Here is a 61,455-nt window from a genome sequence, read left to right as displayed (position 1 = left end):
CAAAAGCAACTGATTTCTATACCAAAACTTGCAACAATATTCTAAATGCCCACACTTTCTCTTCTTTTCATTTTTTTCCTTTTTAAAACTACTCTATTTTTCTTCATAATTATCTTCCAAGATTTATTACCTATTACAAAATCTTATTGCACAAATTAGCCTTTTATTACAGTTTCGATACAAAATAAATTATGTTGATTTAGTAAGATCTTGACCAAAATCACAAACCTTAAAATAAAAAAAACTATTTTGAAAATATCAGGAAATATACTTGCATATATTCTCCTTGTAAATGCCGGTACTTTTTTTTTTTTAATTTCATTTTCCATTTAAAACTTACTACTTTATAAGTTGATACGTTCCAGGCTTTATTACAGCAACGGAGCTTTATTACAATTTGACGACAAAATAGATTCTGGTGAACTTAAAAAATAAAAAAATAAAAAAGTTGTTATATTATAAAATTAAAAAAATTTGATCCGTTTGATTAATCTTAAAAAATTGTAAGTGTTTTTTTTATAAATAATAATTCTTTATAAAATACTTCTTTAAAAAAAACAGAAAGTTTTTATTTTAAAATAAAAAAGTTTAGACAAACATTAAAAAAGTATAAAAATACTTATTTTATTAAGAAAATATATTTTTTAGGAGAAAAAACTTTAAACAAGCATATCCCAATATTAGTAAACATACCTAATATTAGTAGAGACTAAACTAAATGCATAAAGATTTAGGATCAATTTTTACTGTCTTGCTATAATTTTTTTATTGATAAAAATATTATTTTTCTTTTGATACACTATTTCAAGTAGCATTTTTTTTTACATTTTATTATATAATACTTAAGATTTTGTTTTATTCTCTTCTTCCATCTATAAGATGTGTTTTTATTAGGTTAAATTATTGTTTTTTTTTAATATCTTTTTTAGTGTTTAATTTATAATTATTATTTTTAAAATATTCAATTTAGTCTTTTAATTTTTTTTAAAATATCTAATTTTATTATTTCTTTCAATTTTATTAACGTTATTAATATCAATTTAGAAGAAAAAAAATAGCATTAAATATTTTTCAAAAAATAGATAAGTAAATTTAGTCATTTTAAAATAGTGAGACAAAATTAAACATTTTGAAAATAAAGAGATTAATTTAAATAATAATTTATCTAACAAATTTATTACTACCTACATTTCTATTTATAAGATCCAACTTAAAACGATTATTTGCTTATTTATATAAGACTTAATTCATATTATATCATGTATTAATTATTTTTAAATTAAAATATCCTTAATTAATGTGTGTTCTCTGAGAAATAAATAATATGATATATGTTTTCTAATTAATTAGAAGATATACAAGTATTAATTATGAAAGATAAGTAGTATGAGGATAGTTTTAAGAAAAAAAAATTATAAATAGGACAAAATTTATTTTTATCAACTAAATTAACTATTTTTATTAATTTTAATGAATTAAGTAATTAAATTTTATTGTTAGGAACGAATATAGTATTATTTATTGTTTAAATAAATTTAAATTTTTATCTAATTAATAATAAATCTTATTAGCTAATTTCTTCTTCATTTTGTTTATTTTTTTTTACTCCAAGTGCTCAATTTGTGACATGTTCAATTTGTTTCTAATAGTCTTAAATATTTCAATTCGACCCTATAATTTTGAAGAAAAAAAGTGCAATATTATCCTTTTGTCCAATTTCATTAACATCATTAGTATCACTTTGGATAACAAAAACTGTTTAATATTTTTTTAAAGATTAGATAATCAAATTAAACTATTTAAAAATAGTGAGATGAAATTGATTCTTAAAAATTTATAAAGGACTAAAAATATAATTTAGTCATTTTTATTATTTTACTCTTTTTATATAAGATAAATTATTTAAAAACTTATACATTATTGTTTAATAAATTTGTATAAAATAAAAATAATTAATACTTTATTTTTAAAAGAGAACACAAAAAAAAATTATAATGAAAAATAAACAAAAATATGTGATAATTATTCAATGAGAAACTCTCAAATACAGAAATTAGTAAAACAGAATATGGTATTTGCTGTCTTATTTAGATTTGATGAGGATACTACATAAATAAGCTCGTATAAGCTATTAAAAAAAAAAAACTCTTCCTACTACCTTAATTAAAGTTACTTTTTAAACATGAGTTCTAGTAGCCTAATTTTCTAGAACTTTTTTTAAAAAAGTGATTGTCCTACAAAGATAAGCTGAAAAAAGTCTAACCAAGCACTTTAATTTTGTTTATAGTGTTTAAAAATGAGTTATTTTTTTTCCCAGTAAATATTTTACGTCATTTTTCATCTCTATAAATTTGAGAATCATTATCTGTAGTTCTACAAAACAAGCAAATTTTAGTTTTAATCAAAGAAAAAAAAGACATATTTTTTTTTACTTTCATCTCTCTAAAATTTAAAGTCACTCCTTAATTTTGTTCAACATAAAAAAAAAATTATATTAAGAAGAAAATACACTGGCATTCATAATTTCCAGCAAACAAAAATTAGTCTGTCTTTAATTATAAATTAAAAAAAAAAGGCATTTTTTTTTTTGTTTTTATCACTCATTTTATGATAGAAAATTAACAATTATTTTAAAGATCTACACTTTATTTTTAGAAGAGTCACATGTTCACATGATAACACAAACAATTATAGGTATTACATGAAATAATTGCTTAACCTTATGATAAAGCCATAAGTAGTTTAAAAAAAATCATATTATTATAAGCATTACAATGTGAGTTTAGATTATAACTGTAATTTACGGACTATTGCAGTGAGTTTCCAATTGTCTGTAAATTACAATTACATTGTGCTTTTACAACCTATCTTAATGGAGTTGGTTGGTGGTTACTTGTTACTGTATTCATTAGGCTACCCTGATATATATGTATGGAATTTAATCTGCAATTTAAACCAGCAATTCAGAATTTCAAATGATCGAGTCTTTAGTAATAATTTCTCAGCTGAATGCTGGCGTACCAGAGCAGTGCTTGCAAATGTGTTCACTATTGTTATATCAAAATTAACAAATATACTTGGTAGTATGATCCTCCTCCTGGCATGCCGTTATCTTCTAAGCTTTGATCCGTCCGGAAGACAGAGGCATACATGTGCTGCTTAATTCACGTCTTTTGCCACCAGGAATCAATTAAAGATAAAACAGAGTTATGGAAAACCACGGCAATTAACGATTTGCTCCTTAATTTTCAATAATGGTAAAAAGACATTCAAATTATTAAAAAGCTAACATTGTTGACAATAAAAGAATCATCTTTTGACATTGAAAATAATATACATCACTAAAAGAAACTTTCTAAATATTATTGAATAAACAGATATAATAATCTAAAGATTAAACTTGATATATTCTAAAAGAATGCATCTTCAGTCAGTCTTTTTTTTTTCCCCGAATGAGGCTGAAGGCAGAGATTAATTTTCACGGCGCGATGTTGTCTTCAAGTTGGTCAGCGCAACCATTTTGATAATGCATCTACACAAAAACAGAAGAAACAGATAATGAGCAGGCAAAGAATACGCACCAAAGGAGGAAAGATACTTGCCACTAGTATCCATAATTTAACAAACCTAATCAAGTAATAACACAAGACAACCAACATGAAAACTGAGGAACAAAAAACTTAATTTCAACAAACCTACAGCTGAGTAGCATTGCTCTTGCCTTTTGCTTTTGGATATTATATATCCATATCACTAGCTCACTACCATCATACACAAGCATGACAAGAACAAAATATGTTTGAGATTGAAAAACCTTCAATGTGGGAAATATTCTTTTAAAAGGACTTCTTACAGTCGCACTACCAAATTAATGATTTAACTACTCATGTAGTTTCAAATGCAATTATATTAAAAATAAATTCAATGCGAGTAATTACTTGTGCATGATCTAAAAAGTAAGGTAAAGGTTCGCACCAAACCAAGGGCTTCTCTTGCAATCCTTTGACTGTCCTCGCCACAGACTTTACCAAAGAGAAACATAAGGTGTTTTCTTTGTTCTAGTTTCAAGTGTTTTTCTAGGCCACGACTAACCATCTCCATTTCAGGCTGCATACAATAAGTGCAAGTAGAAAGTGGCAAGTCAATACATAAATCATATGCTGCAACAGATTAAGTTAGAAGCAAAATCCTTCTATCTACCTAATGCCTCATTATAATCGTCCTAATCAGCTGTCCATGAGAGAACATGACTGTCATAAGGTTGCATTTACAGCATGTCTTTGGCTTACTGCCGATGCTTGTTTGTCATTTCAGACATGTATAGACATTGGGAAGGTTCGATGCACTTCTTACTTTCTTTTCACCTAATGTATTTTGTTCAGTCAACCATGGAAGATTTCTTATCCTTCTCTCCCCTGTATTTTCCTTTTTTTAATTTTCTAATAAGAGAATGTTTCTATTAAAGAATTCAGAACTGAACTGAATGCAATGAGTGGTTATTTGATACTTGTCTCCGATCTTAAATTCTTCCAACAAATTATTCATTAAGATTCATGCAAATACTAAGAATTACCAGTGAAATTATGTTTCATAAAATAAATAAAAAACAAGATGAAAATATCTAATATCTAAATATAATACATACGAATGCTAATTGTATGTCACCGTAAGAGGTCATATCCAGTTCTCAATTTTAAGAAAGAATAACTACAATGAGATGACTACAACCAAGCCTCATCATGCCAAGTGAGGAATAATTATAAGGGGTGTTCATGGATTGAATTATTAAAAAATATAAATTAAATTAAACTGATCCATTTTATAAAAGTAGACCACTTAACTGATCTATTTTTTTATAAAGTGGACCAATTCAGTTTTTAAAGAATATGGATGGGATTTTTAAAATTGGCTCAGTTTAGTATGGTGCGATTATCTACTTCTTTTACTCATAGATCGACTTTTTTAAAAAAAAGAACCAAACTGAACCAATCCACTTTGTAAAAATGGATCGGCAACTGTACCAGTTTTGGAAAGTGGATCAGTTCAGATTTTTTCTCTAAATGGATCGAATTTTTTAATATAGAATTATAGATCAAATCGATCTAGATTTTTCGCACACCTAATTATAACGAGGAAAAGAGCACTTTCAATAGTGAACACCATAGGAGGTTCTTAACTCTTTTCTTTATGGGTCCATACGTACTACATTCAATTTTCAGTTAGAAACTTTTCACTCAGATGGATTCCACAAGTTATCCCACACCTTTATATTTCTTTAAAATAGGTCTCACAAGTTACCTCTAAACTATTTTTTAATGGTTAAGAACTGGTTTTTATATAAGAAGGATTGTTACACACATCCACATCCTCCTGCTAAAATGATGAACCCAGTTAAGAACGGTTCTTAACTTCAAGAATTAACCTAAGAACTACAGTTGGGGAAGCTCTAGCAAATAAATTGTTCATCCAAGGGAAGTGGGGAAATTTAATGGAAAAAAATTGCAAATATTATTGAGGACACATACCGATGACTCCTCGGGAGGAAATATTCGTAGAAGAAGGCATATCTTTGACAGTTCCACTATAGCATCAACCTGTTTGCCTTGCATTTCCAGAGCCTATAATTGAAAACAACAAAAATATGTAATTTTAACTGAAAGAAACTGAAAATATAACTGTCTTCACTAATATTTGTCACAAAAAATGTAATTTTGTAAAAATGCTGAAAGACAAAATTACCATATCATAAGATTTGGGATAAGAAAAATACCCAAGCCTGTAGAAGACATGAGCGGGTGCGAGCAGCAACAGCTGCAGACACAATTGTTGCAGCACGAACATTTTCAAGGCCAATATTTTCAGCAAATCCAGCAAGGAATTGCGGAGCATCCTCACCATTTATATCAATTGAAGTTGAGTTGGTTGGTGCCCTGAATAGAAAGAAAGTAACCACTAATTTCATAAAATAAGAGCAGACAGCATGATTAACAGATGCCATATACTGTGAACAAAGAGATAGACCAGAATGCAGGGGCTGATAATATCACACCTGCTGCATACATTTAAAACAAAGTTAACAGATGCTCGATACAAGGAGTCCCGGACATTTGTTGGTTCAATAGACACTTGCACACCAGCAGTTCTGCACAGTTGACGTAACTGTTCATGTGTACATGCAACAAACAGTTTGAGTGTTAGAAGAAGAGAAACAGATTAATTCCCTTTTATTATAGAAAAGATTTATTATAAGCAAACATCAATAAAAAGAATTAAAACCATCAGTAGGTGTTTTAATCATTCAATGCTCATCAATCAGACAATGCTGAGCATGCATATTATCACTTACTCTTCGGAGAACTTTAGTACCACGTTGCATTAAGCTACTTAAAAGAATTTTTTATATAGGGATTTGGAAATATGAAGGGAATATTAAAATTGATACAGGTGAGTATCAAATAGTAGTAGTAGTAATAGTACAGTACTATAACTTTTTAAGTAGTAGTTGCTGCAAAGGTACTACTCGAAGAAAAAGCAAATACCATCTATATATAATTGAAAATTGAGTAAAACACCGGAAGTAAAAAAAGGAAAAAGACTGACTTGAATTATATCATTCTCCATGATGTCATTTCCGCCCAATCTACTGTTGGTGATTGCTGGAAATCAAGTAGGTGAGTTGTAACTTGAAAAAATGGATGGCAAAACACTATAGAAATTATTAAACGTGTATCTTTACCTACAAAAAAGCACACGAATAGAATCCTTATTTATCCAGAGACCAGAAATACTAGGAAGTAGGACCAGAAACAATTGTAACAGACAACATATCATAGTTTTGCATAGTTAGTTGAGATTGAGATTTAAAACATATGAATGCATTTCAATTAAGAGGAAAATAGAATAAACTTAAGAAATGTTATTACCCTCTTCCCCGCTCATTTTGCATATTTAATTTAAGCTAACAAGAAGCTCAAACATAAATGTACTAACTAACAACTCAACTGAACCGGACCTACAAAGAAAGATGGATATTATCTGAAATTGTCAGTCACAAAACAAAGAACCCTGCTTTCATTCAACCCTTCTCTTCTCTTGTCTCATTTGCAAAATAAAATAATTTGAAAAAGAAAACAAACCTCGAAGCACTCTATAAGCCTCCCTCTTGTACTCGTCCTGTTCACTGGGGTCAAAAAGAGAAGCGTTGACATTGATTACAGTTGGCCACCATTTCGGCAGCTTCTTTTGGACCCGAACGTTATTCTTGGCCGAGCGCTTCACGGAATCCCGAAGCGGAAGAGACAAGGGATTGGTATCACTCCTTTGGGGTGGTTGGCCCCACGCAACAACCACCTCTTTTCCGCCCAGACTCCGGTCCCTCCGCACCACCACAGGCTTATAGCTGGAGGCGTTACGACGCCACGACCAAACCCTAGAAACCAATTTGGGCAAAACGGTGATAACGGAAAACGCGAGGAAGGTGAAAAAGGCGGAAGTTCGGAGGAAATGCAAGGTGGAAGGGCGACAGGAAACGAGGAGCCTGCGGTCGTGGTCGAGAGTGATGAGGGTTTGCAAATCGAGGTAGGCGTCTCTGCCGGAAGAGAGGAATCGGCGGAGGTCAGATTGGAAAGCGGTTATGGGAGTGAGGTCGATGACGGCTTCGAGTTTGCCTTCGGAAGTGGAGGGAGAGGTGGGGAGAGACACTTTGTTGTGGCGCCTGCGACTGCGACTGCGACTGCGACTGCGGCGGCGGAAGGAGGAGCAGACGACGGTGAGGCGGCAATACTGACGGCATGGGGATGGCGGTGGGAATTGGGACGGAAGAGTGCAAGTGTTGGCGGACAACATATGGAAAATTTGTCTTTTCCTAACACCTTCAACTCTCCTACTCCCCACCTGTCTCATCACATAAATGTTACCTTCCCCCAAATAGTACTACCAAGCCCATGCCCATGCCCAAGCCCATGCCCATGCCCATGCCCATGCCCATGCCCATGCCCATGCCCGGCGTAAAACCCAACGACCGTATCACACCTGAGCCTGTCCGTTAATTTTTCTATTTGACCAACACTCCATTATTTTACTTCTTCTTTCTTAATATAGAAAAACAATACCAACAAAAAAAATTTTCACACATGACACATTCTTTTTAATTTTGACAAAACCAAATGTTATTCGCACCTCACTATCATCTAATCACAAATTATAATATATAATAAATTTATTAACTTTATAATAATCACTTTAAAATTATACTAACAATAATTTCTAATTAGTCGTGATGTAAAACTTTTTAGAACAATATTATATAATCATTGGGCCCTTTAATTTTATACTTATAATTTGTTAAAATTTACAAGTCTCGCTTCTTACTTATTTGAGCAATAAATCTCAAACATAATTTTATTATTTCTAATAAAACTTAACTAATTCTACCAGAGTCTAAAAAAAGTGTTCTTCATTATAATTCAACAGACCTTTAAACGTTTTTTAAGAACAAAAAGCTTCGTAAGAAAATTATTGTATTAAAAATATACTCCCTATTTTATGTCATTTAAAGTTACAATAAATAAATTTGAAATAATTAATTTCTTAATTTTTATTATTAATTACTTATAATAATTTCTTTATTCCTATCACTTATCTCTCTTACATTAACATTCCATACACTATTACATTTTATCCTTTTCAATAAGAGCATAATTCATAAAACAATAATTAATGTCAAACAATTTTTCCCCAAAATTGACAAACAGAAAAAGAAGCGGAAACTATTTTGTTCAAAAATAGAAACTTGTATCCTTAAGACCAACCTATGAACTGGTATCAATAAACTATACTAATTTGCACAAAAACTCTACAAAATTTTAGGCATACAAAAACCACATTAACTTATTTTTGATACGCCAATATATATATTTTTTCGATCTCCAAAACAATATAGAAGTAGAAAAGTATTATAATAAGAAAACTCCATGTTATCAGCTAAACAACTATAAGTTTAAGACCATGGCATACACGTCATTGCCTCCATCCTAAAACAGAAGGTGCCATAACAAAATTACAAATTGGGAATTCAGTTTCCAGATTGTCCAAAATACTTGCCCGAAATTGTGGCCAATATATTCAACATAACAACCTCTTCATCAAGCTCAACCTTTTCGGCACGGATGCTGGCACACTTTCGCAGCAGACTCCTGAGAGAAGCACATGTGTCAGCATCTAGTGGAGCATCAACTGTTGCACAGAGAGCAAAAAGCCACATGGAATCATTTCTTGTCATAGTGTTTGCAGCCTCTAGCAAGCTAATTCGTTTCACCAACGTTGATACCCGGGCTACCGAGTCCATTGCTAAAATTATGGAAAGCAAAGGAGGAGTAGGGGTGTTGCTTCTAGTTTTATCAACTGAAGTTTTCGATTCAGGGTTCACTGGAGACAGTGTTCCGTCCTTATCTTCAGCAGTCGAGTTAGTAAGTTGATCATTTGTCTTGCCAATTCTCAAATGATCCTCATCTCTGTTCACACCAGAAAATTCTCCAAAATCGTTCCCAACTAGCAGTGAGGAATGAACAGGGAGATTTTCAGAATATACGGCACTTGAACCATCAAGGCTAGAGAGATTCTGGAATAAAAAGTTAGGAAACAATGAGAAAATAATATGATATAAACAAAAGTATTCAATTCTATACTCGTCTTGTTACAGTAAAAACTTTAAATTGGTCCAAGATGTGGTTGCAAGTGTAGGTGAGGAAGTGGCGCAGGAATTGCACAACTCTGTAATCTTGGATGAAGAGTATTGGCATTCCAAATAAAAATGAACGGGAAAAAAAAGACATACAGAAATTGATTCATGAAGAACATACCGTTCTCAGTGCTGAAAATTCAGCAAGAAATACATCCTCCCACTGGTTCAATGGCAACAGATGCTCTGGGCACTTCGCAATATCAGGAATCTTGGGCATGTAAGGACTTTGTTCCTTGTTAAGTTTACCTCTATCAAGTTTTGCTACCTTCACTTTCGGAATTTGATCTGCCTCCCACCTACTCAAGAACACACAAAAAAAAATAGTTTAGGAACCTTGTTATTTATCTTAGTGGGTAAGGTACAGTATAATTTCTCCCTCTCGCCAGAATTTAACAGAACCAATATAGGGACCAGCAGTCAGCTGCAGATAGTTATGATCATACCTGACACGCCTAAGATATTCCCATCCATCTTCCGGTGGACCAGAATCAAAATTAGGTTCTCCATCGACCAAAAAGGCAGGCCTTTGAATGCTAGCATAATCATCATCACTATCATCATCTTCGCCGCACTCTTCTAAATCTGAGCACTTATCCTCGCCCATAACATTATGACTACAAGTAGGGCCAACAGTAGTCACTTTTTCCCTACCTTCCACGTTTTGTAACTCACCATCCCTATTTTCACAACATACTGCACCTGAAAACAATTACAAAACTTTCAGCACCAGCACTGTCAATTTGCTAATAATTTAAGAAGGTCGGAAGAGGAAACAAATATATAATTTAGTATCTGTAAAAGCAAAAAAGACAAGGTAAAGCATGTCCTTCTCATCGAAGCACAATGTAGACAAGAAGCTGAAGTTTGTATTGATTATTCATTATTGAAAAAATCAACAGTATAATTGTCAACATACAAAGTAAAATAAGAAAGCATCGTCATTATTGAATGACCAATGTAATCTTTCAAATCTACAAAGATCCTACTGCACAAGACTTGTTATATACAAGTAACGATGCAACCGAATTGTCTAAGCAGAACAATGAGAACACAGTGAACTAATGTGGCATATTAGACAAGTTCCAGGTTCCTTTTGCTCATTCTTCAATGGACAAAGACATTCATATATCTCCATCTTCCATTAGTAGCAGCCACACCACCTGTGCATCAGAAAAATTGAAAACATCAAATTGACACAACATGACCTAACACCGCAGCAATGAAGCCTCACTTCACCAATCAGCACAACGCTCACATATGAGAAAGCATATCGACATAAAGATTAAATTTCTTGAGATGGAAAAGAAGAAGAAAGAAAAGAAAAAAAAAACTTACTGAGTATTGGTTTGTTGTGCGGAAGAAGATTGGAAGCTAAAGTATCGTATTCGTTGGCGACGGAGGTTTGAAAGGCAGCGTGAATTGCCTTCCAGAACTTGCGCTGTTGGGCCATGTTGACAAACCTGAGGCCCTCCAACTCCTTGCGGGAGTAGCTGTGGTTCCCGATCTTGGGCTTGGGCTTGCTCTTGGGCCTTGGCAGTGGTGTCTCGTCGGTCCTCCTATTGTTCTTGGCTCCTCCTCCTCGTCTTCTTGAAGAAGGGAGGTTGTTGGCGACGGAGTGGAGCAACGCCGTCTCGTCGATGACCTCGATCCCTAGGGCTAACGGAGAAGGCTGCGCCGTTACCGTTTTCTTGTCCAACGCTGATTCAAGCTCCTCCAAGAGTCGCTTCTTCTTCATTTGGAATTCGGCGGAATCAAGAAGGGCTTGTTCATGGGAATCTGAAACGTCACCCATCGCTTACTTCACACTCGCCTGATTCTTTTGCTTCACTGGTTAGGGCGCAATGCTTCACGTACTCATCAACTTCAAGTACCTCCTCGTTACTTTTATACTCACTTTTTTTTTTTTTTTTAATTTTACTTTCGGCCCAACAAAACCATCTTTTTCTTTAATATTTTATTTTATGATAGGTAAGATTTGTTTAATTCGGTAAATACTGATATTGGTTTAACAAATGTATTATAAAGGTGCAGCTTGCTTGAAAGGGAGGCACATTCTACTCTAATCAATGATCAAGGCTGTTTTTAAGAAATGTTTAATTCAATTCATTTGAGGTTGAAAAAAAAATTATGCTTAAAATTTTCAATTTTTCTCTATGAAAATAGATATTTTCTTTATTGAACGTAAATTTAAACTGGTATTTAAATATATACTATTCAATTTGACTCAACTTCATTCGACTTGAGATTTATTTTAATGAAATTTTGTTTTTAGTTTAGAATTAATATATTTTTAAATAGAAATTGGATTTATACTTTTTCTTATCAACTATATAAAACTTGAACATGCAAACTTTTATACTACTATAATCTCTCCCTCTTCCATTAGGTCGGCTCTCAAGATTTTCTTTTTTTTTTTAACTGGTTCTCGTGATTCTAATTTATGCTTTGAAATGTTTTAATTTAGTTTGATGTCTTATATTATCTTGAAAAGTATAAGTTTTTAATGATTATGTAATAATAATAATAATAATAATTTGATTTAATGAAAAAACATTTTATACAACATAATATTATATTATAAATTTTAATGGTCATTTTATTTATTATAGAATATATCTTGTTTTTAATTTTTATATTTCTTTTATAAAATAATTTTAACTATATCTATAGTTGAAAAGTCCGATTGACTCAATTTTTTGTCATTTATTTTGAATTTTGATCGAGTTATTTTTTAGTTTAAATAATTAATTTGATTAAAAATGTAATAAAAACACGAATAAATTTATCACAAAATATCATTTACTCACCATTTACTATAGAAAAGTTTTCACCCCCTCCCCCCACCCCCTTTTTTTACTTAAAAAATAGTTTTTTAATGCTAAACAATAACTAAAAACAATAGAAGTTGTTTGTTAAATTTCATTTTTGTAGTTTAAAAGTTCCTTCTATGCTAAAAGTCGTTTAGTAATTTTAATTAAAAAATATTGTGTACAGTTGTTTTAATTTATAAAAAATTATATTAATTATAATAATAATAATAATAATAATAATAATAATAATAATAATAAATTCATGTACAAATATGTAAATAAATTGTTTTTAAAAAAATGTCAACAATTACTTTAATTAATAAAATTTAGTTTTAAATGATGATTTGCAAATAACATATATAAAACTTAAATATCTTCATACTCTCAAATTTTGGATAAATTTAACTTTACTCTCCTAAGTTGAGGCTGTATTTTTTAGTCTCGATAATTAAAATTAAAAAAAAAAAACTTATTTTAATCTCTCAAAACTATTATTCTTATCGAGGTAATAATAGATTAAGTCAATTGTACAACATCATTTTGATTTAATGTAATATTTTTACTAACAATAACATTAATAAGTTAATTTTATTACAAATTTAGTAATAAGTGAATTTTTATAGATATCAAAGATACTTTAATCCCTTGGATCATTTGGTGTTGTATATCCTCTTATAAGATGAGAGTCTTATGGAACGGTGAGATGTTAGAGGAATTTAGCTCCAAAAAAGACATAAGATAAGGAGATCTTATTTCCCCATATTTTTTTGTGTTATGTATTAAACCTTTATTTCACGTTATCCAGTTGGAGGCTGAGGCTAAGAATTGGAAGCCTATTAAGATTACTAGGAGAGCCCCTAAATTGTATCATCTAACTTTTGCAAATGATTTGTTATTTTTTGCAAAAGCTAATGAAATGGAAGCTGAACTCATTCTTTGTATTATGAGCATGTTTTGTGTGAGTTTTAGTGAGGAGCTCAATTGTGACAAAATGCGTGTTTTATTTTCACGTAATGTTGGCTGGCAAAGACTAACATATTATTTGTCAACATTGGAAAGCTAGTCAACTTTCTTTTGTTGGTATACTTACTTTAGTTTAGTCGGTGTTGCAAACCATGGCTATATATGTTTTGCAATTTGCCCAACTCCCTATGTCTGTTTATGATGAAGTTAATCACATGAAAGTCCATATGGTGGCTTGGAAGCATACCTATACTCCTAAGGTTGTTGGTGGTCATGGGTTGAGGTCAGCCAACAATTTTAACAAAGCACTTTTGACGAAGTGTGGTTGGGAATTGTGTACACCACTGGATCGGTTATGGGTTCAAGTTGTTCGAGCTAAATATTATTGTGGTGATTCTATTTTGCCTGTTATTAATGAGAAACGTCCAGGACCTAATTTTTGGAGAGGTTTGTGTGATAATTGGAACTGAGTTCAGGATATACTATCCTGGAATGTGGGGAGTGGTTATTCATTTAGTTTTTGGTTGTATAACTAGGTCCCTAATCATGCGAATCTAACTCAAGCATCTATCAGAAGGGTGCTGGATGAGTTGGTGATTCGTAAACCATGCGAATTTGTGGATAGGTTAGGGATTGGGATTTTACTCTACTTCGTCAATTTCTTCCCAATAGTGTGTTCAATAAGATTCGTGCAATCCATTCGCCTGATGTGATGCATTGTCGAGATATCATTTCCTAAAAATGTAATGCAGATGGAGAGTTTTTTGTGTCATCTGCCTTTGCTAGCATTACTTATGGTCTGAATGTGACCAAAGACCCTATGTTTGTGGTAGTTTGGAGGTGGAGGAGTCCTGATCGAATTTGAGTTTTCCTTTGAAAATTTTCAAGGAATGCTTTGCTCACAAATGAGTTGCATTTCTCTAGGCACCTTACCATGGATCAGTGTTGTGGTAGATGTTCACGTGAAGTGGAATCTAAACAACATATTTATTGAGATTGTACCTTTGCCCGAGCAGTATGGGTTACGTTGCTTCCACAAGCTCGACATAATATATTTTTTACCCAGGAATTGAATAATTGGTTTCTATCAAATTTGACTGATAACTCACAAGTTGTTGGCTGTTGTTGGTCTTCCATTTTTACCTTCACCCTTAATTCAATATGGTGTGGTATAAATCTTCTCATTTTTAAGGTTGTGGTTGTTCAACCTTATATAGTCAAAATACAAGTTCTAGCTTATGTGGATGCTTTGATGCATAGTTGGAGGGAGGTGGCTAGCCCAACAATTTATGCTGTCAATCTGTGTGAATGTGCCTTTATACATTGGGTTCATCAAACTCCAAACTGCTTTAAATTGAACTATGACGTTCTGTGTGTATAGATGCCTCAAAATCAGCTATTGGTGGAGTGTTTCATGATCATCGAGGAGTGGTTTTCTTTGCCTTTGTTGCCAATATTGGTTTTTGTCCTCTCTTACATGCTAAGTTGTGGGCAATCTATATTGGAATAGAGGTTTTAGAATTTTTATTGTTGAGACAAATTCCTTGATTGTTGTTACACTTCTTCGAGATGGTTGCATTCCTCATCATCCTTGTGCTCAACTGGTTCAAAGCATTAAGTCATTTGTGGTTGCTAGTGGTAGTTTATAGTGGTCTCATGCTTTGTGCGAAACTAACCAAGTTGCAGGTAACTTAGCTTGTTTTGGAATATCTCTTAATGAGAATTTGCAAATTTTTTATATTGTTTTACCTTGCTTTGCTATGTATGTACATGCTAATATGACCTCTATTTCTTTCTCTCATAATTTTTAATTTGATTTTGTTGAGAATTTTTTAGCCACTTCAATTCACCAAAAAAAAAAAAAGATGTTTGAACAAAAGGACCAAATTAAATTATTTTCTTTTAAAGTTACAAGGTTTAAAAAAGCTAATTTTAAATTTATGGGATCAAAATCAAAATTATTTAATATTTAAAAGGATTAAAAACATATTAAAACTTATAAAAATGAAAAAATATTTAAATTATTATGTATTGTTGAATTATATTTGAAAAATATTTAAGAAAATTTCAATAATAAAAAATTACATTAAAAAATATTTGAAAAGTAACTATGTAATAAAGTAATAAAACACATCGCATTTTATATAACAACGTATATTATTATTTTTCACAATTTTTCTAACTAGCAATAAAAAAGAAGAGAAAAAAAATAATAAAACAAGGAAAATCAATCTTGTAACATGGCAATGATAGACTCTTGGCTTTTGGGGTCTAACACCAATAAGCCCAAAGGGGAAAAGCATGAGCCTAGCTAACTTAAGGATTATTGCCGTCAGAATTTCAATTTTTAATAAAATCAGTAATCTTATCTTGTCGATTAGGTAGGAGTAGGACACCTGGACGGTGGTCCTACAGACTAAGGTCCAAGAGTCTACTCTAGGGTTATTCTTTGTTGTATTTATTTTAGTGATCGAATGAAAGTGGCAGGAATATTCTACCTACTTTTTTTTTTTTTTTAATCCTAGTCTAGGAGAGTTGTTTTCCTCTCGAATAGGAAACGGAAACCTATTTGAATACTCCTAGTATAAAAAAATAGAAATAAAAACATAGGGCGGAAAATAAAGACTTTTATTCTAATTAACAGTTTTTTTTTTAATAAAGAAAGCACTATACTTAAAAGTATTAGTGGGTTGAGTTAGATTGGATTTAGATAAATTTATTATTTGATGTGATCAAAATTTAACCGGTTGAATTAAATTGGATTAGTACATATTTTTTAAAAAATCAAACTCAATCCTACTTGTTTATGAACAGGTTAAATTGAGTTTGATTAATCGAATCAACATAATTAAGTTTATTTAATTTTTTTATAAAAACTTAAATATTTCATAATAGATATAAATATTTTAATATTTTATTACAAATATTGTATTTTCAACCAATAAAACAAATAATAATATAAATTAAATTTTAAAATAAATTTGTTGATTAACTGCATTGTTATAAATTCAAATAACCAACATTAATATAAAATAAATTTTAAAATAAATGTTATACTATTATAATACTATCAACTCAAAAATACAATACTTGATATTGAACAAATATGATAAAGAGTATTGTCTTGGATAATTGATCATACTATCTTATTATTGTTGTTGTTCTTATTAATATTATTATTATATATGATCGGATTAAGCTAAATTATGAGTCAAAATATATAGAACTTGTTACTCGACCTATAAAATACTAAATTAGGATTAAATTAAATTAGATTGGTATATTATTATAATACTATCAACTAAAAAATACAATACTTGTTATTAAACAAAAATAATAAAGAATATTGTCTTGGACAATTAATCATACTATCTTATTATTGTTGTTGTTCTTATTAATATTATTATTATATATGCTCAGATTAAATTAAATTACGGGTCAAAATATATAGAACTTGTTACCTGATATATAAAATACAGAATTTGGATTAAATTAAATTAGATCTAACTCAAAAAAAAATAAAAGATAATCCAAACTCATTAAATCAATTTTGATCATTTCAGGTTGAGAGATTATTCATATCCAATTACACCCCTAAATATGCTATGTATTAAATTGCTTTGACTTTTCGATTAATACCCTTGAACCCCTACTTAATCGAAGTCCCTGTCCGACAATCAATACACGTTTAAATAAACCTCTCATTTATGAACTACTGCTTTGACTATTGGATTAATCCCCTTGAACCCCTAGCTAATTGACTTTTAAAGTCCTGTCCCACAATCAATACGTTTAAATAAACTTCAACGAAGCCCGTTGCCACCAACGTGATGACTATTCTGCAATCGTGAATTCCCAGAGCGAGAAATATATTTTAGCTTTTTTAAAAGATCATTCCCCGCGGAATCATATACACTTAACTGTCAATTTCTTTTTTTAAAAAATCCTACAGGTGTCCCTCCAAGTCCAGTCCAAGTAAACAAAACATGCAAATTAAGCAGAAACAAATAATATTGCAAAAACAAGAATCATAATCCTGTTACCCCACAACCAAGGAACTGGAGGGGTGGGGGCGGGGAGTAATTACAATAATTATTATAATCCTGTTACCATACGCAAAAAAAAAAAAAAAAAAAAAAAAAAGACAAGAAAAAATGTTCCACCAAATATAGGTCTTTCCAAAGTATCAGCTCAGTTTGATAGCAAGAAACAAATAAAGAATATGGGGGCATTAACGTTAAGGGACAAACAACATTTACCCGCACAAATATTCACCACGCAACCCAAACCTATTGTTGCATTATGGCTCTATAGACGCCAGCAGACTCAGCACAACAAGTGCAATGCTGTAAATACAATGGAATTTAACAATGACGAGAAACGAGCCAATCCAATCCTACACATCAAATCTCAAACAAAAATAAATATATAGATAGATATATCTGCAGTATTTGATGAAATCCAGAGGTAATTGAATCGAACTGTGCAGAAGATGCAGAAACCAAAGTTTAAAACTTCAATTTATTTGCTTCAACTTTCCGGTGCAGGAGCAGCAGGAGACTTCAGAAGTGGTTGGAGTGCTTTAACAACAATGCTCATATTTGGCCTAAACTCAGCTTCATACTGCACGCACAGTGCTGCAACAGCTGCAAGCTGCATGGTCAACAATAAGCACCGATAATGTCAGCCTCAAAATGGAAGATCCAAGCACCAGAACGTTATTCATGAGTCAAGAAGAGTCTCTGCATGTGTGTGTGCGTGTGTGCAAGAGCAGGGAGAAAGAGAAATAGATACCTTAGCAACTCCTTTAGGGGGGTATTCTCCCTTAAGTTTTGGGTCTACACACTGTTTCACTTTATCTTCACTTAATCTTGGTGTAGCCTACAAAAAATATCAATGTCAACAAAATATCTATGGCTGAACCGGTGGTAAATGATTGAAAAACAGCAGAAACGAGCTATGAATTTAGGCAGGCACACTGACCCATGTGACAAGACTCTGCTGTCCTCGAGGCATGGTATGGTCAACAGGTTTTCTTCCTGTAAGAAGCTCAAGAAGAACAACACCAAAACTATAGACATCACTTTTTTGAGTCAACTGCCCAGTCATTGCATATCTGTAAAGTTAGGCAACACAGGAAAATAGGAATCAAAAAACAAAATAAATTCTCTAAGGAGGCAAAAGAGTTGAGATGAGGAACAAAATAAATTAAAGATGGAAAATCATAGCTAAGCACACAAAGACGCTAATTGTTTTCTTAAAGTTCCTGATGAATCCGCATTCCTCAAAGCGTATTCCCTAAACAACACATCCAAAGCTAGACCGATAATGGGGAGTACGGAGAAATGAAGAAAAAACTAGACCACATCCAAGGCAAGTAATGATACTATGGAACCTCATTCACTCTTCATGACTATAACTTACCAATCAAGACTTACATCTTTATCATGAAGTAAAGTTGAAAGATTACCATTTGAATTGAATTCACATGTATTGAATCCAAGAAGTTGGAAATGGAAACATGGTTACACAATATATGGATTAAAACATCTAAAGAAACCATCAACAAAATTTAAACAAGAATTGAATTCACATCTTTCAAGGTCAAATACAAATACCAGTTGATACTCTTTGCCAATAGATAATGAAATACAGCTCTCTCTGTGTGTGTCTCTCTCTATATATATATATATATTTAAAGGCAGCACTAGAAGTGTAAAAAACGTTAAAAAAAAAGAAGAAGAAGGTCTTCTTATAACACAAGATATCATAAATATGAATTCAAAGGAAACATGAAAGCAAATATAGATATAAACTTAAATTATAGCAGGGCTTTCAAGCTTACTCTGGAGCATGATAACCAAAAGTCCCCAATACACGAGTTGAATGAAGACGTGCAGCCATGTCAGGGGCCTGATTAGAAAGGTTAAAGTCAGCTATCTTAGCCTTGTAATCTTCAAAGATCAGCACATTACTTGATCTGATATCTCTGTGTATAATCGCTGGTTGAACTTTCTCATGCAAATATTCCAATCCCCTTGCTGCATCAACTGCAATTCTAACTCGCTGTATCCAATCAAGAGTTGGCCCAGGTTGTGCGCCTTGAACTCCCTTTCTACCTGAAGTGGAAAGACAACCAAAATCATTGACAGAACTTACTAGGTATGAAATACAAGATAGGACATGAAGCTACATACCATGTAGTATGTCATGAAGAGAGCCCATAGTTGCAAATTCATATGCAAGTACACGAAGATTTCCTTCAACACAGTAACCATGCAACTCAACAAAATTTTCATTCTTCAATCTTGAGACCATGGAAACCTGAAATTAGGAACACTGAATGAGAAAGCTAATAAACTTACAATAACCATCTAGAAACCAGCATGCTTGCAATGTATAAATTATAATCGTTTGTTTAGTTGATAGCAGGGACATGCCTGGGTCAAAAACTCATTATTTGTTTCGGGTTCAGATGAAACATCAAGTTTCTTCACAGCCACTGCTTTTCCATTGTTTAAGGTTGCGTAATACACCCTTCCATATGATCCTTCACCAATTAAAGCCTTTGAACCAAAGTTGTCAGTCTTTTCCTTCAGCTCATCTAAAGATAGTGCTGGAGCTTCAATAGGTGGTGGTGCCTTTTGTGTTTCAGGCTTGACAGGAGCTGACACCTTTGAGCCCTTTTGGTTGCCTAAAGCAAATAATAATCGAAACATGAGTAATCTTTAACAGTAAAAGAGCCAGCCATCTGATATGGTGAACTACGAGAACAGTAAAATTGTGAAATCAAGATGTTGAAGCATTCAAATGAAGCCATAGCTATCAATCTTGAATAGCAGCTAGCTCTGAAAACACTATACGGATTGTGGGAAGCCAGATGACCACTATATTTACTAGTCTATAAATACTCCAATATCAAAAACAAAAACTGGGTAACTTTTTGTGAAGTGCGGATTGTGAAGGAACAGATGTCAAACCAGAGGTAACGTTTTGTGGAATGGTCAAGGAAGAAGGGTTAAACATCTTTAGTGTTAATTGTTACTTTCTTTCTTTTTGACATCTTTTCACTGATGTTGGTGGCTGTATCAGGAATCAGACTGCTATCCCTTTTTTTCTGTCTTGCCTTGTACTTTCTAGATACACACACACACACACACATACACACATATATATATATATATAAAGTTTGGAGCAAAGTGTATGATACACACTTCAGCTTTTTCTCTCAAATATCTTCAGGTTCTTCAACTACATCTACTATATTTCTGAAGCAGAAATGCATTAGCAAATTGGTGGATACATTACAATTTCACCCAAAAATATCTAAACAATGTATTCTGGGGTAAAAATGGGTTTTTGAAGACTATATCATGGCATTGCAGCTATTAGTGACAAAACACTATAGCAGCCACAATGGCTGCCTACTGAAAACCACTCCACTATTTGAAACCCATAACAATTCAGGGCCACTACACTCCGCCACTCAGCTATAGAACCACCACACTGCACTATTGACTACTATGAATAAAGCAATGAAAAATATGAATTGAAAACAAATTGGAAGCTAAATGATAGAGAGACTGGCTTAAAGAAATAAACCAGAGACATTCCTGAAAAGTGTAATTAAAAGCCTTAAAATTAACTGTTCTTTCGATATATTTTGTGGTTTACTTTTACTTCTATCTCAAGTAGTAAACAATATTTGGACAAAACAACACACTGGACTGAGGTTAACAAACTCACCATCCCCATAACTCCTTGGGCTTTTCAGGTGTTCATTTTCGTTTGATGGGTAAGACTCTTCCACCTGACAAGTGCAACAAAGCCACCGACGCATCCTTGTCCTCTTCCTCAAATATAGATCGTCTTTGTAAGTTGTATTCCCCAAGCGGACAAAGTAATCAGGAGGAGAAGCATGTGCCTACATATGGTCACAAGAAGCATAAATACCCAAAATTTTATGTTATACGTGAAAAACAAACCAATTTGAAAACTCCTCAAACTGGTGTGTATATTCAACATATCTTCGAGACTTTCATTCAGCATTAAAAAGTAATAAATACGCGTTCATCACCAGCTATTTGACCCTAATTACTTCATAAAAATTAACAATAAGTTACGAATAAATCCATCCTGATTCTAAAACCATGAATTTTAAAGAATCAGATCATAACGGTCATTGATCACGCCCAATTCCCGAATAATTCAATGCCCGACATGCTGATAGGGGGAATAAAAAATTGCGACATGAGACCCTAAATTTTGGCCATCGCCTTAATCTCATAAACGGTATATTGCTCAAAAACATAATACAAACGAAGAAAATTAGACACGTTTAATTTTAAAGGGAAATGCCCCCCTGATTTTGATGTTTGATGAAATAAAAGAGGAGAGGGTGAAAAATCATCCTTTATTTTAGAATTGAAAAGGGGATGGTATGAAAGAAGAAATTGCAGCGGAAAGGAATTGTTGTTACCAAATGACCAGGACGATGGTGGCGGTCTCTGCGGTCCATCAAAATAAAAAAAAAAATGAAAAGAAAAAGAAATTAGAAACGAATCCAAAAAAGGAATGGCGAAATTAAGGCCAAATCGGATTCGCAGAACACCCGAAGAGGCCCAAAACGATGAAGAAGCAAAGTGAGGAAAAGGGAAAGAGGGAAATAAGAGAAAGGGGAAATGAGAGCCAAAATTAGAAGAGAAGCGAAATTGGAGGTGAAAGGAACGGGAGAGAATTGAAATTACCTTAAAAATTGGTTGCTACGCTCTATGCTATGCTATGTTAGGGTTTGTTTCTGCCAAGGAACCAATATTAAAGAGAAGATTGAGATTGAGAGCGAAACCAAGAATCAGAGCCAGGTGTCTTTTAATCCTCATCCAATCATTTCTTAACAACTCCTACTACTTTTTTAACTAATTACCATATGCTTTTATTTTTTTTATTTCTTTTTTCTTTATTATTTTATATATAACTTATCATAATTAATAAATGCTATGACCCATTGTGAGCAAATTACATCTTATAGAAAATCTTTTTTTTTTCGTTTGTAATAATTAAAATTTTGAATTTAGTCCTACTTTATTTTTTGTTTTAATTTAGTTCTTAATAATTTAAAAATATATCAATGTGGGACTTCCGTCTAAATTTCATAAACGATGTTAAATATAGATGACGTAGATGTCACATAGATGTATAGATGGCAAGGTTTCTTCCTCCTTCTTTAATGCATGTAGAACATCCCATTTTGAAACCAGAATGGTCTGTTCGGATTGTATTTGTCATATGTTAATTTTGCATCTAGAACGACATGTTCTTAAACCATCTAGAACGGCCCCTTCCAGATACACAATTAACACACAATAAATACAAGTAAAACGGACTCTTTTTAATTTTAGAACAAGTTGTTTCAAATACAAAATTAACATATCACATAAGTATGAGACTAAATTAAGTTTTTAAGCTTTTCTTTTCATTCAAATAAAATATGCATGTATTGTATAGATAATACACATATGTGGAGTCTTGATTTTCGAGTAAATAAAAATAATGGTAAGTTGAAGTATTATTCGATGGCATTGATAAATTTATTTGTGTGTTGGGCACTTTTTGATTTGTTTACTTTGTAGGAAAGGAAAGAGGGGGCGGTGCCATGATGAGAGAAGGTATCTGTGGCCAACTGTTATTCATTGAGGGACCTTTTCTTTTCTGCATTCGCCGGTTTTCATTTTCTTATGCTTACTATTATTATTTTTTAAGGTAACTTGTTTTTTTTTATATTAGTGGCCACCGTTACAAAGAAATTGGAGCACATGCCTTTTGATTCCTTACATTCAACAACAATCTCTTCAACCAAACCACTCAAATTCTAAGTTTCTTCATATCAATAAAGGAATTCATCTTCATTTTCATCCTTCTAAGTTAAGCCATTGCAACCTAATATTTATTCATAATAATAAAAAATTCAGCATTGTAAATGAAAAACAATATGAGTTTGACCACGTCAAAGTACTTTTGGACATCGAGATCTTAGACTTAAACTACAAAACCAATGAAACCATTGTACAGATTTTGTATAAAAAAATTCTTTCAATAAAATGGAACTTTAAAATTATAATCTCAATCTCCGCATGTCTAATGTAACATTTCAGAAAATAGTAATTATAAATAAATATAGAAATAAAATAAAAAGATGTCGAAAATATATGTATTTGTATAGAAAATTATTTTGTTTGCGTGAAATAAAATACAAGTACGTACTAACACGACTTTATAAGGTAAAAAGCTTCGTTATATAGGCAGTCTAATTAGCATAATATATATATATATATATTAGAAAAGAAAAAAAGTGGTGGATCAAATAAAATAGATAAGATTGAACAAAAGTCGTTTCACATTTTAGAAAATTCACTTGATTTGTAAATTTTAATCTTACCATATGTGATAAAATTTGATAGTCCGTATTAATTTTTCCACTCTAGTAAAAAAAGGCCATTTCACCAAATAAATTATTTTACACATAATAATCATATCAAATAAGAATTCTTGGTTGTTGTGAAAAATAAAAAATAAAAATTTGGTCCATACATAAATGATCAAAATTAAAAATTAGTTCACGTTACATAACCACTTAAGATATCATGTACATTTTTTTTTAATATTGATTATGCATTTTTTTTAATATGTCATGTTGAAATACAATCTAATAGTTTAATTTTGTGATTATTATTTATCATAATAATAAGAAATTTCTCTCAGTTTTTTCTTTTTTCTGTTGGTCAAGATTTTCTCTTTTTTTTATTATTATAATTTTGAGTATATAAATAAAACATAGATATGTCACGCCTAATGAAAGGTAATATTTATTTTTCAAAAGCATGATAATCAAAGAAATTGGATAATCTTTTCTCTCTTTATATATGTATCAATGTAATTATATATGCTTTTGTTTGTATTAGAATAATATTTGACCGACAAAAATCATGTTTTATAGATATAAATTAGTCATTAATTATCAAATTTAGGATATAAATCATATTCATAAAAAAATATAAAAATAAAATTAAATGATAATGAATATGATTTTGAAAGTTTCACATCAAATTCCATTCAAAATTAACCTAACCACCCTAAATAATTCATTAAATCTTTCACATTACCATCTCATCCAATACTTTCATAAACTTTACCTTACATTAAGATTCCATCAAAGTAGCTTTACTTCACATTTATCTATTATCACAAGTCATGTGCTTTTACAAATTTACCCTAACAACAAACTTTTCTATTATAGACTAAGAACTTGAAAAACATTTGTCTCATGAATGAATGATCTACTCATAATTTTTGAGTGATATAATATAGTAAATCAAAATAGTAGAGATACCAAGATCTTCCAAATCATATATAACTATTATCAAATTCAAAATTCATGACTTGTCATAATAAAGTACCATTTTGAACACATGTTCACATAGACCGTTACCATCATCATACATGTCATTAACTTTTTAGTAATAAACTTAAGAAAATATACATGTCAAACATATAAATATTAAATAAAAACACAAAAATGAAAAATATTTAAGTCATATTATCATGAAACATTTTTTAAACAATTTTTTCTTAACAGCTAGAGTGCTTTATCAAAAAAAACATTTAATAACATTAATGATTTGTTTGATTTAAAAAAAAAAGAGAGAGAGAGAAAGTAATGAATAGAAGGTGAACTGTTTTATTAGTTATTTGATAGGATAAAAAGAAATATTACAAATTATAAATTATATAAAATTGAAATATTAAAAGTGTTGAATTAAAATTTTGAAGACCAAAATTGTAAATTTAAAATTATAGATGAACTAAAAATATAATTTAGTCTATTATTTATTATTAAAAAAAGGCTTTTGAAATCATTAAAATTGTTAAGTATTGATTATTAGTTTTATCGTCCTTGATGATTTTAACAAACTCGAATATGATCACTTTCAACGGAGAATGTGATTGATAAAAGAAATATAGAATTAAGAAAATAAAATAAGAAATTGAAATTTTAAAAATAAAATGACACATAAACAGAGTAAAAATATATATAATGTAATTGAGGGTAAAAAAATATATATGTAAATTTTTTTTTATAGTTTTTATAAAATACGTATTCTTTTCATTTTCTTTTTCTTACAATTTGTTTGGTAACTTTAAAATTGGTGAGAAATTGATGAGAGTATAAATAAAAGCAAAAGTAAGATGTGAGGTTATTTGGTTAAAATTAAATAGGGTGGTGAATTTTTTAAAGCTACTGATCTCACATTTTTTTTTCCATGTTGATTTAAGCGTGAACCATTAAGAATTTTAACTAACACTAGATATTATAAGTAAGCCAAAAAATATCTTGCAAGGTAGAAAAACTTAATATTGGAAATCCTAGTTAATTATGGTAATTATTTTCTATTATACTTTTTTATGTAATTGTTAGGTTAAAAAATGATATTTATCCCTTAAATTTTTAAGTTTTAATAATAACACACATAATATATTTTTTAAAGATAAATATTTTTGTAAAATATAAATCAGAAGAAATATAAGATATAAACTTTTAGATAAATAATGTGTTATCAAACATAATATAGAGTTTTACTTTATAAAATCTTAAATACGTATTATCTATCATGAGCAATGATCACTTTGTGCATGACTAACCAATTTCTTAATATTTTAAACAAATAAAAAATTTATTGAAACTCACAAATATGTTAAAGTGAATGAAATCATGTTATACACAAGAAACAAAAATAAGCCGATCCCTAAAATCATTGAGAAAGTTAGTAAAAATTGATATAAAACTTACTATTTACTAATTTATGTCACAAAAAGTATGTTTGATATCTTAAAATTGATAAACAATTTCCTTTATCAATTAAAAAATTATAATTTAGTAAAATATAATTAATACAAATGAATTGAAAAGACAAATAAAAAAAAGAAGTTAAATAGTGTCAATCAGGAAAAAAAAAAATTGTAACTTCAAAGGACAAGATTTTTCTAAAGAGTACTTGTTCATTTGAATAGGATTTTTATTTGAATAAGCAGTTGAAAATTTTCTCATAAATTTTTTGAAGTTTTCTTCATCAATTTAATGTGGATTTAAAGGAAATAAATATTGTGATATTTTGAAATTTTCTTGATCGGTATAATGTGGATTGCTAACGATGAGTGTAGCTTTTAAAGTGGAGAGTAAATTATTGTAAATTCTTTACTTTTTCTTCTTATCTTTAATTATTGCAATATATTTTTTTATTGCGTTTACATTAATTTTTCTTCTTATCTTTAATTATTGCAATATATTTTTTTATTGCGTTTACATTAATTTCTTTTAAAGAATTAGGGGGGTGTATTGGTTTAGGATTTTGTAGGATTTTAAAAGACTTTTTTTTGAGTAAAAAAGTCCATTGGTATTCAATCAGGATTTTATGTCACTTAAAAACAATCCAGTAGTATTCAATCTGGATTTTCAAGATTTTTTAAAGAGTCCATTAAAATCCACTGGTATTCATTTGAGATTTTTTACAACTTAAAAACAATCCATTGGTATTCAAAAATATAAGGATTTTAAAGGATTGTTGTGTGAGAGGGATTTTGAAGGACTTTCTAGTGTTATCTATAAATACCAGATTCATAAAACAATCTCATCCAAACCCAACGGATTTTGAAGGATTGTTTGAAGTGATTTTTCAAGTGTTACAATAATTTTCAAGTGGGTTTTTCATCTTTTTTTTTCTATGCTCCTGTCTTCTCCATTTTTTCTCTAATAATAATACTATACTATTATTCATTGCTCATATATAATATTGTAGTACTGTTCTCATCCCATTCTCCTATTTTGTGAAACTCTGATATGTAAATGATAGTGTCATTGACTTGCTCTATTTTTCTGTTCGTTCTCTTTAATTGACTTGCTTTATTTTATTCTATGTAGTTGAATTTGTTCCTTTATATAACAAAAAAAATGCTTGAAATTTCAACTTTTAAGTGGTAATTTTTTTTATAACATACGTCAAGAAGAAAAAAAAGGTGAAAGATGAAATTGATATCATAATCTCTAAATATATATATATATATATATATATATATATATATATATATAAGATGAATTTGTTAGGGTTTCTGTGAGTAGAATGAGATGAAAATGGATCTTAGTTGGGGGAAGAACCCTCTCAGCATAAAAACTGCGAACTCTCTCATTCCCTTGAATTTGTTACTCTTATCCCTCCTTTTATGACTCAACAATTATTTTATTTTTTTTACTATGAATTTTTCTTTTTATTTTTATATTGTGAATTTAAGATTTTTTTTTATATTTTTAAAAAAGAAAATTAACATAAGACATTGCAGTATCTAATTTTTTAGGATTTAGGATTTATGCCTTCATTAGCTTATTTTTTAAAAAATAAAATATTGTTAAAATATTTGTTAGAATAATTTACATTTATAAATATCATTAAAAATTATCATATAATATATAACTAAAATAAATATATATATATATATATATATATATATATATATATATATATTCTCTATATCTAAATACTCCTATTTATATAAAAAGATTATATATCTAAATATTTTCTCAGTATCGAATATACTAATTTTTTTAATATAAAAAATTATCTTTTGTTTCTATATTTTCGTTTTTACATTTTTTTTATAATGATTGAGATATTTGATCCATTTGGATAGCCAAGATATATTCGATCTTGTATAATTGATGTGCTTAAAAAAAGAATAATATAATTTTATTGATTTTGTCTCTTATCCATAATTATTTATATAACTGGTTTTCAACATATATTATTTTAGTAATTCAAATGGGAGATTCACATGAAAATAATAAAGAAAAAGGAAAAGAGAAAGAAAACTATGAAGCTTAGACCAAGGAGGATTCCGATGAATTGTTACAATTGATAGTGGATGCTATAAAAAGATGATAGAATATTATTTAGAATTATTATTATTATTTATCTAAACATTATTGTTTTTTTTTAATTATTTTATCTTTGACTCTTTTTAAATTTGAATGTATGAATTTTTTTTTAAATCTTATCAAATGTCAAAACTCCACAAAATCCCACAGAATCCATTAAAATCCTGATTTAAAAGTCTTGTAGAATCCATTAAAATCCTGATTTTAAATCTTGTAGAATCCTGCAAAATCTTAAAAGTCATGAAAATCCTGCAAAGTCTTTTAAAATCCGCAAGATTTTTTTTCACTAAAAAAGTCCTTTAAAATCCTAATCCAATACACCCCCCTTAGTCTTTAACTGATGTTTTATTATTGTGATCGATCACTTTTTTAAAAGACATTTGATACTTTTTTTTTTTGGTTTGTCCTGGAGTATCCACCGTCGACAGTAGTGACTAATCTCCTCGCTACGTTGAGGGTGAGATAATTGGTCTCAAGATTTAACGCGGCTGCATACACAAGGTAGGAGTCGAACTCCTTCGAACTCCTGACCTTGCTTAAGCGTGAATCAACCATTACCGCTGAACCACACGCTTGGGGTTAAACATTTGATACTTGAAGATGGTGATTTTAGGAAAAGTTTTTAAAGATAAAAAAAATCACTTTTTCAAAAGAAATTAAACCAAGTCTCTCTCTTAAATAAGTCACATATTTCAACACAAGAAAAAAACCTATCATTTGTAGTAATTTTTTTACGAAAAAAAAATCATGTTGATCAGTTAAAGGATATATTATATATCAATCAATTAATCTCGTGTCAAATGCCACTATTGGTCCTGTTGTATTTGTTCTGATTTGTATATGTTGTAATTCATTTAAAAAATGTTGTAATCGATCAAGAACTTCATTATTGATTAAAAATATACTTGTGCAATGTATTTGTTTCCTGGAATGCTAATTCAATGCATGTTTGGTTTCGATTTATAAACGTAGTTTTTCTTTTTCTTTTCACGTTTACAAATAAATTTACGTAAAAGTTTTAATTTTTTTTCTTCTCATAAACGTGAATTTTCACATTTAAAAGCTGAAACAAACACGCACTCAATCTATTACGATACATAAAATCGATTAAATAATTCTTCTAAGGGTTGATTAAGTTATTTTTTTTAAAGAAAAATGACAATAATATTTTAACTTTTTTCACACTTTTCTATTTAACTATTTAAATTAAATAATTTTATAATATTATTTATCTTTAATTATTCATATTTTAATTAAAGAATCAAATACAACCTTATTTTTACTTTTTTTTTCCTCTATTCATCTCTCACATATTTTCATCAATTATACTTATTTCCATGTTATAAAGAAAAAACAAAGTGTTATTTATTTATTTTTACATACTCACATTCTTATTAATATTTTTCTTATTTTATTTCCTAACATAATATCAAAATTATTCACATCATTTTAGTTTACATATAAATATATATTTTCAAATATAATTTAGCTTTGTATAATTCCAATTTTTACAGCATTATTTAAATAATATTAGATCTTTGTTTTTTGTCATAATATTATTTAACAAATGAAAAAAAAAAACAAAAAGAGATTTGAGAAGAAAAAAGAAAAAAAAAGAAGCACATAGTGTTGTGAGGGGAGGTGAAGTAGTGAAGTTTCTTGCTCAAGGGACAAAGGCATCTGAGGAAAAAATAAATTAGAATTTGTATACAGTTTCGCAGTTATAAACCCTTACATTAGGCTTAGACACAGAGAAGAAGAAGAAGAAGAAGAAGAAAAAAAGAGAGTGATGGAGTGCGTATTCGGCTTGGTGGGTAATGGTTTCGCGATCGTGGTGGCGGATTCATCGGCGGTGCACAGCATCCTCGTCCACAAGTCCAACGAGGACAAGATCATGCTCCTCGATTCCCACAAACTCATCGCCGCCAGTGGCGAGCCCGGAGACAGGTACCCCTTTCTCTTTCCCTTTCCCTTTCCTTGTTCTAAATTTTCAATTCTTACCCCTTTCCGTTCCCTTCCGTTTTAGGGTTCAATTCACAGAGTACATTCAGAAAAACGTCGCCTTGTATCAGTTCCGTAACGGCATCCCTTTGACCACCGCCGCCGCCGCCAATTTCACTCGTGGCGAACTCGCCACTGCTCTCCGCAAGGTATCTTCCAAACCCTAATTCCCATTTTTTCATGTCCTTGGACCATTTTGGATCAACTTTTCCATAAATACCTGTAAGAAAAGAAAAACAGGATATAAAATCAACTTATGCACTTAGGGTATGCTCAGATAAACTTCTCAAGAAAAAAAATAGGAAGGAAAAATAAAAACAAGTTTTTAGACAAGTTAATACGACAGTATTTAGTTAATGCATAAGCTAATTTTAGCTTATGGAGAAACTAATTTCATTTTTCCTTTCTGATTTTCTTTTTCTCCTGAAAGAAATTTATCCAAACAAATTCTTAAATTTTGTAGAAACTCTCTCATCTAATTTCTCCAATTTAGCTTATTGGAAAAACAATTGATAAGTGTTTGTGGAGATGTTTCTCCAAACAGTGCCTTAGACTATATAATAGTTGGTTAATGATTCGTTTGGTGCCTCATGTTTTTTTTAGAATCCATACTCTGTGAACATCCTACTTGCTGGTTATGACAAGGAGGTGGGTCCTGAACTATACTATATTGACTACATTGCGACTCTGCATAAGCTTGAAAAGGGGGCTTTTGGTTATGGCTCCTATTTTTCACTCTCAATGATGGACAGACACTACCACAGTGGAATGTCTCTTGAAGAAGCGATTGGCCTTGTTGATAAATGCATTATGGAGATCAGGTCCAGGCTGGTTGTTGCGCCACCCAACTTTGTTATTAAAATTGTTGACAAGGATGGTGCAAGAGAGTATGCATGGCGCGAATCAGTCAAGGATACTCCTGTTCCTTCAGCTTGAGTAACCCTGTCTCTGATTTTCAGTGGACTTCTTTTCATTTGCCTATGCTTTTATCTTTCTACAATTTTTTGAATGGTCTTGTAATGTCTCTGAAAATCATGGTTTATAGATGCTCTAAAGTATGACAGTTTATCATTTGAATTAAATGCATGATGGCTAGTTCTGTTCTGAAATGAATGTATGACATTGTGTGAGGTAGGTTTGATTTTAATGGATTTAGAAATGGATTCTGAATCCATTCTTGTCTTTCTTTGTTGTTGTGGGCTGACCTTTCTAGTTTTGTATTTCCCTGACGATTTTAGATTTTTGGGTTTTTAGCCCCACTTTATGTTATTGGTCAAGAAATGATAAGATATAACAACCTTCCAATCAGTTTATGATATTTTGAAGGATTTGGTAGTAGATCAACTTCATGGGAAGTTACCTTGAGATTAGGATCCATTGGCAGAATTGCTGTTTTGCAATGAATGAAATCCTCCTCTAACATTGATAATGCATATTTATCTTTCTACACTGCCATCTGCCTAGGTGTTTACTTTATTGATCCATCTGCAATCTGTTGAGTATTTGCCTTCAAGTAAAGGATCAACAGACCATTTAATATTTGCCTCCATGGCTGATAACTCTTCTTGCAAGGTTATTTTCCATTCTGAGAACTTAATAGCTTTTTTGATAGAAAACAAGTTCATAGATGTCGCAGACTTGCATGACAAATGACTTGTATGTGAGTGTCAAATGATCATAGGAAATATGTTTAATTAGGAACAGTATTACACTGATATGACAGTTCTGGAGGTAAGCTGGGGGTTTTATGGGTCTGGTGGATATTCTGAGAGGTTGGTCAAGTGGTCTATCCAGGTTCTAGGCTGGTTAATTGATTCCTCGTGCTTATTTGGGTTGTTTGGCGCTTTATGAGTTGTGGTAAGTGGCAAGGTTATTTGGTTAGGCAAGTAAAGGCAAAGGGTAGACAAGATCAAGAAAGAGAGATGCGAGATTATAGTGTTAATGAATTATATGAAACGGAAATATTGTCTTCAAACAAGATGACATCCCAATCCCAGATATGAAAAAGATTCTTGGTCTACAAGTTGTATAATCAATAACCTTTATAGCCAAAAATGGGTAGCCAACAAAGATTGATATGGGATAGCTCTTTTGGAAAATTAAGTTCTAGTGGATGGGTAGTGTTGAGACAAAAGCAAGGCAGCCATAGATTCTGAAGACCATATATTGTGGATCATTTTCATATTGTAGATGATAGGGACACTTTTAATGCAGAATTGGTGTATGATTCGTGTTCAATTGATTATGAAGGTAGCAGTCTGTTTGCACGTATCCCAGAATTAAAGTGGCACCCTTAAATGATAGAAAAGAGACCTAGCCACATGAGAGATGCTGGTGCTTTATTTCCTTCAGAGGTTTGTTGTGGGCATTCTACATAACTGAATTGATGTAATGTTCCTTTAGACCACATGAAGTCAGTCAGGGACTCAGGGCCAATTCTCTGGTATTCTTTGTTCTGATCATCTTGATAATAACATGAAACTGAGTTTCTATCGGAGTAAAATGTTTTGAATGAAGTTAGAAACTTCATCTTTATGCTGTATCGGAAAAAAAGTTAAGAAATGTCGTTTACCATCAAGAGTGTGATATAGCCCCCATATGTCACAGTTCCCTGTTCCCTAAATAAAAAATTCTGGTCAGAGAAAGGATTATTTCAAACTAAAGGCAATATTTTTTCTGTTTAAACAATTTACATATAGTAGACTAGTAGTATATAATGATGAGAAAAGAAATCATGAAGGATATTAAAATTGAAATTTTTGCATAGTATTTGCAAACATTTATGAGAAGGGTGACCAAATCTGGCATGCCAAACCTTGGTAACACTATCCATATTGATATTATTACAAGAAACTGAAGATATTGGTTCAAGTTGAAGATATAAATTCTAGAACCTGGGCTGGTTCAAGGTGAAGAACATAAACACCTTATTACGGATCACCTTTGCCAGTCATCTTCAAGGATCTGTCCTCCAGTGTAAAAAAATAATGACAGAAGGAACTGGAGAGATTAGAATAAGTTGACGGCGAAGTGACTGAATAAGTTTGACTGTAAAGGATGTATGGAAGACATACAAAATTAAGTCTTGATTCAACTAAACAGTGCAAGTGGAATGAATAGAAACAATTGTTATTAGGCTAAGACACAGAAATGAGTGACTTGACAGGTGAAACCTGGATTAACTAGGAATCAACAAATATTTGAGTTTTTGGCGCTGATCTTGAGATAATGGCGAAGACACATTTTGTGGCATTTCAGAGACTTGATTCACAGTAACTGTAACAATAGATGGTATGATCTTGGACTTTAGATTGCCGGGGGGTATCCGAGCACCTATCAATGGTGTGACCATTTATCCCAGAATGAGTGCACATAAGTCTATCCTTTTTGGCATTTTCGTTTCCAGTGTCACCAGGGGGAAGAGGATCTTACAGTAGAATCTGACTTCAAACCCTTGACAAACATTTAATCCCATGAGAAGTGTAAGTTGCAATCTTGCTGTGCGTTTTCAATCAATGCTCGAGCACTACTCCATATGTGCAGGTGCGCATGGAGGCTGAAATTCATTAAATTCTTCCCAAATTCCTTTCAGATGTGAAAAATATTGACTGACTGATTTTGGCCCTGCGTATAAGATCTTTCTTCAAATGTTTTTCTTGGTTCATTTTGCTGTTTGAACCAATCTTGAGGGTATTTCCAGAAATATTCTGTTGTATCAGCATAAATTTCATATTAGAGTCTTCGGATAAGGAATTCAAAATCTAAGAAGAGATGATGTTTCTTTCCTCATCAAGAGAGAAGCCAAGGATCCGTGCGTGCCATCAGGTTTTGCATTGGTAAAAACTAAATTGAACGACTCCATGGACTATAATTGACACTGGCTAAAGGTTGAGAAACCAGAACTAAATCGGGAATTTAAGTATGCAAGAAAGATGGATTATGGCCGAAAAGTGAGCCATGGCGAGAAAAGAAAAGAAGCTCGCAGAAACAATGTTAAAGATGGAAAGAGTAAATGCAGGAAAGAGAAAAAGGTATTGATTAGAAAATGAGTTGCCACTTGCCAAGGGGGTGCGTCTATAGGCTCTTTACTCTATAAACTATATACACTTTAACTAACTACAATTGTCTGATAACTAGCTTTAATATGCAATTAACTACACTAAAATCTTTATAATTAATTCAGGCAAGACATAAATTTTTTTGTATCCTGTCTCGATTTGGATTCTTTCACTTCTTTGACTCTAAATCCCATCTTTTCTAGTTGGAGAAAATTTCTACATTTGATAGGACAAAAACTTGGCTGTTATTCTTTAAATATTCCTGGTGTTCTTCTCCGATCAATATTCGAATTTTACTAAATATTCGTTATAATTTTTAGTGCCGAACTTTAATATGTTGATTATGAAGTAAACCTCTAATTTTAATCGGTAACAACGCAAGTATTTAGTTAATTTTGTCACTTTTACTTAAACTATCTTTATAATAAAAGGTACGTCTAATTTTGATTAGATAATAACAAAATATTTTAGTTAGTTAATTTTTAAAACTATATCTTTTTGACCTAGGAAATCACAGTGGTACAGTCATATTCTCTGAGAGTGATAGATGCAAAACATTACAGATTTTATAACAAAAATGTCAACATTTTCTATTTTTTAAATTTAATGAAATCTATAAAATAAAATAAAAATTAGGACTTGTGAAGGCTTAAATCTTGCTTATGTTTTTACTTAATAGGAAATATTATTAAAATCGGTGGTGTTCAAACTTCAAATTACAGTTAAGCACAATACTAATTAGATTCGCATTGATAGAGAACTTTAACCAGGCTTGTTGGCCTTGACAATTATTAAAGGATTTTAATCAATTCACACTTGATAAAACTTTTAACCAATTTGCACAACTTGTTAAATTATATAAGACTAATGTCAATGAAACACTCTAACACCCTTACTAATCTTATTAAATTTTATAATTTCTAATAAAATTTAGTCAAGTAAGACTAGTTTTTTGTTTTCTACTCACAATAACTGCAGTTTAAAGTTAAGAAGAATAATAATTGCGTCACTTTTTATATAATTTTACTAAAATAGTCTCACTCTTTTAATAAATGTTTTACTTTTTAAATTGTAGTAATAATTTATGATAGGATAAATTAAGAAAAGAATAATAAATATTACATTTAAAGAGTAAAAACCTTCATTTATTTTAGAATAATTTTCAAATACTAACACTTCAGGTCAGCTAATTTGGGACAAGGGAGTAATGAGCTAAATTGCCTTGAAAGATAAACTATTATTAATAATCGTTAAGTACAGTACTATATCCGCCCAATTGACAATTATCACTTATAAGTACGATTCAATTGATGAAAGCACCTTATGACATAACCTAGAATGTTCTTAATTGCATTTTGATGTAAACAACCGTTTCGAATCACGACTACAGGCTTGCTTCGTACATTTGCATGTTCGGCTGTCTACTAAAACTTTTTTTTTTTCTGAATGGAATGCACTTCATGATCCCACCATTTTATTTAAGTTTTTTTTTTTAAAAAAAATTATATTGTAGTTGCACTTGCACCAAATAATAAATCTATACATTTTTGGGACATGATTTCATTCGATTTAAAAATAACATGATCCGGATGCGACAAACATGAAATCTAAACATTTGTAAAGTTTTTTTAAATAGTAAAATTTCAAATTCTTTAAAAAGAAAAAAAGTAAAAATTTGAAATTTTTATATATTTTTTTTCTTATTTTACATGTATATATCTTTTATCTCTCTCTATCTGTCTCTCGTATCTCTTATGTTTTCTTTTATTTTTTTTCTCTTTCATATCTTATACTCTATTTTTTTTCTCTCTTCTCTTCCATCTCTCTTTCTTTTTTTTTTCTCTCCCAATTTCTTTTCCTAATTATTTGAATATTCAAAAATATTAATATTTTATTTAATTATTAAATATTCAAAAGTATTTTTTAATTATTAAACATTATCTAATATTAATTTTAAAACTATTAAATATTTAAAAATTAACTAATATTTATTTTTATAAAACTTAATCTTAAAATCTTAATATATATATATATATATATATATATATATATATATATATATATATATATATAAAATTAACTTTAGTCATGGTGAAAAATCAAATTACTATATCCAAATTAAAAATTTAAATTAACTTATTCAAACAAAACATGTAAAAAATGGTGAAAATTAAAATTAAAGTAATTCAAATTCTAAGAATTTTAAATTCTTTAAAAACTCTAAAATTTTTCATCCAAAAGGCTCTAGCTTGCCATCTTTAGTTTAAATTGAGCTACTATTAGGGAACAAGCAAGCTGGCCCAAAATAAAATAGTGGACAACACTAATCGTAGGATAGTATCATTTCAATCCAAATTTATGTTTATGCTTAGACTCGTCAAATGATTGATGCTACAACAAGCCAAAATTATCACTAGCTTGCACTGTGGTCAAAACTGAAATGAGTGCAAAAAATCCTGATCCTATTGAAGCTAAAAAATTGACAACTTGCTAATTCAGCCTCTGCTTGCTCTTGCTTTTTTTCATCTTTGCCTTAACTCTCGACTTTGCCATCAGAGTCTGTACTGTATTTGCGAAGTTCCCAACAGCCATCGAGACCAACAGGACACCGCAAAATATTACCTGCTCAACGAGTTTCTGTCATTACAAGGCTAAGGCTAATTTATGCAACAAAATACTACTGGATTCATTTTCTTCTGTTTCAATCAAATCAAAATTGACGTACAAATTGAAGTAAATGGCAAGCACTAACAAACCAGTACCTGCCACTCAGAAACAACCCCAACAACTGCAGTCTTGAGCAACAATAGTCCAACATAAGCCTCAAATCCCTGAACCAAGAAAGGAGCACAAATATATTTCATGAATAATGTCAAACCTCTGCTATATTCAGGACATTGCTTTCCAGAAAGCGAATAAAACACAATAGCAGCTCTAAAACACAATACCAAACACAACATAAATCATGAACAGCGTGAATATCACGAGAATAAAAAATCGGCTCATAGTCACACACACATATAACTTAAGTGACATATATCATAGCAGCCAAGTTACCTGCAATGTGAAGAGTATGGGACACAACAACCACAGTTGGCCATCCACGCCAGCTGTTTCTCCCCAGACAACATCCATCCTCTTAGCCTAAAAGATACAGAAAAACATGGATCAAATTATATATCCATTTTCAGTCCAACTCTGAGAGATTTAACTAAAATTAGTGCTATGTGGATTTTTTTTAAAAAAATCATGAATGCAAACAAATTTGTAAAGTTATTAACACCAAATAGTGAGTCAAAGACAGGATGATAGAAAGTTTGTGCATTAGTCGATAAAATATTAACTAAAATAGAAAACCAAAAAGTAAATATATACTATATAACAGTAGCACCTTTCCCAGCGCAATACGAGTATAAAGTCTTTGGCGTTGATATCTATTTTGCAAAAGCATTGCAACTCCTTGCATCATAGCCCACTGTAGGAAAAGTTGTACACCTCTCTGCATGCATTATTGAGACATAAATAGCTGTTAACTATAATAAAAAAGTAAAGGAAGAAAAAAAAAACTATAAGCACAGGGGCTAGCAAACTAACCTGCTTTTTCGCACAGTCTGGTTGTCCTTTAATCTCCCAAGTGAGACTCACGAGGGCCATTAGCATAGCACAATAATGATGATATATCCACCTGTAACCATATACTAAGTTAATTTGCCAAAAGACTGTCCCGTATAATCTCAACACTCCCCCCACTCCCAATATGTAATGTAAGGATGACAATACTAACATGCAAACTAAATAAAATTCCTGTCCTTCTCTTTGAATTTAAAAGAATATGGGACAAAGGAGTGTAAAGTATAATTCTCTTTTTAGATGAAAAGAGATATTAGACAAAATGGTGTCATAATTCCCTTTTTAGATGAGAATTTTTTTTTAATTAAGAAACAGAAGAAATCACTCTTTACAGAAAATGTCAAAAAGAAGAAAAAATTAAAAGCTCAAAAGAGTTGACCAATGCTTTGCAAAATAGACAAAAGAATGCACTTAAAAAAACCATGAGCTGAAGCCCACAACTACGCTAAGAAAAAACCGTCCTACAAAATATGAGAAAGAATAAACTACAGCAAATCTGGTATTATTCGACACCTTTCAACTACCAAACACCAACCATATAATTTCTGAAACACCATATTCTGCTCACCACCAAAACCTCAAAGGCAGCTTGAGAAAAATGACCGTTAAGTTAGATGGACATATCCAACGCTCTACAAATAGTGCATACAATTAATTCTACTATTGCCAAGCTACCAGACAATGTGAAAAAATATATTCCTATTAATGAGAGCTATTATGACACACTACAAATTTCAATTGAAAGTACCTTCTGATGCCTACACATGCGTCAAAGAATTAGTGTTAAACAAATTGTTAGTGTATCACAATGCGAAGGCATCAATTTAGTGGTTGCTTAAACTGTGCGCCAAGATATTTGGTTAAGTAGAAAATGATCAAAAAAAGAAAAGAAAACAACAGGTAAAAGATTCTGAACTGTCTAAACTACAAATGCAGGTATAAAAATAATTGAAATAATAGAAGAATTGGGAATGCACAACGGATATACCAAATTACAAGTCCCTGATCATTAAGGTTCCAAAAAACAGGTAGACAATACAAGAGATGGCAATCTTGAGATGCAGACAATACAAGTCTAAACTACATATTATGTATGTATGCAGAGAGAGACAGAAAAGAGGGAGGAGGAGTTATCAAGTGAGAACAATTGGTTATTAGGAGAAATTAAAACAATGAATATAGAGAATTAGAGATTATATTTAAATAGTCAAAACTAAAAATAAATGCATTAGCTTTTTTAAGGGGTATGTGATTACTAGCAAACATGCAATCTTTGACCATTCATGTAAGTTGCATGGTCTAGAATTATAGCTCTCATCTGAAAATGAGAACTGTTATGTCCCATATATATCTACTATTTGAATGTGTTTCCGATTTAGGGGCTCTATATTTACTGTATAATCAGGATTTGATTTGTATTATTTCTTATTTTCCAACTTTTATACTCCCTCTAATCTTTATTATAAGACATTTTTAACAAAATCACACAAACCAATATAAGTAGTTATTTTAATTGATTTTATAAAACAAAATCATGATGTATCAATTTTATCCTTCTTAGTTATCATAAATTGTCATGGGAGAGGTAAGGATATTACTCCATACTAAAACTTATGCATTAATACCAAAAAAAAATGATAAATGACAATTGGAGAGTTCAAGAGGTGAAAGAGAGAATACTTATTTCTCAAATTTTCAATAACAAAAAAAGAACACATACTCAGAATCTTTAATACTAGAAATCGGATCTGATTTTTATTATTTTTTCATTTTCCAACTTTCTTACACCATCTGCAACTATGCTTATGAAACCATATTTGCTCTTGATCAACTAACTAAACTACCACTACGGCAACATGTATGATCACAATAATATTACTAAGGCATATTTCTCCCTCTGTAACAGGCTTATGCATTACACACACAACCCAACTAATTAAATAACGTCTCCTACTATCCTCCACAACACAGTATGAAGGGTTGAATGATCAATAAAAAAAGTTATACAGTTTTCACTCGTAATTAAAGAACATTAGAACAAGAAAGCAGCGGTCACAGAACCAATAACTCAATACCCATTAATTAACAATGATCTAGGCAAACATTGAGTTTAATGACTATACCAAGGACGAATATCACTTCCATTGACTCTCAATATGTTCTCTCGCAATGCCAAACCAGTGTAAAGGAATAGCAGCCAGGCCTGATGATTACAAATGATAATACTCAATGACAGGTTGCTGACAAATATTTAATCATGTAAGCAAGTAAATACAAACATGACATCCAACAAGGGGGGTTTAAAGGAAAATACCTGGTACACCTGAACAGGAAAAGCTGGCAAGCATCCAGCCCAAAGCCAAGATCTTAGAATAAGCAGCAATGCTGGAAATAGCAGGAATAGCTGGGCAGTTCTATCCTGAACAAAAGAAGTGTCATTTCCATAAATGTTTCACAAACTTTTTCTGCATAACAGCATGTGTCGAGCATGCCAACATGGTAAAAAATGACGGATTTTAATGTGCATAGCATCAGGTCATGTTTTGAGCTATTAAGGGGATGCAACCTTCACTGGTGATTTTGTGAATGTTACTACCCACCATCCTACCCCGATTAATCTTGTGCTTCCGCTGCTGATTTGAGCTTGCTTCACCATTTTCCAGAAATCCTCTGACATCCTGTGCTCTTTGCAGCAACTCCTGTTCCATCCAACCTCTGTTCTAAAGGTTTTCATAGGTCTTGAGGGTGCTTTTCAAGACCTCCTCTGTTCTGTTTTTTTCCCCTCCTTGTGTTTGTAGCTTGCAATTCACAGTGGCCACGTAAGATTTCAACTTACTTAGAATTTGATGCTGTGCTTTTTTCCTCGTTATGGTAATTTTATATGGACTATGTTAATGTGAATTTTGATGATTAATGATGAATATTTCTTTAATTTTGGGTAACGTTTTTTTTCCTTTCAGCAGTTAAATGATTGTACAAATTATTTATCTCGTACATATAATCTTTTGTATGGTGCTCACTACTCAACCTATCCGCTATGCTGCCAAAGTGGTTTCAGGAAGACCGCTAAAGTGGTTTCAGGGAAGGCTGCTATAGGTCTATAGTGGTTTCTGAAAGCCCGCTATGATGCTATAGTGATGTTTCAGGGAAGGCCGTCCCACACAGCTATCCTGAATTTTCTCAATTTCATGTCAACCATGTTATTTTCATGCAACACCGTTTCTTTTTATGATAGGCATTTTAACGTGTACAAACTCTGCAAGGATAAACATAAAAGAAATCGTAAAGGAAGCATTCAATTCCTCATAATCATAAGACAAATTTCGGCATCTTCCACAATCAACGAGCTTCATTCTGTGCTGGCGAATCAAGGAGACAGGTGGAAAATGCAGCAATCAAGGTGGAAACGATAGGAAAAAGACACTCATTACCATTTCACCAAAACGAAAACAAAAGAATTATTATATCAAGGGGAAAAACCTACAACACGAAACAAGTGAATAAAACTGCAAACACCAAACATGTAATTGAGTGAAGCACGGAGGCAAATTCCAAGTTCTAGGTTGAATTAACGAGAATCATCACCACAATCAGAAGCAGTAAATGCGGGGAGAGAGAGAGAGAGAAGCATATATATACCCTGTAACTGTTGTATTCCTCTTTGACCTTGAGCTGAACATCCTTCCTAGAGGCACGCACATTGATAGGGCCTAAAAACATCCTGAGAAAGCTTCCTAAAGCGATTGAATCGATTAATGAACAGTTTCATTACATTACATTGAAAAGAAAGGCGATGAGAAAAGTAAGGAACCTTGTGCATGGCCAGGGAGAAGCGAAGAAGCGTCGCCGTCAACGATGATGCATTTGGCTCTCTGCAAATCTTCGTCCAACTGCAAGGAAACAAAGAGATCCATAAGCAAAGCAGTAACTGAATTGAGAAATTGAAGAGAGAGAGAGTGCCTTCTCTGCGAGGGAGGGAGCGATGAGTTTGTTGGAGAGAAGAGAATCGAGCGTAGAACGGAGAGAGTGGATTGTGGAATCGAGGCGACGGACACGCTGGCGGAGAGGTTCCTCATCGGTGGAGGTTTTGGAGATGTGAGCGGAAACGGCGTCTTGAAGCTCTTTGGCTTCTTCGACCACAGTCGCCACCGATTCCTCTATGGATGATTCTTCCATTCCTACTCATACAACACGCAACAAACACCACCGCACCAAATCAAATTAATAAACTCCATCCATCCCGTTAAGTGTTAACCATTCTCTTTCCCTTTCTCTCCTCTCCTTTTTTATATTTCTTTAATATACTTTATTTTTCTGGATCTCCTCCTTTTCATTTTACTTCTTTAAATCATTTTTTTTAAATATGTCAGTCATGATTTTTTTATTAATTATTATTATAGTTGATAGAAATTAAGCTCATAAAACCCGGTTTAGTGCAAAATAGACATCAAACTCGTATGAAAAAATAAAGCCTAAATTTTATTTAAGCATATTATTATTATTATTATTATTATTATTAATAAGATAGCACGTAAGGATCCGAAATTAGTCCTTTGACATGCAATTATTACCTTTGAGACTTGACAACAAGGGAGCTGGACGCGTGTAGGTTTGATTTGAAGTGAAATTCATTTTGTATTCGGACAGTAACATGTCTGTACAAATATTATAGATATATTTATAACTATAATTATAATTAATTTAAGACCATCTTTATTAAGCCTTAATTATTTTTAATTATGACTATTAAGTTTAATTATCTGTTTAGTTCTTTAAGTTTGAGATATGTTTTTTTTCTTTCTAAAATTTAAAATTTGTGTTTTTAATTTCTAAAATATAAAAAAGTTATTTTGTCTTTCAAATTTAAAATTTATCTTTTTTCCCTCAAATTTAAAAAATATATTTTTAACTTCAAAACATAAATAAAAAAATATTATTTTGATTCTTTTATTTAAATATTAATTAATTTGTTGTATTAAATTCTTTTATTAGTATCACATCAAATCAACTAATATTATAAAATTATTTTAATCTATTATTACTAATTATGTTATTGATAATTATAAGAGATTAAAATAATATTTTTAAAATTACAAAAATTAAAATGACCAATTTTAAATTTAAGGATCAAAAGATATTTATATTTTAAGAATTAAAAATGTATGTTTTAAATTTAAGAGATAAAAAAATATATAGAGAGACTAAAATAATACTTTTAAAATTATAAATACTAAAATATAAAATTTTAATTTGAAAAAAAATACTTTATATTTAAAAGATTAAAAATATAATTAAGTATGACTATAATTATTAAGAGATGGTCAATATTACAAATTTTTTGGCACTACCAAAAAATAATACATCTCTTCTCTCTTGTTAAGGTTAGTTACACGAATCACCTTTACTAACTTATTTTTTTCTAAAAGAAATTATAATCTCAACAAAATAAATTATTAATTTTAAGTCACGATTAATTATTGTATATAATATATTGTTTAAAAATATTTATAGATTTAATAATAATGCATTATCAATATAAAAAATTGAAAATTTCTTATGAAAATAATGACTATAATAAAGATAATAAGACAATTAAATGATTGTTTAAATTTAAAAATAAAATTATTTTTAAACAAGTATTTTTTTAAAATTAACCTTTTAATTAAAAACATAAAATTGCTTATTTTAAAAAATAAGCTTATATAAATGCATAAAAAATAGAAGCGCTTTTTTTTAAAATATATTTACAGGAAAAAATATTTAAACAAATGAACTCAATGAGAGGGACAATTAGATTGATGTATTATTATTTTTTAAAGAATACTAATCTATTTATAGATACCATATATAGATACATATGGTAGTTGAATAATTACAAAAGAAGAAAATAATACATACTTTCTCTATTCTTTATTATAAGAAGAAAAAATAATTTATTATTATTATTAAATATAAGTAAATTTAACTATTTACAGGTACACATGGTAATTGAATAATTACAAAATATATATATATATATATATATATATATATATATATATTGTACTATCTGTACCGCTATGTCGAGCTTGAGCTAAGCATCACAGCGCGGAGTGACCTCGAACACGCGCTAGGCGACATCGGCTCGCTATCCAATTAGGTCAAAAACTGATCTCGAACCCAAGGCTCAACAAAACCCTAATACACACAAAGGTACGTGCATTACTTATACGAGACTCATACACCCACAAATACTAACTTTAGCATTGGAGTCTCTTTTGCAGGTACCACCCCCATCTTGGAGCATCAAGCGTACCAGCGAAGGAGGCTCACCAATCTTACTCAGAGGATCATCTCTACAGCAGATTTCCGGTAAGAACATTTGGCGCCCACCGTGGGGCCGATCAAGACAGCTCTTATCGGCCACTCTTATGGTTTCTACCAAAAGCCATAGCAGACGCGCAACAGACGACCTAGATCACGCAACTACCATGGACAACGAAGCAGCATTGAGAAGGTTGATCGAGCAGGTCGAGTAGATGCGGCAGCAACACACCGCCGATCTGCAAAACATGCGTGCCAAGCACGAAACTGACCTAGCCGCGATGCGAACTGCCAATGAAGCAGACCTAGCGGCGCTGCGCGCTGAGAATGAGCGTATCCGCGCTCAGCTACCATGGCGCACCTCTAATCAACCCCCTCAACCGAGTCACCTAAACGAGGAAGAGGGGCACTCGATTTCTCAACCGCCAATAGCGCATAGGACACCGACTCCAAAGCCTGCCACGCATCGATCTCATGTACCGACACACAAATCGGCCCATAGGTCAGCAATGCTCCTACTCATGTCGCGGGGGATCAACCAACCTTCCGCCGTCATCCTTTTGTGGATGGCATTATGGAGACGCCACTCCCTCTCGGATGGAAGCCTCTCCACCTCGACCGCTACGACGGCACGACAGACCCAGACGAGCACATCAACCTGTACATCACACAGGTAAACCTCTACACCAATAACGATGCTATTATGTGTAGGGTTTTTTCGACCTCGCTCAAAGGGGCCGCGCTCAACTGGTACAACCAGCTACCTACCGAGTCAATTGACAGCTTTGACACCCTGGTCAAACGGTTCATGGCGCAATACGCAACGAGCCGACCTCATCACATCACATCCGCCGCCTTGGCCATCCTCAAACAGGGCGACGACGAACCATTAAGGACATTCATGGAGCGCTTCGCTGGCATCTCTGTCAAAATCCGCAACTTAAACCCCGAGGTCGCAATGCACGCCATGCTCATGGCGTTGAAGCCAAGACCTTTCGTCGACAGCCTTTGCCGACGACCTCCTCCCGACATGGACGAGCTCCGAGCTCGCGCTGCTGGGTACATCCAGATGGAGGAGCATGCCGAGTTCCACAAGGCAATAAACGACAAACCACAAGGAAAGCAAGACCAAGGTCAGGCCACGAACATTTAAAGTTGGCGACCTTGTTTGGCGATTACGGGAAGAAGCAAGAACAGACCCCTCCAAAAGAAAATTTGGAACTTGGAATTTCACCCACCTCAAATTTTATTTCTCTTAACTTGTAAATTCAGGGGATGTACTCTTTTTCCTCCTCAGCCTTTTTTCCCACTAAAGAAAAGGGTTTTTGGCCAAGGAAGGTTTTAACGAGGCACCCCTCAGAAATAAATCAACAAAGCAACTTCATTCCCATAAATTTTCGGTATTGGCACATTAACCATGACGACTAACCAAGGTCGAGTTCGAACCTTGATATGCCAAGGTCGAATCCGAACCTTGATGCCAAGGTCGAGTTCGAACCTTGAGATCACATTTTCTTAACCAAGGTCGAGTCCGAACCTTGATATGCCAAGGTTGAGTCCGAACCTTGATATCACATTTTCTTAGCCAAGGTCGAGTTCAAACCTTGGTATGCCAAGGTCGAGTTCTAACCTTGATATGCCAAGGTCGAGTTCGAACCTTGATATGTCAAGGTCGAGTCCGAACCTTGAGATCACATTTTCTTAACCAAGGTCGAGTTCGAATCTTGATATGCCAAGGTCGAGTCCGAACCTTGAGATCACATTTTCTTAACCAAGGTCAAGTTCGAACCTTGATATGCCAAGGTCGAATCCGATCCTTGATGCCAAGGTCGAGTTCGAACCTTGAGATCACATTTTCTTAACCAAGGTCGAGTTCGAACCTTGATATGCCAAGGTTGAGTCCGAACCTTGATATGCCAAGGTCGAGTCTGAACCTTGAGATCACATTTTCTTAACCAAGGTCGAGTCCGAACCTTGAGATCACATTTTCTTAACCAAGGTTGAGTTTGAACCTTGATATGCCAAGGTCGAATCTGAACCTTGATGCCAAGGTCGAGTTCGAACCTTGAGATCACATTTTCTTAGCCAAGGTCGAGTTCGAACCTTGGTATGCCAAGGTCGAGTCCAAACCTTGATATGCCAAGGTCGAGTCCGAACCTTGAGATCACATTTTCTTAACCAAGGTCGAGTTCGAACCTTGATATGCCAAGGTCGAATCCGAACCTTGATGCCAAGGTCGAGTTCGAACCTTGAGATCACATTTTCTTAGCCAAGGTCGAGTTCGAACCTTGGTATGCCAAGGTCGAGTCCAAACCTTGATATGCCAAGGTCGAGTCCGAACCTTGAGATCACATTTTCTTAACCAAGGTCGAGTTCGAACCTTGATATGCCAAGGTCGAATCCGAACCTTGATGCCAAGGTCGAGTTCGAACCTTGAGATCACATTTTCTTAACCAAGGTCGAGTCTGAACCTTGATATGCCAAGGTTGAGTCCGAACCTTGAGATCACATTTTCTTAGCCAAGGTCGAGTTCAAACCTTGGTATGCCAAGGTCGAGTTCTAACCTTGATATGCCAAGGTCGAGTTCGAACCTTGATATGTCAAGGTCGAGTCCGAACCTTGAGATCACATTTTCTTAACCAAGGTCGAGTTCGAATCTTGATATGCCAAGGTCGAGTCCGAACCTTGAGATCACATTTTCTTAACCAAGGTCAAGTTCGAACCTTGATATGCCAAGGTCGAATCCGATCCTTGATGCCAAGGTCGAGTTCGAACCTTGAGATCACATTTTCTTAACCAAGGTCGAGTTCGAACCTTGATATGCCAAGGTTGAGTCCGAACCTTGATATGCCAAGGTCGAGTCTGAACCTTGAGATCACATTTTCTTAACCAAGGTCGAGTCCGAACCTTGAGATCACATTTTCTTAACCAAGGTTGAGTTTGAACCTTGATATGCCAAGGTCGAATCTGAACCTTGATGCCAAGGTCGAGTTCGAACCTTGAGATCACATTTTCTTAGCCAAGGTCGAGTTCGAACCTTGGTATGCCAAGGTCGAGTCCAAACCTTGATATGCCAAGGTCGAGTCCGAACCTTGAGATCACATTTTCTTAACCAAGGTCGAGTTCGAACCTTGATATGCCAAGGTCGAATCCGAACCTTGATGCCAAGGTCGAGTTCGAACCTTGAGATCACATTTTCTTAGCCAAGGTCGAGTTCGAACCTTGGTATGCCAAGGTCGAGTCCAAACCTTGATATGCCAAGGTCGAGTCCGAACCTTGAGATCACATTTTCTTAACCAAGGTCGAGTTCGAACCTTGATATGCCAAGGTCGAATCCGAACCTTGATGCCAAGGTCGAGTTCGAACCTTGAGATCACATTTTCTTAACCAAGGTCGAGTCTGAACCTTGATATGCCAAGGTTGAGTCCGAACCTTGAGATCACATTTTCTTAGCCAAGGTCGAGTTCAAACCTTGGTATGCCAAGGTTGAGTCCGAACCTTGAGATCACATTTTCTTAACCAAGGTCGAGTTCGAACCTTGATATGCCAAGGTCGAATCCGAACCTTGATGCCAAGGTCGAGTTCGAACCTTGAGATCACATTTTCTTAGCCAAGGTCGAGTTCGAACCTTGGTATGCCAAGGTCGAGTCCAAACCTTGATATGCCAAGGTCGAGTCCGAACCTTGAGATCACATTTTCTTAACCAAGGTCGAGTTCGAACCTTGATATGCCAAGGTCGAATCCGAACCTTGATGCCAAGGTCGAGTTCGAACCTTGAGATCACATTTTCTTAACCAAGGTCGAGTTCGAACCTTGATATGCCAAGGTCGAATCCGAACCTTGATGCCAAGGTCGAGTTCGAACCTTGAGATCACATTTTCTTAACCAAGGTCGAGTTCGAACCTTGATATGTCAAGGTCGAGTCTGAACCTTGATATGCCAAGGTCGAGTCCGAACCTTGAGATCACATCTACTTAACCAAGGTCGAGTTCGAACCTTGATATGCCAAGGTCGAGTCCGAACCTTGAGATCACATTTTCTTAACCAAGGTCGAGTTCGAACCTTGATATGCCAAGGTCGAGTCTGAACCTTGAGATCACATTTTCTTAACCAAGGTCGAGTTCGAACCTTGATATGCCAAGGTCGAGTCCGAACCTTGAGATCACATCTACTTAACAAGGTCGAATTTGAACCTTCAAACAACAAATTTGGGAACTCCTCAGAAGCCCCTTTGCTCTTACATCATTTGGTGCTTGGGGGGCTAGTGTACTGGCCAGCCGAGTTGCTGACTTGTCCCTCACCAATCTGTTGACTCGGTCAAAGGTTTACCAGCCTAACCAAGCAGTAAGCTCATTATTGCCGAGCTCCTCAGCCTGACCATGAAACATGGACATCGGAACACCACATCGGCCCAAAGAGGCCACGTCATCAAACAAATAAAAATACAATCTTGTCACCGCGCTGCCCACGCGTTATGGGAACGAGGTGACGGTTATGACACATGGCGTCATGACAAATAGGCGTACGCGAAAAGTCACGACCCCTTGTCAAGCTCGGCCTTAACTCCTCGACCTACGGTCTTCGGAGCTCGGGGGCTAGTGTACTATCCGTACCGCTATGCCGAGCTTGAGCTCGGCATCACAGCGCGAAGTGACCTCGGACACGCGCTAGGCGACATCGGCTCGCTATCCAATTAGGTCATAAACTGATCTCGGGCCCAAGGCCCAACAAAACCCTAACTTTAGCATCGGAGTCTCTTTTGCAGATACCACCCCCATCTTGGAGCATCAAGTGTACCAGCGAAGGAGGCTCACCAATCTTACTCGGAGGATCATCTCTACAGCAGATTTTCGGTAAGAACATATATATATATATATATATATATATATATATATATATATATATATAGATACTTTCTCTTCTTTATTATTAGAAGAAAAAAAATATAATTTTTTTATTATTAAATATAAGCGAATTTAACTACTTTGTCTTATTTAATGATACTTTTTTCTAAATATTTTTCCTTTAATCCATGACATTTTAGTTATACAACTTTTTTTTGACATTTATAAAAAGGATGATATTGGAAAAATATTATGAGAGTAGTATAATTTATGATAAATTTATTTTTTATCCTCAAATTTAAAAAAATATTATTTTTAGTCCTAGTAATTTTTAAAAATTTTATTTTAATCTTTCAGGTCACCAATAATATATTTAAAAGTGGCAAAATGAGATAATTATGCATCATCAACTGATTTTAATATAATATTTTCACCAATAAATACATTGGTAGTTGATCATCACTTTATTTCTATATGAGTCAACCCAATAAAAATGAATTATATCTCCTTATATAATAACAAAAACAATTGTTTCATATAATCCATTTTTGTGGAATTCATACTGTTTTTGTTTGTTTCTTGTATTTTACTTCTTTAAAAATTAATGTTTTAACTTATATATCACACATATTAAATATTTAGTTTATGTAGCTAAAATTTATTAACAGGAGGGATTTGTTTACTTTAGGAATAAGTCTATTCAGATTTACTTCGTCCAATAACTTATGTTTTAGATCAAATTTTATTGATCTAAAACATAAGTTATTGAATAGAGTAAGTTTAGATAAACTTATTATTAAAGTAAACAGATCTCTTCTCATTTATTAATATATATATATATATATAATTTAAATATATAAATTATATTTAAATTTTATATAAATATATATTTTAAACCTATATATGTTACATTTTATATTTTTGATAAATAATTTATATTGTAAATAAAATTAATTTAAATTTTTGATAATTTATTTTAAAATATTAAAATTTAATTTATAAATAAAAATAATAAATACAAATTGAATTAGATAAAATTTAAAAGAATTGTTAAAAACTCTTTTGTCAGGAAGAAAAAAGAGTCTAAAATATACTCTTATTAAACAAAGTTATAAAAAATAATTAAAATATAGTATTTTTGTTTGAAGTGAATTTGTTTTGTCTTGGGATAGATCTATTTTTTTAATAGAATATTATAATATAATTATAATTATAATCAATTTCATAGCAAATTATACTCTTTCATAACTTTAATTATATCTTTTCTCTTTTACGCTATTGTCAATTACATTACATGAATTATCTTTAATAATTTAATGTTTCTATAATGAAAAAATCTGTACAAAGTGATTAACTATTTTTTTTGGCCATGATTAATTCTTATATATATTTTTAAAAAAATAAAAGTAAAATGAAACGAATGCTAAAGTTGATTTTTCTTCCTGGAAGACTGATACGAAATTTTATTTCTTGAAGTGTAAGTCAACTTTAGATTTAACAAAACATCACTAAATTTAGATTTGACTTTGAGTTATGTTGATACACAAATTCATTTTTGTTTACATTTTCTATGCTTTCATATTCCAATAATATAACTAATAAAATTTGACAGATATTTTAGAGACTTAAGTCATGTTTGAAGAAACAAAACATATTTTTTTAATCCATAGTAATAAAACATATTTGAATGATCAACACACTGAAATAAATTAGTAAGTATTTATATAAAAAAAATTGTTAAAAGTTTATTTAAATTTGTATGAAAATAGTTTGACTTTCATATGCTTTTTTTTAAACTTATTTCAATAAACTCCTCGGTATATCTTACCAAAATAAACTCTTTTAAATTATTTTCGATAATAAGTTTAATAAAAGCTTGTATCGAATAAGCATGTAATTAAGATGTTTATAAAAATGTATTAGTCTTTAATTATTTGGTAGAAGATACATACCAAATGTATTTATATATTACAGTTCATACATGTATTAGTTGTTTCAATAAAATTATTCCAAACACGCACAAACATTGGGTCTGAATGCAGCATGTCGCTAGAAAAGTAGTCAAAGTATGATGTTCCTATATTGGCATTACATTACATATTTGTCTATGTTTCTTTAGTATGGGATAAATGTCCTTTTTAGTATGTCTGACCAAACTAATGCCCATCTACCGTTGAAAAGTTCTTTCAGGATTGGTAAGAAGCACACCAACATCTAGAAACTAGAATTATGCACACTAATGATTTGTTATTATGAAGAAATGATGAGGGAATTTACTAGTTGGGAGTGATTAAATTACTACTTGGACTTTTCGATGCCTATACCGACTCGATCTTATTAGGTATCCCGATAAAAATGAGGAAGGACATCCGAAAGGTTTATTGTGTGATTATTTTATTGGTAGACAATTAAACAGAAAAATATGTGAGAAGCCAAATGAATATATATTTGCCTTCTTTAGAAGGAAACCAAACACATTCTTATAGATTTTGTTTACCATGTTTTTAGACCAATTAACCTGCATGAAAAGAATTTGTGGTTCAACTGCATTCCTTCCATGATTTTCCAAATGTTTTGCATTGAAAGAATTTTTACATGATTTACTAAGGCTATAGTCTTGACTCTCCTAAAATCGAAGAATTTGAGCGTTATAAAATACTAATTATTAATTACTCTTTTAATATAATGAGACACTTTAAAAATGAAATCAAATTATAGTTGTTAAAAAAATAACTATTACTTTACCAAAAACAAAAAAAAAATAACTATTAAAATTGTAATAAAATACATATATGTATATACTGATACATAAATTATAAAGTTAATAAAATCTTAAATGTGAATTTTCTAATCAATAATTATACATTTATACTTACATTTTATCTTCTCAAATATACTTTTCTTTTTTCACTTTCTGAGAAGCAGAATTCTGAAACAATTATCGCCATTAAATAAAAAAAATTGGGGAAATTTAAATAAAATTACCCATTCTGTGTCAAATACCTTTTTAATGTTATGCTTTTTTTTTCATAAACATAATTATAAAACTAGTTTATATCCATAATTGCATGCTCAGTTGTTTCAAACCCCTTTCACTCGAGTGTTCATTTGGATCAATATTCATCGGTGGTAATTTCATAATTTATTATACAACTAAATCTATTAATAGATAAATATAGGTTTAATTCATATAAAACTGATGATCCCAATCCCGAGTGAATACCTGGTTTGTGTATCTTGTCATCATTTAATATCTCTAAAATTGTGCAAATTCCTAAAACAAACATTATTTATCTATCTTAAAAATAAACATTATAAACCAGAACAAATAATGATTAAAATAAAAATAAAATAGAAATGTATATACCAAAATCAACATTCACACATTTTATAACTAAAAATGATGAATTCAAATTTTAAAAAAATGAACACAAGTTTTACATGAACCAAAATCAATACTCTTATTTTACATGTACTCTATATTTAAGCCTATATTTTTGTTACACTGTAAACTCTTAATTTTCTAATAAACGGTTCATAATTCTACGTTTCACTCTCTAATGCACTACTCATTTTATAGCTTATAGTTAGCCTACTTGATTCAGTGTTTAAGTTAAATTGGTATAGCAGTATTTCTGCCTCCAAATTGAGACTTCATAATAACTGCACAGCCAACCGCTTTTTTGGATTTTGACAAACATTACACTGATCCAACAAAATGGTGCCATTGCACCTTATAGCCCCAAGATGAAACCTTAAAGACGTCATTATTCTGGAAAAGGCGGGGTCACTCCAATCCTAAAAGCATATTTATAATTTCAAATAAAGGGCACCCTAAAAAATGAAAAGGGACAGAATCCCTGTAGTCTGAATATTTAAAACGGACTTAACTTACATTCTTTGCTGAGGCTACTTGTATGAATCAATAAGCTACTAACTGCAAGTATATTCCAGTTTAAATACAGCCACAATCCTTTAATACGGACACTTGCGAAAGGTAAGGATGTTGCTGTAACATTTTCTTCCTCTTCGCGGTTGAACACAGGTCACAGTGATCATAGCAGCAGTACAAATTCTCAAATCTTAGATGACGAAACTGGGGTTTTTTCAACAGATGGAGATGTTTCTTTGAAACACAACATCTTGTTTAGTGCAGCAATATAGGCCTTGACACTGGAAACAACAACATCCATTCCCGCTCCAGTCCCACTATAAAAAAAATAAAATAAAATACCATGTCCATATATCATTAGAAAGATCAAGATACACCACAGTAATACACTTCTGAATTCGCCATACCTAAATGTTCGAAGAACAACTGCTCCAGTTACAGCATGAGTAGTGCCAGTACTTGTCTGACTTGTCTCCCCACGAATTACAACACGGGTAGTGGCAATTGCATCAATGCCTTCAGTGACTGCATTCATTGAGTACTCGAGAAGAGTTACTGGCTCCTGCATAAAAAATAAGAATAGAAGATTCCTCTATAATACCAATACTGATAACAAATTCAATATAATTCAAAAAAATGCAAGGGAAATCAGGAAACATCCAAGAGTTTCAGTCTGCCATATGACAGCTCTTCTTTTTGTCCTATTGGCTATTTCTAAATTGAACAACCTGAAAAAATCACTTGGTTATGGTGACTATAATTATTTAGGGTTAAAGAACAAGAAAAATAGAGAAACAGCTGGCAGTAGTAAAACAAAAATATTATCTATGTGATGCAATGTCTTCCAATTCCCTAGCGTAACAAGCAACAACAAATATTTACAAATTCAAACCTTCACAATCATATCAATAGCCTTGTAAGCTGAATCCACTGGTCCAGTACCAACAGAACAAGCAACACGTGTGCTACCATCATGAAAAATAAGTTTGACAGTTGCTGTTGAAAGACCAAGAGTTCCACAAGTCACCTGCATCAGGTAGATATTGATTAGCTTATGTTCTTTCTAATATTATCAAAGCCATTATATCAAATTTGAAATAATATATCAATTTACCTGCAAATCACCAAGCTTCCAGATAGGCTCTGCTTGAAAAACTTCATCTGACACCAATGCTCTGAGGTCAGCATCAGTAACCCTCTGATATAAATTAAAAACAAGTTAATCAGCATGCATCCATCCGTTAGGTATAGAACCTCATCCCCCACCTTCGATTCCATACAGACAAGAAACACTACCTAGCTTCATTTATTACCGGCCACATTAGTTGCTTGATATAAAACATTAGAAATGCTACCCAAATTGTTGACACAGTCAAAGCTAGCCAGATCTCATGACTCAAAATCAGCAAGACTGGAAAGGAAAGAAAATCACTATTTGTAATTTACCTTTTTTTGCTCAGCCACTGCTTTAAAACGCCAAAATAAACTCTGAACTTGGTCATCATTAAGTTCATAACCAAGCTGAAAAAAACACAGAATAATTCAAAATAGAAGAAAAATAATTCAAAAGGTCTATGGTTTCAACTCAAATATTCATATACCTCTTCAAGTCGCTTTCTTAAAGCATGGCGTCCACTGCAACAACAGTAATAGAAGTGTTCATTAGGAGGAGAAAATAAAAGAGCAGACAAATTGATTGCACAAGGTATCAGAGGAAAAACAACAAACAATGAAACAAAGAGCCATGTTAATTGAAATACAGCTTAAAAATACACTATATGACACTAATTGTTAACCTAGCTATACAGGTTTCCATAAATAGATGTTAGAAACCCTAAATGTCAGACAGCCAATGCATAGAACATCAAATAATACAAATACTCTTAAAATGCTTAATAGAAAATTTACCCTAGCACTACCATACTCTACAGGTAACGTCTAATACTACATGAAATTCCTGAAGTAAACTTCAGAATTCATGCACAAGTATTTGTAGAATATAACTCGGTCCTCCGCTGTTGTCAAGTGTCAAAATTAAAAAATTCATGATAGTTTAACCAAATGCATTGACTGGACATGAACAAGTATGATGCTTCAGAGCATCAAAATAATGCTGGCCAAGAATCATCATTGCTCCCAGAGTTTCACCCTGCCAAAGTCAGAAAACTTCTCATGCACTCACTCAAATATAACCAATATGCTTGCACCATGAGGAATTGCATAGGTCTAGAAAGCTAGAGCCATGAAGTTTTTTCTCATGTTAAGGTGAAGAGAACTCAAACTTATATATTATCGTCAAGGCAACAAATTCCTGATCAATGGCTTGTAAGCCATGTATTGTATCTGATAATGAACACTTTCTAAATGTATAAAGTTATGTTCTCAATACGTTAGAACATTATGAGACAATTCACAAACTGCCCTTGAGCTTTCTATGTTTCTTCCTGGTGCACGTGGACTGTTCTCTCTATACAACTAATTTTTCAGCATGGTATTGGGAACTCTAAAGTCTCAACCAAGTTGTAAAGAGTTTGATCAAGTTGAAGAACATGATGTAATATTTTGAAACTCAGGTCAACATTTAAGTTGACCAGGATTCCCTCGTACATGGGATTCTCAAAGCTCCAGTCATTTAGTTAACATTTTGTTTGGAAGTGAAGATTTCACATTGAACAAACTTAAAAGTGTATTAATAAACAAAAAATGGTTAAATAGCCAAGACCATGGTTAGGAATCACTTCGCAACTATATACAATGATAAACTAAACTATCACTCCAACTTGTTTCATCATGTCATCCTGACTGTAAATATTAAACATATTTACCTAAATACTTTTCAGAGATGATAAATTCTAAAGAACTTAAAGAAGAAAAAAAAAAAAAGGATTGGCAGGGTGTACAAATCCAAGCAGATATAAGTATTCCAGAGAGAAGAAAATAGCATACCTAAGCTTCCCCAGTACAATACCAGCTTCATTGGTTCTTTCAAGCCCAATGTCCTCAGGTGATATTATTTCATATGTATTTTTGTGCTTTAGCATTCCATCCTACAACACAGTTTTTGAAGGAGAAAAAGGGCTGAAATCAGAAGACAGCTTTGACAAGGGCTTAAGGCTAAGTCATCAAAAAATAAAAAGGTGGAATATCAAGTAGGGACCCACTGTTAAAAATATTTACCACAAAGAGAGACAAAACACATAAGTAGCTTTATTCTGCATACCACACCATGTAATTATTCTTCTTTCATGGTATCAATAGTTACTTTTTAGGAATTTTCCCAAAAGTAAAGTGCACTAGCACCTAAAACAGACAAAAGAAATGTGCCACATCCAGGGACAAAAAAAAAATAGAATGAAGCTTGGCTGTAGCATATGTGAAAGAAATCAAATTAAAGTTTAATACATAAAAGGAATCAAAACAAAATTAAAATGTGGCACTGGGATGAGTCTTAAAATGGCTGTTTGAATGAAGCTTAAAAAGACTGCTTTACATTATTTATCAATCACATCTTCTGTGTTACAAAATCAAAATCAAACATAGAAATCAAGTTCAAGGTAGTCCAATTAGATAAGGATCCACAGAATGCTCTGATTTGGACCAGAATGGTATAGTTACATGCAAAGAAGGCTTTATTTTTATTTTAATTTATGAAACCAAAAGGTCCCAAGTAATTTGGCAATTTGTATAAAATTAACATGCAACAGCCAAACAAAATGGGAGGGGAGGGGTGGTGAGGCCTAGTGCATGAGCTTGCCATTACTGGGATTTGGAGAGGATTAGATGTTCCCAACAGCACACGCTCATGAGAAGAGAGGATATTTTCATTTTCATTATTAGAAAACATCACAATTTTATCCCATGATGCAACCATGTGCCAAGGCTCACTTCTTGTCCCATGATGCAACCAATTCTGATTTTTGGCCAATATTCTAAGAAGCTTCTACTAAGACATGTCATCTTATCAGTAATTTGGGGCATACATGTTGGAGAAAAGACAGCAACTGTTGCTAGTAGAAAACTCATTTCAGGCGAAAGCATGCATATTATAAACTCCAACATCATACAATGGTAAGTACCAGGGTCCGAGTGCTATTACATAGATATACATGGATATATATGTATTTAACATAGCCAACCTGATGTATGCCACTTTCATGGGCGAAGGCATTAGCTCCCACAAGAGCCTTGTGTGGCTGTAACTGTAAACCAGTGTAGTCTTCAACCTGTAGAAAATGATCATCATAGACCAAACAATCAATAAATGTATTTTAAAAGAGAGAAGAAACAACTGAAAGATTAGTTTCAAGTATAAAACCATTCTGCTTGTCAGAAAGATGTGCTTTGTATTAATTCCAGTGTAGAGATTGCCATTGACGTGTGCTCCGCATTTCAGGGCCATCACAACCTTAAAAAAGGAAAGAAAGAAATTTCCATGCACAGAATCATCAAATGGTCATGTTTCAGTAACATGTGTTTCATTAATTAGGCAATACAAAATCAACCCTCACCTCTTCTAATGAGGCATTTCCAGCCCTTTCTCCAATTCCATTAATAGTCACTTCCAGTTGCCTTGCACCAGCACGTGCACCCTAAAAGCATCCAAGAGCACATAAATTATCATTGCCTGCATTATTTTAAGAGGTAAAACGCGATTATAACCATACCTCTAAGGTGTTTGCTGTAGAAAGTCCAAGATCATTCTGGCAGTGGGTAGATATAATAACATTTTCAATTCCAGGAGTATTAGCTTTAATATCAGCAATCAACCTTCCAAATTCACTCGGCATGGTTATACCAACAGTGTCCGGTATGTTAAGTGTCGTGGCCCCAGCCTTAATAACTTCTCCAAGAATTTCATAAAGAAACTCCCTATCGGACCTGTTAACCAGCACAAAAAAAACAACAACCGATACTCAAAGTGTAAAAGGTGACACCATTCAACAATGAGCATAAACTTCCCAATAGACTCTCATAAAGAAAGAAAATAAAAAAGATAAAAAAAAAAAAGACAAAATTGTATTTTCCCCCTTTAATTCTTAATCCGCAACTTTAATCTCCTATTTCTAATAAAGCAATTTTGGGACCAAAATAACAATTTATTAAGTCTCTCATGAGATAAAATTAACTTATGCATAAACAAACTTATAAAACTCTGAACCAGTGGTGGAGGGCCCCAAGTTCAAACACTGCTAAACTAATTTATAAAACTCTGAACTAGTGGCGAGTAGGATGCACATGGTCCTAAGTTCAATTGTAATTTGTAATTCGTACGGAACAAAAAATCTCAACTAATTTTCGGTCATGCATAAGCTACTTTGAACTTTATGTAAAAAGCTTAATCCATTTCACTCAACATTTTCTGCTAAAAGCTTAACCATGCAAGAGTGAAAGTGAAAGAGACCTTCCAGCATCTTCAGGACTGAACTCGACGTCTTGGCAGCCCAAACTGCGAGCGAACTTGACCATACTGCGTGCAATGTCGATGACCTTCTCTTTGGACATTCGCAACTTGTACTCCATGTGAATGGCGCTGGTGGCGATGAACGTGTGGATCCTCGGCCTCTTGGCGTACTTAACGGCCTCCCACGCAGTTCGAATGTCCCTCTCGTTGCACCGCGAGAGGCCACATATCACCGGAACGTAACCGTCGTCGTCCACGGCGTTTCCCACCTCCTGCGCGATCGCCTTCACGGCCTCGAAGTCGTCCTTCGACGCCGCCGGGAACCCGGCCTCGATGATGTCGACGCCGAGCTTCGCCAGTTGCCGCGCGACGTCGAGCTTCTCCTTGGACGTCATGGAGGCGCCGGGGGACTGCTCGCCGTCGCGAAGGGTGGTGTCGAAAATGCGAACATAGGAAGGGTCCGGAATCCGGTTGGGGATGTAGGGTGGACGCGGGCGTGAAGGGTACGACGATTGGGAGCAGTAAACGGTGAATCGGGAGTTGGAGCGGAGCGAGGAGTGTCCTCGCGAGGTTTGAGGGAAACGGAGGGTGAGAAATGTGGTGTTGTGGTGGTGAGAAGTGGAGGGAAAGAGGATAGGGTTGCGGATCGCGGTGGCCATGGAGAAACCCTAGAGAGAGAAAGTGTGGATGAATGAATATTCAGCGCCGCAAACACTCAACACTGTGGTGGTGACTCGGAATATGCTAACTCAGCGGCGGCGCTTTTCCTTTTCTGCGCAGTCACTCTGCTTTGAGATAGACAAAGTGACGTGGAACAAACTACACTCTTTTACGCTCTTCTTACCAGCGAATCAAATAAAATAATAGTTAATCACCTTTTTCTTTCTTATCTTTGGCTAGTGTTTTATATTGAAAGCTTTATTTTATTATATTTATTATATATTATCATTTATTTAATCAGATTTGCTCATTTACTCCTCCCAACACCTTTTCTTTTGAACAAAAAACTCCATTTTTTAATCTAGTGTCATTTTCTTTCCCCTTATTCTTATTTTCTGTCTCTGTTTTCCCAAGCTCTCTTGGCAGGCCTAGCAGTATAATTTTTCCCCCCAATTTCTTTTCAAATCATTTGCAGAACCCGAAAAAATTGTTTCAGGCATAGGTTGCTTTCATGGTGCATGTGAAATAATGGAAGAAAATTCCTCTATTAGTGCCAATATTTATGGTAGGATGCTGTTTGAAATTCTGACAATTATATACATCTCAAGATTCTCAACAAAATGATACATGAAAGTTTAAGCAATTGTTGTGATGCAGAAATGGAGAAAATACAAAAGCCGAATTCCAGCATCAATAAACCTATATAGTGTGTTTAGATGAGAAATTTTACAAATTCAATGAATTTTAAATTCTTTATATTTGAATTACTTTAATTTCAATTTCTATCATTTTTAAGATATTTTCTTAAGATATTTTGTTTGGATGAGTCAATTCAAATTTCTTAAATTTTAAATTGTTAGGTTGAATATGATAATTCGATTCCACCATAGTAAAATTAATTTTAAAAATATATTTATATGTTGAGATTTTTAAATTAAATTTTATAAAAATAAATATTAATCCATTTTAAAATATTTAATAATTTTAAAAATTAATATTTAATAATATTTAATAATTTTAAAAAATAATATTAGATAATATTTAATAATTTTAAAAATATTTTTGAATATCCAATAATTAAAAGAATGAAGAGATAAGATAAAATATATGTGTGAAATAAGAAAAATATCACATTTTTTGGAGAATTTGAAATTATACTAATTTAAGGAATTTCACAAATGCTTGGATTTCAAATTCTTTGTAAATTCCTCATCTAAACAAAGCATTTCACCTCAAAGAATTTAAAATTCTTCAAATAAATGAATTACCTTATATAAATTTCTCATCCAAACACATTAATAAAGATAGTCCTGCTATTTTTTCAATGATAGTAGTTAATTTGCTAAAACATCGAAAAAAGTCTATAACACTTTAATATTTGAAAAATTGTTTATTTCAGATTTTTTTGACTAATGAAATAAGGCAATCTTTTTTCTATGGTCAAACAAAGATATATTAGTTCTTATTTGAAATATTAACGAAGAAATTGAGTTCTATTACCTAGTTAGGGATTAAAATATGGAGAGATGTTTAAATATAAAATAATTATCGTTTATTAACGTAGAAAATACTTCGTGTATTCGTGTATTTCATATAAAAAATAAAAATAAACTAAATAAGAAAAATATTTGTGTATATGTGAACAGTTTTAAATGGTAGATAAATTAGGTAATAAAGTTTATCTAATATATCTACTATTGTTCGCTGATATTAAACACGTAAAATAATATAGTTGAGACTATGTTTGTTTAACACACTTATATAGAAAAATATATAGGATAATTTATCCAATATCAAAAAAAATAGAGGAATGTACATTGTTATTACAATCTTAGACATGGTATCATATACATTCAACTAATTATTAAACATTATTTACATATTCACTTATTACTGATTATGACATTATTTGTGATTTCCTTTTACTAATTTCACTACAACAAACAATAATATTAATAATTCGAAAATAATCTATTTTTAATTCATGAAAATCAAATGTTAAGATGAAAAACTTGTTACAATCGTCAGATTTATCACTTTAAAAATCAATGGTCAGGATTATTCAGGATGATGACCTTCCGCTACCAGAAGAGAATAGTGAAAAATGAAAAAAAGACAAATCATTATTCTATTTTTTTGCACAATAAATAATTGGTTTGATGAAAATGATC

The 61,455-nt window shown here is 32.3% G+C and overlaps 6 protein-coding genes and 1 long non-coding RNA gene across 10 annotated transcripts; 1 reads left to right on the top strand and 6 right to left on the bottom strand.

The window, feature by feature from the left end:
- Positions 1–3,226: 3,226 nt before the first annotated feature.
- On the bottom strand, positions 3,227–7,947 carry LOC109818049 (phosphoribosylformylglycinamidine synthase). 2 transcript variants are annotated; one of them, XM_020383448.3, is made up of 7 exons: positions 7,137–7,934; positions 6,601–6,656; positions 6,050–6,159; positions 5,771–5,930; positions 5,526–5,618; positions 3,976–4,107; positions 3,227–3,532 (listed from the first exon to the last, which is right to left on the bottom strand). In XM_020383448.3, the coding sequence occupies exons 1-7, from the start codon at positions 7,900–7,902 to the stop codon at positions 3,479–3,481; spliced, it is 1,371 nt and encodes a 456-aa protein (XP_020239037.1). In that variant the 5' UTR covers positions 7,903–7,934; the 3' UTR covers positions 3,227–3,478. The 2 variants fall into 2 exon arrangements, 1 of the variants encoding a protein (XP_020239037.1); XR_014428058.1 differs by lacking the exon at positions 3,227–3,532 and having other exon boundaries at positions 4,017–4,107; positions 5,740–5,930; positions 7,137–7,947.
- A 991-nt stretch (positions 7,948–8,938) lies between these two features.
- On the bottom strand, positions 8,939–11,610 carry LOC109816312 (uncharacterized). The gene is made up of 4 exons (XM_020381268.3): positions 11,078–11,610; positions 10,186–10,441; positions 9,861–10,038; positions 8,939–9,619 (listed from the first exon to the last, which is right to left on the bottom strand). The coding sequence occupies exons 1-4, from the start codon at positions 11,532–11,534 to the stop codon at positions 9,074–9,076; spliced, it is 1,437 nt and encodes a 478-aa protein (XP_020236857.1). The 5' UTR covers positions 11,535–11,610; the 3' UTR covers positions 8,939–9,073.
- Positions 11,611–17,670: 6,060 nt separating this feature from the next.
- Positions 17,671–22,418, bottom strand: LOC109818542 (protein CYTOSOLIC ABA RECEPTOR KINASE 5). Of its 3 annotated transcripts, XM_020384038.3 has the most exons (9): positions 22,263–22,387; positions 21,995–22,022; positions 21,262–21,439; positions 19,956–20,209; positions 19,713–19,839; positions 19,361–19,634; positions 18,499–18,631; positions 18,310–18,396; positions 17,671–18,168 (listed from the first exon to the last, which is right to left on the bottom strand). In XM_020384038.3, the coding sequence occupies exons 3-9, from the start codon at positions 21,353–21,355 to the stop codon at positions 18,046–18,048; spliced, it is 1,092 nt and encodes a 363-aa protein (XP_020239627.1). In that variant the 5' UTR covers positions 21,356–21,439; positions 21,995–22,022; positions 22,263–22,387; the 3' UTR covers positions 17,671–18,045. The 3 variants fall into 3 exon arrangements, with proteins under 3 accessions (XP_020239627.1, XP_020239635.1, XP_029126536.1); XM_020384046.3 differs by lacking the exon at positions 21,995–22,022 and having other exon boundaries at positions 22,263–22,418; XM_029270703.2 differs by lacking the exon at positions 22,263–22,387 and having other exon boundaries at positions 21,995–22,180.
- A 7,866-nt stretch (positions 22,419–30,284) lies between these two features.
- On the top strand, positions 30,285–31,682 carry LOC109804861 (proteasome subunit beta type-2-B). Its single transcript, XM_083060401.1, has 3 exons — positions 30,285–30,442; positions 30,522–30,645; positions 31,100–31,682. The coding sequence occupies exons 1-3, from the start codon at positions 30,285–30,287 to the stop codon at positions 31,430–31,432; spliced, it is 615 nt and encodes a 204-aa protein (XP_082916527.1). The 3' UTR covers positions 31,433–31,682.
- LOC145949670 (uncharacterized) lies at positions 30,657–32,147 on the bottom strand. Its single transcript, XR_014428057.1, has 2 exons — positions 31,857–32,147; positions 30,657–30,716 (listed from the first exon to the last, which is right to left on the bottom strand). It is a non-coding gene; the product is annotated as an uncharacterized LOC145949670 (long non-coding RNA).
- Positions 32,148–36,850: 4,703 nt separating this feature from the next.
- LOC109814978 (uncharacterized) lies at positions 36,851–42,475 on the bottom strand. Its single transcript, XM_020379531.3, has 10 exons — positions 42,145–42,475; positions 41,996–42,074; positions 41,824–41,918; positions 40,499–40,603; positions 40,308–40,387; positions 38,149–38,239; positions 37,946–38,053; positions 37,612–37,698; positions 37,317–37,385; positions 36,851–37,176 (listed from the first exon to the last, which is right to left on the bottom strand). The coding sequence occupies exons 1-10, from the start codon at positions 42,358–42,360 to the stop codon at positions 37,045–37,047; spliced, it is 1,062 nt and encodes a 353-aa protein (XP_020235120.1). The 5' UTR covers positions 42,361–42,475; the 3' UTR covers positions 36,851–37,044.
- A 10,643-nt stretch (positions 42,476–53,118) lies between these two features.
- Positions 53,119–59,482, bottom strand: LOC109813593 (2-isopropylmalate synthase 2, chloroplastic). Its single transcript, XM_083060400.1, has 12 exons — positions 58,625–59,482; positions 57,888–58,101; positions 57,732–57,812; positions 57,539–57,628; positions 57,360–57,446; positions 56,170–56,270; positions 54,825–54,858; positions 54,670–54,744; positions 54,338–54,421; positions 54,116–54,250; positions 53,631–53,785; positions 53,119–53,540 (listed from the first exon to the last, which is right to left on the bottom strand). The coding sequence occupies exons 1-12, from the start codon at positions 59,281–59,283 to the stop codon at positions 53,408–53,410; spliced, it is 1,848 nt and encodes a 615-aa protein (XP_082916526.1). The 5' UTR covers positions 59,284–59,482; the 3' UTR covers positions 53,119–53,407.
- Positions 59,483–61,455: the final 1,973 nt, after the last annotated feature.

This window comes from Cajanus cajan, chromosome 7 (assembly GCF_000230855.2).
Source record: "Cajanus cajan strain Asha chromosome 7, NIPB_CcT2T_4, whole genome shotgun sequence".
In the NCBI taxonomy this organism is placed as follows: domain Eukaryota; kingdom Viridiplantae; phylum Streptophyta; class Magnoliopsida; order Fabales; family Fabaceae; genus Cajanus; species Cajanus cajan.
This window is presented reverse-complemented; position numbering and strand designations above follow the sequence as displayed.

Bases quoted from the DNA above. Each gene is read 5' to 3' on its own strand.
- LOC109818049 (XM_020383448.3), bottom strand. From the start codon at position 7,902: ATGAGACAGGTGGGGAGTAGGAGAGTTGAAGGTGTTAGGAAAAGACAA. The intron at 5,931-6,049 runs GTGTGATATTAT...CTTTCTATTCAG, and splicing joins GTTTTAAATGTATGCAGCAG to GGCACCAACCAACTCAACTT. The intron at 4,108-5,525 runs GTATGTGTCCTC...TATTGTATGCAG, and splicing joins TTCCTCCCGAGGAGTCATCG to CCTGAAATGGAGATGGTTAG.
- LOC109816312 (XM_020381268.3), bottom strand. From the start codon at position 11,534: ATGGGTGACGTTTCAGATTCCCATGAACAAGCCCTTCTTGATTCCGCC. The intron at 10,039-10,185 runs GTATGATCATAA...GTTCTTGAGTAG, and splicing joins GAATATCTTAGGCGTGTCAG to GTGGGAGGCAGATCAAATTC. The intron at 9,620-9,860 runs GTATGTTCTTCA...TTTTTATTCCAG, and splicing joins AATTTTCAGCACTGAGAACG to AATCTCTCTAGCCTTGATGG.
- LOC109818542 (XM_029270703.2), bottom strand. From the start codon at position 22,033: ATGGACCGCAGAGACCGCCACCATCGTCCTGGTCATTTG. The intron at 21,440-21,994 runs GTAACAACAATT...GACCATATGTAG, and splicing joins ACCATCGTCCTGGTCATTTG to GCACATGCTTCTCCTCCTGA. The intron at 18,169-18,309 runs GTATCTATTTCT...TTGACCATGCAG, and splicing joins CCCCTAAAGGAGTTGCTAAG to CTTGCAGCTGTTGCAGCACT.
- LOC109804861 (XM_083060401.1), top strand. From the start codon at position 30,285: ATGGAGTGCGTATTCGGCTTGGTGGGTAATGGTTTCGCGATCGTGGTG. The intron at 30,443-30,521 runs GTACCCCTTTCT...CTTCCGTTTTAG, and splicing joins AGTGGCGAGCCCGGAGACAG to GGTTCAATTCACAGAGTACA. The intron at 30,646-31,099 runs GTATCTTCCAAA...TGTTTTTTTTAG, and splicing joins TCGCCACTGCTCTCCGCAAG to AATCCATACTCTGTGAACAT.
- LOC109814978 (XM_020379531.3), bottom strand. From the start codon at position 42,360: ATGGAAGAATCATCCATAGAGGAATCGGTGGCGACTGTGGTCGAAGAA. The intron at 38,240-40,307 runs GTATAGTCATTA...ATATGGTTACAG, and splicing joins GGAAGTGATATTCGTCCTTG to GTGGATATATCATCATTATT. The intron at 37,386-37,611 runs GTAACTTGGCTG...TTCTTGGTTCAG, and splicing joins CCATACTCTTCACATTGCAG to GGATTTGAGGCTTATGTTGG.
- LOC109813593 (XM_083060400.1), bottom strand. From the start codon at position 59,283: ATGGCCACCGCGATCCGCAACCCTATCCTCTTTCCCTCCACTTCTCAC. The intron at 54,745-54,824 runs GTATATGAATAT...TGTTTTTTTCAG, and splicing joins TAAGAAAGCGACTTGAAGAG to CTTGGTTATGAACTTAATGA. The intron at 53,786-54,115 runs GTTTGAATTTGT...TTTTTTATGCAG, and splicing joins CTATTGATATGATTGTGAAG to GAGCCAGTAACTCTTCTCGA.